Below are 72,089 nucleotides of genomic sequence, written 5' to 3' on the forward strand. Positions count from 1 at the left end.
TAACTCTAGCAGACGTACATAAATACACAAGAAAATGGACGCGAAAGTGGCGCTGCGGTAGCGAAAATGGTAAGAGCATCCCACGCGTGCTGCGAAGACGTGGGTTCGTGTCTCACCTGCGGCCAGGGCAGCGATACATAGCAGCGTGAAATTGACGCTGACAAATGGGTTGTCTTGCAGCCAGCAAAGTGACGGTTGTAGCGAGCTTGAAGCATAAGCAGATAAGGATTGATACCTAGCTGTCTGATAGTATGCTGTAAAAGTACGCGCTACACGAAAATACACACGAAAATTACACGAAAGAAGAATAAAAGTACACGAAAATTTCAAATGTGAATTGCCCGCTTCATGTTCTGGTCTCACCACTGTCTTTAGTGAGAGCACAATAAGTCCAATATTTCGACTGCTATCACGAAGAATAACGTTAACCTGTCATGCGCAGCGCAAACGAAATCGAGAATTGGAATCGTCAGTAGGAGCGCTAAGCTAAAGGGATGGAGTACGAATTTATTCACGCTTAAGGTCATTGCAATCTCGGTGCGGAAACGGGCAATCGCGTATGTTTTCGACCTTATTCGCGGTGTTTCTTTAGAAAACGGAACGAATTATTAAGCAGTAGGTGGAAATTTATGAACTGCTCGACCAAGCGCCTTCTACAAATCTGTACCACCTTCGATATGGAAATACCTTAGTTAATTACAGAATTTTTTTCCTCGTCTTGCCCTAGTACTGAATTAGAGAAGGTTGTCTGCCCTGCTTCATACAGGGGCAGACGACGTACACTTAGTATTACGTCCTTCTAAGCCGTAGCTGATGTCTCGTTGGAGATCACCTGTATTGAACGGCTAGCACTGCATGGTATATGACGGCAGTACATTCTTTACACCGGTCTCACCACATTGCGGCTTGATCCACTATTCCTCTCCATCTTACCCAACTTAACCTCTCGTAAAGGTCCGTCTCATGGGGTAGCTCAGTAGGTACGGCGTTTTGTCGCTGAGCACAAGGTCACGGGTTCGATTCCAGGTCAATGCTGCTGCGTGCTTATGGGAGCAGACTGCAGAAACACTCACGTACGGTGACACTGACACACGTACTCCTTTATCTTTCTTCGGTCACCGCTTGTCACCGGCTAACGAATGTTAAACGTTATCGCTCGGTTCAGGACGCGCCTGCATGTATCAGAAGTTTCTCGAATGCTAACGATTGTTCTTTCTGTTGGCTGTTGTCACCATCCTTTTTGTAATCTGATTGAACGCGAGACGCAAATTGTGTACTACTTCATGGAAGACACGCGGGCACCAGCGATTACGCTGGAACCTACGACGAGACATGTGCAAAAGCCGACGCGCTTGACGCGCTGATCAGATTTCGACGGTCGCCGACTGTGCTTGACGCCATCGTTGAGCTTTGAGCGCCACTTGTTTTGCTGGGCGCAGGTACGCCCAATAAAGAGTTAACGTTTTGAAGTCACGCTTTTGACATTGCTTCGTTCTACGTCGCCACGACAGCGTGACAATATGAATACACGTTGAAGAACTCCATTTACTCAAAACCAATAGATGTGCCCTGTACCACGTCGTTAATTGGATCCTAGCTGCGTTGAATTGGGGCGTTAAACGTTAATAAATATAATAAGTAAATATAAAGAAGAGAGACAATCTGCCCCCTTGCTAGTTTAAAAGGCACTGTCACAGTCAACTGGCAGTCACTACAATAAGGGGGAGCAGAATTCCCTCATTGCTTTCACAATATGCTCGCACCAGCGAAGTGCACTGAAGCAACCTGCCTACCTAGCGAGGGAGAAACACCTTCGTACTCCGGTTCTTGTGTTCAGAGGCTTAGGCAACACGCGCATCACGCAGGCCTGGTCACCACCAGCAGCCACGTCCAGTGAAACAACACAGGTCGACTGTGCACCAGCATGAACCAGAACCGGTACGCCACCAAGAAGACCGTGGCGCAGGGCTTGCTGGACGTGGCCCTGCTCACGGCCAACACAACGCAGCTCAAGAACGTCATCCTGCGGGGCGCCCATCAGGAATTCTACACCCTGCTGCTGGTGCTCCTCAGCCTCTCCATAGGGCTGCAGGTACATATACGCACGGTTCCGAGGGACAGCCGCAGTGCGCGTGCGCTCGTGGAGCCAATTGCTGGCAGCAGAGCCCAGAGCTGGGACAGTTAGTTGCTACATGACTGACAACTAAAACCAGCGAAAGAAGGAAGCGTACACTAGGAAGATGATGACGCGAAAAGGCCTCATGTCGGCCTCTTCTTGCTTGAGGGCTGAAATACATGTTTGCCGACAAGAGGTGAAGCACAAAAAATGCCGCAGTTTCACCCGAAAGGCGAAGCATCAATTGCGATAGCAAATTAGTAGAGAGCTATACGGAGTAAGGATAGTAGTTTTATCAGCTGTATTAACTTTGACATGCAGCAGCACCAGCGACGTGCAGAACTGTTGTCGACGCCGTCGGCGTTTTGCCCGCGTTCGCACCGAACGCGCGCGGCGTTGGCAACTCTTGCCGGTGCCTCTGGGGGCGGCTCGGAGGTTTTCCACGAGATCAGAACGGGACACTCGCCGAGCAACGTCGGAAGTCTTTACCACCTTCTCGCCTCGCAACCTTTTAGGGGCGAAGCTTCTTAGGGTGTGGGTCTGTCCCTCCTCTGTAGTATGTAGTAGTAGTAGTAGTAGTCGTAGTAGTCGTCGTCGTAGTAGTAGGTAGCCACGTCTACTTTTATGAAAAAAAATTCCGAAAGTTGTGTCCGTAGCGCGGAATCGAACCAGGGACCCCTCGCTTCCGAACGCGCGGCGCTAACCACTACGCCACGAAGCTTTTTTTTTTATTTATTGCCATTTCACAAACACAAAAAAATTATCAGATACACATGTACATATTCTAAATACACCAGCTAGAACTCGGCCGGTGTATGTGGCTTAAAAATGTTTCACAGAAGCCAATTGATCCAATACAGGTAGCCATTCTGGGGGTTCACATTGGACTACGCCACGAAGCGCACATGGACACACGCACCACGATGACAATAAATACCGAACATTAACGAAAGACTGCACGTTTCTAACGCGTTTGTGCTAGCGCGTTACGGCCCGTGTAAGACGCTGGTGTAAGACGCTGTGGCCAGCTCCGCCTTACCCTAAAGCCCCTATATAGGGCTTTACCTTACCCCCGTATTCATAAACGCTCCTCGACTTGACTTGCCACCGCCTTGGGCAGCGCGTTCGAAACGCGTTGAAGGCGCTGTCCAAGGCGGTGGCAAGTCAAGTTCCAAGTCGAGGAGCGTTTATGAATACGGGGGTTATACTCTCTCAGCAGTCATGTGATGGCGTCGGCAAACACGGTGCACGTTCCGGCATGTGTAAACGGCTGCGTAAGAAGCTGTGGCCTCTCCCCCTTACTAGAGAGTACTGCACGTTTCTAACGCGTTTGTGCTAGCGTCCCCTTAAGCGGGAGATGGTGCAATTATAATGAAGGGCGCTGTTATAAAATAGGAATGACGTCACATATGGCGCGTGTCATTGGTGGAAGTCAATCGTTCGATTTAGTGCGGCGAGACTGGGCGAATTACACGGAAGATTCACGGTTTACCGATGATTTCCTCCGGAGCTTCGCCCACTCATCATCATTCACTCCGTGGATATGCGGTGTTTTAGGGGCGAAGCTCCTTATAGCGGCACCCGTTCGTCCCCGTCGTAGTAGTAGTGTGTAACCAGTCTGAGAAAAATGCGAAAAGAATTGCGAAGTTGTGTCCGTAGCGCGGAATCGAATCAGGGACCCCTCGCTTCCGAGCGCGCGGCGTTAGCCCACTACGCCACGAAGCGGACATGGACACACGCACCACGATGGCAATAAATACCCAACATTAACGAAAGGCCGCGTTTCTAGCGCGTTTCTAACGCGTTTGTGCTAGCGCGTTACGGCCCGTGTAAGAAGCTGGTGTAAGACGCTGTGGCCTCTCCGCCTTACCTTCAACGCGTTTCGAACGCGCTGCCCAAAGCGGTGGCAAGTCAAGTTCAAGTCGAGGAGCGTTTATGAATACGGGGGGTATACTCTCTCAGCAGTCATGTGATGGCGTCGGCAAACGCGGTGCACGTTCCGGCATGTGTAAATGGCTGCGTAAGACGCTGTGGCCGCTCCCCCTTACAAGAGAGTACTGCACGTTTCTAACGCGTTTGTGCTAGCGTCCCCTTAAGCGGGAGATCCGATGATTCCCTCCGGAGCTTCGCCCACTCATCATCATTCACCCCGTGGATATGCTGTGATTTTTTTTAAATATACATACGCATTCGGTGCCGCAGGTAAACGTCGCGTCGCCTTTCGCGCGACGGAAGAAGGCCTTTCGCGACGGCCTTTCGCGAAAGTCGCGTTTGCTTTCCGCCGTGCGTTCGCTCCCCGTGAAAGCACGGGTCCCTCGCGTGCTTTCACTCGCACATGCAGCATACGGCGCGCGGCGCCGATTTCATCGCCGTTGGACTCTATACGGAACCTCACGGTGACGGCGACGCCGACGGCAGAAATCCGCTTGGTGTATCCATATAATTGCTACCGCAATAAAAGGAAGACACATTGCCGCCTGTACTGTCGTCATTGTGTCTTCCAATTTATGTGTCCTCTCTGCGGCAAATATCATCATCATCAGCCTATATTTTATGTCCACTGCAGGACGAAGGCCTCTCCCAGCGATCTCCAATTACCCCTGTCCTGCGCTAGCATATTCCAACTTGCGCCTGCAAATTTCCTAACTTCATCATCCCATCTGGTTTTCTGCCGACCTCGACTGCGCTTCCATTCTCTTGGTATCCATTCTGTAACCTTAATGGTCCACCGGTTGTCCATCCTACGCATTACATGACCTACCCAGCTCCATTTCTTGCGCTTAATGTCAACTAGAACATCGGCTATCGCCGTTTGTTCTCTAATCCACACCGCTCTCTTCCTGTCTCTTAACGTCAGTCCTAAGATTTTCCGTTCCGCCGCTCTTTGTGCGGTCCTTAACTTGTTCTCGAGCTTCTTTGTTAACCTCCAAGTTTCTGTCCCATATTTTAGCACCGGTAGAATGCAATGATTGTAAACTTTTCTTTTCAGCGACGGTGGTGACGTTTTTGACGTTTTTGCGGCAAATTGACGTTTTTGCGGCAAATATGTCGTTCAGCAAATACCAGCTAGGCCAAGAAGCATTTTGCTTGTGGGCTTTGTGTTTCTCGCGGGTTTTCACCTTAAATTATTTGCCCGGTATTAGTTAAGAATAGTATAGGAACACTGCCAGGCTACCGGTACAAGATACAAGTTAAGACGCTTTCTAGAACGCGTGAGCCGAGCGTTTTCTACTGCGCTGGTGACCCATAGAAAAAAATTCACAGCATATCCACGGGGTGAATGATGATGAGTGGGCGAAGCTCCGGAGGGAATCATCGGATCTCCCGCTTAAGGGGACGCTAGCACAAACGCGTTAGAAACGTGCAGTACTCTCTAGTAAGGGGGAGCGGCCACAGCGTCTTACGCAGCCATTTACACATGCCGGAACGTGCACCGCGTTTGCCGACGCCATCACATGACTGCCGAGAGAGTATACCCCCGTATTCATAAACGCTCCTCGACTTGAACTTGACTTGCCACCGCTTTGGGCAGCGCGTTCGAAACGCGTTGAAGGTAAGGCGGAGAGGCCACAGCGTCTTACACCAGCTCCTTACACGGGCCGTAACGCGCTAGCACAAACGCGTTAGAAACGCGCTAGAAACGCGGCCTTTCGTTAATGTTGGGTATTTATTGCCATCGTGGTGCGTGTGTCCATGTCCGCTTCGTGGCGTACTGGGCTAACGCCGCGCGCTCGGAGGCGAGGGGTCCCTGGTTCGATTCCGCGCTACGGACACAACTTCGGAATTCTTTTTCTCATTTTTCTCAGACTGGTTACACACTACTACTACGACGACGACGACGGGGACGAACGGGTGCCGCTATAAGGAGCTTCGCCCCTAAAAGTATTAGCCGAACTTTGATGGTTCGCTCCACTCAGAGCGGCGTATCAAACAAATTGCACTAAGCCGCTCAGCGGAAACGCCAGTTCGCGTGCTCACGACGTTCTTTCCTGCAGTGAAAGGTACAACGCTTTCTCCGTTCCACTGCAAAATGCATGGAGGAAGGAAAAATATAGGAGGCAGCATTACGTCACGCGGCCAACTTTGGCAAACGAACGCTCCGTGTAGCCAGCAGTGGTGGCCCAACACGTGACCTCTTGCGTCGAGGTCACGGAGAATCGAGATTTGCCGAAACGTTTAGTTACCGGTAGTTTTTATTCGGTGCGCGCTCGGCCGGCGGCTGCTCCCATGGAAGAAGAAAAAAAAGGTCATTTTCTTGTTTAGTCTTTATTGCGATAGCAATTATATAGACACTCCAAAGCGGATTTCTGCCGTTGGCGTCGCCATCGCCGTCGCCGTGAGGTTCCGTATGACGTCAACGGCGATGAAATCGTCGCCGTGCTTCGGACGCTGTATGTGCGAGTGAAAGGGCGTGAGGGACGCGCGCTTTCACGGGAGGGAACGCACGTCGGAGAGCAATCACGCGTTCTGCGCCGTGCTCCCTGAAGGGCTGCAGAATTAAGCGTCTCTTTCCTCCTTTACAATCACCATATATAGAGAGCAAATGGGACTTTTCCCGTCGCGTGAAAGGCCGTGAGGGGACGGGAGGGAGGGAAGGGAGGGGACGTTTAGCTGCGGCACCAATGCGTATTTATATAAAAACGTTGCGAGGCGAAATGGAGGGTAAGATTTCCGACGCAGCTCGACGAGTGTCCCATTCTGATCTCGTCGAAAACCTCCGAGCCGCCTCCAGAGGCACCGACAACAGTCACCAATGCCACGTGCGTTCGGTGTGAACGCGGGAAAAACGCCGACGGGGTCGATAAGAGTTCTGCGCGTTAATGGTGCTGCTCCATGTCCAAGTTTATGCAGCTTATGAAACTACTATCCTTACTCCGTATAGCTCTCTACTAATTTGCTATGGCAATTGATGCTCCGCCTTTCGGGTGAAACTGCGACAATTTTTTACAGCGAAGCTGTTAGAAGCGTGGCTGGTCTTCCATCTCAACTCTAGTGGAAGGGCTGACAGTTTTTTCCTTTATTTCGTTTTTGTCTATTTGAAAAGTTTCAAATGGTTTCGAATGGGCATTGAAAAAAAAATGTCGCAGTTTCGCCCGAAAGGCGAAGCATCGATTGCGATAGCAAATTAGTAGAGCGCTATTCGGAGTAGGGATAGTAGTTTTATCGGCTGCATAAATTTGGACACATTGGCTTACTAACTGAATTAACAATCGTGGTGTCAGCGCGCACAAGCAAACATGAATAGATCACACTGAATGACCACAGCCAACGACTGTCAAAACGCTGGCAGCAAGCGCAAGTTCGTGCGGTCTATCGCTTCAACGGAAACTGAGCGCGAATGCACAGCGCATACAAAGGTCAGAGCCGTGTGGAGATAAGAGACGGTGCGGGCGACCGCCGGGCAGAGAAGTTGTTGGCAGAGGAGAAGCTGCCCCCCCCTCCCCCCTCTTCCCGTTTCTTACTTTCGCATGGGAGATTGAGTGGTAAGATACGCCTTTGGCGCCGGAGCACAGCGCCGCCCCGCCTCCCTCCCTCCCATACCTCAACGGGCTTTCGCGGGACGGTCGCGTTTGCTTTCCGCGGTGCGTTCGCCCTCCGTGATAGCGCGCGTCCCCCGCGCGCTTTCGCTCGCGCATACGGCGCGCGGCGACGATTTTATCGCCCTTGGAATCTATACGCAACCTCACGGCGATGGCGACGGCGACGGCAGAAATCCGGTTGAAGTGTCCATATAATTGCTATCGCAATAAAAACAGGAGTATTAAAACCTACCGCGCGCTCTGACGTATCCTCCGTGCTCTGATGTTTTCACCACGTGTTGGGCCACCACACTCGGCTTCTATCGCGTTGCGGTATGATCCCTTCTATGTTTTTCCATGCAAAATGGAAAGGGGGCGAGCAAAACATGGCGTCAATGACGTGCATTCGGCTGCGCTATCACTTCCGGCGCATGCAGTCGGCAAAAATATGTCCTTCGAGATCAACTTCTGTAACCCAAATGGAGTCATCACTGGCCCTCTTAGATTCGTCGTCCGGGACTGTCCAGGATTGCTCGAGACGCTGCGTACGCAACGCTTATTGGCTGAAAGTGCTGCCTCGGGCAGTCCGGGACTGTCAGAGAAGGATAATCGACGAGCCCCACTGGGATGTGGATTTGGATACCACGTGCGCGGTGTGTGAGGAATGTGATAGTGCATCCACTTGGCGTATCTAGTTTTACAGCCAAGCTGACTGCGCGTCTATTGCCTGGCTTTCAGACGCACATGTGAAGAATGCGAAGTTGACATAATCCTCGTTAGTTCCTAAGCTGGCGCGGACCGTAAGCGACGTCCAGCTAAATACTGCCTGTAGCGATGGCGCTTTGCGCAAAGTCAGTTGCATTTACGTGATTCTTTGTCTACTTTGTCGCCTCATGCTCTGGCAGCTGATTTTGGCAATGAGAAGTGCGCTCTAAATTAATGTTTCGGTCTCTGTAGCAATTAATTTAACGTAAACTCGCGGGATAATATTGCAAGAACCAACCTTTTCCTGGCTCCACCTTTTGTTATTTGGAGATGAAATCAAGAATGATTTTATTTTACTTGACGGAAATTGAAGGGAAAGTAAAATAAAAGCTGTAACGTTAAAAGACTATGATGATGATGATGAATGGTGTTTAATGGCGCAAGGGCCAGGTATGACCATAGAGCGCCAGGCCAGTGTTAATAGGTTGACAATGGAGCAATGAATTGCGAAAGATAGATGTGTCGTGGCTGTAAAAGGGCCTAAAAACAATCGCTGTAAAATGCGTAAAATATATATGTCATAAAATTATGGCAATGGCTAATGAGGTGCACTATTAGACGAAAGAACAAATTGCAAGATAATCATGATAAATGAGAATTTATCACTGATAAGTCTTTTCAAAAAGCACTACTGCCTTGACAGGCCCTTTGAAATGCAAGGGCCTGGAGACTCGTGCTATACAAAACTACTATCGCAGCGGCATCCTCTGGAGAGAGGATGCGCTATGAAACTATTGGGCAAATAACATGCAATATAACATCGCTAAGAAAGCCCAGGACAGCTTTGGTGTTAAAGAGGGGTTTGTCACCCAGAAACATAGCGGGATGGAGAGGGAGACAGTACCGGTACGCTAGAGGAAAGTGCCTTTTTCTCTCTGTTTCGGCTTCCCTGCACTCCACGAGGGCGTGGAGCACGGTAAGCCTCTCTCCACATCTACCACAGGTTGGTGGGTCATTTCCAGTTAAAAGAAAATTGTGGGTGCCGTATGTATGTCCTATTCTCAAACGAGAGAATAGGACATTAGTTATTCGTATTTTCGTAACGGGATGCCAGGGACCTATCTGTGGCTTAACTAAATGGAGCTTATTGTTCGTTTCGGCATCCCACAAGCGCTGCCAGTGGCTTCGAAGATTATTTCTTAAGTAGGGCTTGAGGTCTGCGGCAGGGATAGAAGATGTAGGGTTAACGGCTCGCGATGTAGTTGATGAGGCCATTTGATCAGCCAGAACATTGCCCTCGATGCCTCTATGGCCAGGCACCCAGCACAAAATAATATGCTGGTTAGCCATATATGCTTTGCACAGAGCAGAATACAGTTCAATGAGTACGGGGTTTTTGTGTCTGTGTAGAGTCATGATAGCTTTTACAACGCTTAGGGAGTCTGTAAATATTATTGATCGTTTGAGTTTTGACTTGCCTATATTCTTCACGGCTGATAAAAGTGCATAGGCTTCAGCCGTAAAAATGCTTGTTTCCGGGTGCAGTACATCGGACTCGGAGAACGATGGGCCGACTACTGCATAAGAAACCCCTGCATGTGACTTGGAAGCGTCAGTGTAAAACTGAGTGCAGGACGAGTACTTGAACTGGATTTCTAGAAAATGCATCTGGATATGTGCCTCTGGAACGTCTTTTGTGACCTCTACAAACGAAGTATCACACTCTATGAGTTGCCACTGCCACGGTGGCACTGGATTTGCTGGGGCCATCAAATTATTTTCAAGTAGTGGGATATCCATTTCTGCACTAATTTTTCTTATACGTAGTGAAAAGGGTTCTCTTACTGTCGGCCGGTTATTAAACAGTGTGGCACTGGTCATATCATTTATGATTGAGAAGGACGGATGTTCCGAGTTCGAATTTACTTTTAGGAAATAGGCAAGGCTTAAGTATGAACGTTGCATGTCAAGCGACCACACGTCCGCTTCTACGTACAAGCTTGACACAGGACTTGTCCTGAAGGCACCAGTGGCTAGGCGGATGCCGAGATGGTTTACAGGATCCAGCATCCTTAGGGCGCTTGGCGTAGCGGAATGGTACACTATGGCGCCGTAATCTAGTCGTGTGCGTATGAGGCTCTTATACAGATTTAAAAGGCACTTTGTGTCACTACCCCAAACGGTGCGTGACAACACTTTTAGAATATTCATTGTTTTCATGCACTTGTTTCTTATATACTGTATGTGTGCCACAAATGTAAGTTTCGTATCTAGAATCACACCTAAAAATTTATGTTCTGTTTTTACGGCCACACGTTGTCCCTGCAACTCAATGTCAGGATCGGGGTGCAGACCCCTCTTCCTGGAGAACAGGACGCAGGTGGTTTTTTGTGGGTTAAGGCTAAATCCATTCTCGTCTGCCCACTTAGACACCTTGTTCAGACCAAGCTGAATCTGCCGCTCACAGACTGCAAGATTGCACGAGGCGAAACCTATCTGTACATCATCGACGTATGCAGAGTAAAACATGTTTCTTGGGATGTACAGACGCAAAGAACTCATTTTTACGATGAAGAGAGTGCAACTCAGCACCCCGCCCTGTGGCACTCCAGTTTCCTGCACAAATGGTCTTGATACAGCATTTCCCACACGAACACGGAATGTGCGATTAGATAAATAACTTTCTATGACATTTAACATGTTACCACGTATACCAACGTGTGAGAGGTCTCTAAGTATTCCAAACCGCCACGTGGTATCGTAGGCTTTTTCCATATCAAGGAATACAGACAGAAAGAACTGTTTATGGACAAAAGCTTCACGAATTTGCGTCTCAATACGTATTAGATGGTCGGCGGTGGATCGACCCTCTCGAAACCCGCATTGGTACGGGTCAAGCAATTTGTTTGATTCGAGGAAGTGTATTAGTCTGCGATTTATCATTTTTTCGAACAGTTTGCAGAGACAGCTTGTTAGTGCTATAGGCCGGTAACTTGAAGCAGACGAAGGGTCCTTGCCCTGCTTCAGTATAGGAATGACAATGGCCTCTTTCCAGGCAGAGGGGATCTTGCCGGAGGACCATATAGCATTGTAAAGGCAGAGGAGAGTTTTCTTTGTTTCTTGGGGAAGTTGTTTTAGCATTTGATAAACTATGCGGTCAGAGCCTGGGGCAGACTTGTTGCAACAACTAAGGGACGCATACAGCTCAGCGATGCAAAATGGCCGGTTGTATGCCTCGTCTCCGGTGCATTTTCTTTCTATTTTCTGTTTTTCTATGGTACCTTTGTGTCTTTTAAATGTTGGCGAATAATGGGATGAGCTGGACACATGTTCAAAATGTGCTCCCAGGCAGTTAGCTTGTTCTTCCAGACTGTCGCCTTGTGTGTTTACCAACGGGAGTGAATAAGTTTGTAGCCCTTTTATCTTATTAACTTTCTTCCAGACTCTGCCCTCATCTGTATACGAGTTGATGCCTGATAAAAACTTCTCCCAACTCTCTCTCCTGGCCTGTCGACGCGTTCTTCTGCCCTGCGGTTTTATCTTCTTAAAATTGACAAGATTCTCCGCAGTTGGGGAGTCCCGTAGCAAGCCCCACGCTTTGTTCTGTTTCCTACGTGCGTTCCGACATTCGTCGTTCCACCATGGGACACGGCGTTTGCAGGTCGCACCACTTATTTGAGGTATACATTCAGAGGCGGCATCAATTATAAGAGATGTAAGATACTCGACAGCAGCATCAATTCCCAGCGAAGATATGTCAGACCACGAGATACTACTTGTCAGACTTTGGAATTTCTCCCAATCTGCTGTATCCAACTTCCAGCGAGGTGCCTGTGGTGGTTCGTTTTGTAGTGGTGATCTCAGCAGTATCGGGAAGTGGTCACTCCCGTAAGGATTTTTTATAACTTCCCATTTAAGCTCAGCAAATATAGACGGGGAAGCTACACTGAGATCAATGAAAGAAAACGTTTTGTTTGCGAGATTGTAGTAGGTGGGTTCCTTCTTATTCAGGAGACACGCACCAGAGGAGAAAAGAAATTGTTCGATTAGGCGTCCTCGTGCATCGATACGCGTGTCGCCCCACAAGCTGCTGTGTGCATTGAAATCGCCAAGAACGAGGTAAGGTTCTGGTAATTCATCTATAAATGACTGAAATTCATGCTTGTGTAAAGGATAATGTGGGGGTATGTAGAGCGAGCAAACGGTTATGAGCTTACCCAGAAGTACAGCACGAACGGCTACCGCCTCAAGTGCCGTATTGAGTGGATGTTGCTGACAGGCTACACTTCTGTCGAGTATGATGGCCACACCACCAGAAGATGCGGCAGAGTCCTCGCGATCTCTTCGGAAAATAATATTCTGACGTAGGAAGTTGGTGTTTCTGGAGTTTAGGTGTGTTTCTTGAACACACAGCACCTTTGGTTTAAATTTATTGATAAGTTCTTGGATGTCGTCGAGGTTGTGGATTAGTTCCCTAACATTCCACTGCATTATTGTGTTCATGTTGGAGGAAAATAAAAGGTGCTGTGTGTCTCAAAAGGGAGAAGGGTGACTTACTTTACAGAGCCTTTGCTAGGCCCTGTAATTGGTGTTTTGTCTTTTTTGGAGCGGTCAAGAGAACCTCGCCGCTCCTTCGACGCTACTAGCGCCGTTTGGCTTGGACTAGTGTCCATAGCGTCTTGCGAGGCACTGGACACCCGCTCCAGAGAGCGATGTGTGCGTCGCGTAGACTTCATCTCAAGCGATGAAGTCTTCGCCCCCACCGGGCCGGAGGTCGACAGGACCCCTGTGGCCTCTGCGGTGCCCTGGCTGCTGCCGGAGCTTGTAGAGGCCACTGGTGTGGACACTGTGAGAGATGGCAGGGCAGCGTTGGCTGCTCCCACCTTAGGGGCGGGTGGCGTTAACCTCGGCACGCTAGACGTGGTCCGGGCTACCGCCAGAGGCCGTTGTGGTGCCGCCCCTCGTTGCACCACTTCGGCGAAAGTTGTTTTAAGCAAGAACAACGAGGAGATACGTTGACGTGCTTCGCGGAATGTGATATTCTCCTTCACTTTTACAGTAATTATTTCTTTTTCTTTCTTCCAGGCTGGGCAAGCTCTGGAGTATGCCGGGTGACTGCCGTCGCAGTTCGCACAATGTACCTCGTCATTATTGCAATCGTCAGAAGAGTGACCAGTTGTGCCGCACTTTGCGCACATAAGCTGCCCTCGGCAGCTCTGGGATGCGTGACCAAATCTTTGACATTTGAAGCAACGTCGCGGGTTCGGAATGTATGGTCGAACATGAAGTTTTACGTAGCCGGTTTCCAGAGTCTCGGGTAAAGTAGTTGAACTGAAAGTGAGTATTAAATGCTTTGTTGGGATTTCGTTGTCATTCCGTCTGATTTTGATGCGCTGCACATGGATTACCCCTTGGTCCTTCCATCCATCCAGGAGTTCTTCTTCATTCAATGTCATTAGGTCTTCGTCTGATACTACACCTTTTACTGTGTTCATTGTTCGATGTGCGCTTACAGAAACAGGGATGTTACCAAAGGCTACGAGGTGTGCGAGTTTGTTGTATTGTTCCTTGTCTTTTAGTTCGAGTAGCAAATCTCCGGTTGCCATCTTTGTTGCCTTATACCCAGCTCCAATGGTCTCTTTTAGGCACTTGGCCACAAGAAATGGGGAAATTGCTCTAGCTTTTGTAGATGATTGTTCGCAGTGGAGGACGTGGAATTTCGGGAAACGTTCGTTGTTTTTGGGCAAGAATAGTGATGTTGCATCGGTGCGTACCCTTTTCGAGGCACGATCAGTTGAGAAAGCGTTCGGGGATCCCATGGAAAGAAACTACTTGTTCGGCAACAGCGTCTGCCACCCACCGCGGAGCCCAACAAGGGGACGTGGCAGAACATAGAGACAAGTCTGCACATCGCCAGAAGTATGCCGTTGCTATAACCCAATATGGTATACCCAAGGTAGGACAGCCACACCAGGTTAACCCTTGCCGCCAGGAAAAGTCGAAGTGAATGGAAAAGATGAGAGGACAGGACAGATTAAAAGTGGAAGGGAAAGACGAAGATGATGGTAGAGAGAGATAGGAAAAGACGACTACCGGTTTCCCCCGGGCGGGTCAGTCCGGGGGTGCCGTCTACGTGAAGCAGAGGCCAAAGGGGTGTGTTGCCTCCGCCGAGGGGCCTTAAAGGTCCAAACACCCGGCTTCGGCTCAACCTCCAGGATCCTCTTTTCCCCGGACACAGCTAAGCCGCGCACGGCTACACGCGGGAGGGGCCAACCCTCATGTGCTCGGGTACGTGGTGTCGCAACACACCAAACGCCTGCTTACGCAGACGCCCCTGCGGGGAACGTTAAAAGACTAGGAAAGCGTGCTATGATATAGAGCCGGCATAAAAGGCATTATAGTCGAGAGTCGCAGAGTGGGAGTTGCTTACGCCGTGTAATGCATAAAGCAGAACCGGTTGTTTGTAACACCTATCTCAAGAGTACGCAGACGAAGGTCACAGATATTTGGGTGGTGTGATCAAATTAGGAGATTTACAGGCATAGGATATGCAGTTGAGTGACGCAAGAGAACAATAAATTGTGATTAATGTCATTGCGATTGCCTTCGTTCTGATGTGGACATAAAATAGGCTGATGATAGGGAAGACTGCTGAAATGTTATATTGTGAAAAGGTGGCATCTAGCTCAAGGAAACAGGAGAGCCTGGTGAGTCGCGATAACATCAGGCGAAGTGGTCAGAAAGCCGGCGACCGAAATAAATGGTGGCGCCATGTTGTAGAGAGAAAGAGGAGGGGACACGCAAAAGTTTCCGGTGGAAATGCCTCCTGGGCGAGGATTCCTTGCTATAAAGAGTCATGAAGGAAGAAAATAAACTTGGAGGAAGATTCACATGGCGGAATCAGCCTTATCTAGCCAACTCTCACTGCAGCCATTCCCTTCCCTTGACCTCTGAGACTCAGCCTATTGGCTGAATGTGTTCAGTTTCTGGTAGTGTTATTGCGATAACAGTTATATGGACATCCAAGCGGATTTCTGACATCGCCGTCGCCGTGGGGTTCCGTATAAAGTCCAAGGGCGATAAAATGCTGTATGCTGTATGCAGCAAGTGCCGTATGCTGTATGTGCGAGTGAAAACGCGCGAGGGACGCGCGCTTTCACGGACAGCTAACGCATGGCGGAGAGCAAACGCCATGTCTTCCGTTGTGCGAAAGGTCGTGGGGGCATGGGAGGGAGGAAGGGGAAGCGACGTTTAGCCGTGGCACTGAATGCGTATCTTGCGATCGGGCGCAAGGGGGACTGGCGACTCAATCTCCCACGCGAAAGCAGCGCGGGAGGGATTGGGTCCTGTTTCTACTCTGCCAGCAACTGCGTACTTGTGCTTGGCGCGGCTAGAGGCGCGGTGGAGGGCTGTCGCGCGCATCCTATCTTGAAAGCGATCTCCACACCGCTCTGACCTTTGTATGCACTGTGCTGTCGCCGTTCAGTTTCCGTTGAAGCGATAGACCGCACTAACCGTCGCTCGCTGCTGCTGCCGCGCTCGCTCACGTCAGCGATTTGACAGTGGTTGTTTGCGGTCATCGAGTGTGAGTTATTCATGTTTGCTTGTGCGCGCTGACACCATGCTTGTTATGCAGTTGCACTGGCCAAGTGTCCCGATGAACTGTAGCACTGCAGTTTGTCAGTATGGTAAACTTCAATCCGAACAGAAAGCACCTAATCTTTCCCACGACATGCACAACAGCCAGAAGTTTAAGTCGGCTTGAGTGGTACTTCTGATTTACTTCACTGGCTCATCGACTGACACATTACGGTAGATGGCGCGCATTTGTGTCATACTTCTGTAGAAGCGCACCAGCTAGTACCATAGCACTCAGATCAGTATGCTCTTCAGTTCACAAGAACTGTTAAATGGGTTCTAATACAAGTTAGCGCTCCAGATTGTTGAAGGCATGATTAATATCTTCGGAAAACTTGAAGTCTGTTTGAGCCTTGAGAATACGGTGCAGGGGGCTGCGATAATTGCATAGCCCGGCACGAACCGCCTGGAAAAGCTCGCCAGTCCGACGAAAAGCTCTGCAGTGCCAAGCATAGGGAGTGAACTGCCAAATTCGCAGTTCACTCACATTGGTTGGCACTGGAAATTTTGTGAGTGCGGCAACTTTTGTGCATCTGGCTTGATTCCTTTAGTCGTAAGCACAAAGCCGGGTCAAATCACTTCGGAGTACACAATTTTGCATGTGGACAGACGTAATGTCATCTTGCCTTGGAGATGGCATCGAGCCCCTGTTGCAGCTTGTCCAGCATGGACAGCCAGTCACGCCGGAACGAGTGTATTATCTAAGTAACTTGGCAACATGTTGAAGTGTGTTTTCTTTGAGCTTGGGACAGACCTTGGTACCGTGCCCTTGTGTCTCGCACAAAGGGCACCTCGTTTCACGTCACGCATTCGGGCCATCCTGTGCGAGGTAGCCACATTGTTGACAACTGTAGCATTTTGGTGCCTTCTGGTGCGTCTGCTTTGCAACGTTCTCGTGCTGCCGTGACGGCGGTTCACCTGTCTTCAAAACTTGCGCAAACTTATGGTCCTTGAATTAATTCTGTGGTTTTACATGCCGAAATCACGATTTGATTATGAGGGACGCCGTAGTAGGGGATTCCGGATTAATTTTGACCATCGGGGGATAGCTAACGTGCCCCCACTGCGCGGGACACGGGAAGTTTTGCATTTCGCCTCCATTGAAGTGCTGCCACCGTGGCCGGGATTTGATCCCGCGACTTCATGCCCACCTGCGCAACACCGTATCCGCTAAGCCACCGCGCCGGGTATTTCTGGTCCATCTTTTTCGATCTGGCATGAAATTCGCTTCGCGGTTTTTGTCGAAGCACTCAAAACTGTTATTGTCGCGCTGATGACGCGCAGCAGGATGGCGCACAGCAGGATGGTTTCTTTTGTTTCCTCCACCAGACACACACACAGTTTTTCCTTGGCACGAAAGTAGCTCTCGCAGTGCTCCCCTTTTCATTGGACGTACTGTTCCATGAGCCTCCATTGCTAGGTCTTTGATGTTGGACGAACGCATGCATCTCGGAAGGCGGCCTCCTATGACAGCTACAAATGCCTCCCGCGAATTTTTGCGAGTCGCGCGCAGGACCTGACAGCTTCAGCTTCGCTACCATGAGCTTGTCCCTTTCGCTCGATCCCGCCAAACTTGCCGTTAGGCCACGGTGTAAGAATAAGAGAGGTGCTGACACTCTCCCCACAACGCACGGGAAAGCGCCGCCCGCTCGCGTCCAGATTATGTTCGGCTCGGTTATGGCCTGTACATGGTCGAGCCGCCCAGCGCCGCAAGCCGCACCGCACGCGGGCAGTTCAGTGGCGGCGGGCGGTTGGAGCAACCGGGCACAAAATTCGATTCACGCTGGGACCGCTTGAGCGGAGGCGTACGCATGCGCCCTCTGGCTGGCAAAACAGATAACCAGCGACTGGCAACATGCAACAGCGCGGTCGCAGCGTTTGTGTGCTGGCGACCAGCAAAAGTTTGGCCCTAGCCAGGATTTTGTTATTACGTTTGTTTTCTTATTAGTTAATTTTCTGATTAGTTAGCTCGAACGGTTCGCATGTGCCGGCATCCACACTCCGATTTGGGGACGCGACGTCTGTTGAGAGCTGGCAACCGAGAGGCGGGGCATAGATGTTCCAAGTCGGCAACTATCGTCAACAGCAGACGACACTGGCATATTTTTGTCGACGTGGGTTCAAGCTTCCGTGTCACGGCGAAAACGCGCCTCTTGCACGGTCACATTCTGTTCTGCGACTGCATGTGTTGCGTTGGCGCGGTGACCCACCTTTCGAACACTGTGCAGTGATCTTACCTGCGCATTTTTTTAGTTTTCCTTTTTTTAATTCATTGCTACCGCATAATGTTGTAACAACATACATCGCCATGTCGGTTGTGTGCGGCGCGATGGCGCATTTTTTGTAGATGTGCTAGCGGAAGCTTGCAAGACCGCGCGTGCACGTGCACACACTCGTTTTTAGCCAATGAACTAGGGATTTGTCGCAGCAACAGCGTAGCACGTACGCTGAAGCGCCGCAGCGTTATACAGGGTGTTAATTTTTAAGTTACAGAGATTTTTTAGAAATCGTCTGTAGCATAATTCTTATCATTGAGCTGGGTTATTCGATGAGGCGGACATTAGTAACACGTGAAATCGAAACCCAGATTGAGCTAATTAACAAAAATTGACTAATGAACTTCTTAGTTAATTACTTTATGACACATTGCAATTTACGAATTGGAGCCGGTGAGCTTCTGAGGCGTATCCACTTAGGACGAATTTCCAGAATGACGCCAGTTTGGAGATATGCGCCATGAAACTCAGCGTAAAAATGCATTGTTGTTCCACTTATTTTTGGACCAAAATGCTGTTTTATACATTGAAGCACGAAAGTAACTGGAACGCCAATGTATTTAGTCCCACACTTTGGGAAATAGTATCTCGAAAATGAGACTTCATTAAGCACCACTATGGCTTGGGTGCCTCTTTGTGCATTGTACAAGGAGTAAAGGTGGGCGAATGTAAATGTTTTCAAATACGAATTGAATAAAATATTATGTATCAAATATTCAATAGTCATACGACGACACATGTACCTGTAGTAGCAATATTTATTTCCCTATAATTAAATTAGGTACCACACCTTAACTCGTGCAAGAGAGCTAAATATTGGGGACAAAGGATAAGTTTTTAATGCAGGACTACTAATTGTTACGTGAAAAAAATTGACATAAGTAGTCTATCAACAAATTTAGAGACTGGCTGCAAAGAAGCTTTCCAAGAAAGAATGGCTGCTGAATGGCTAGCTTTCAAAAACGTGCAATATATTGTTCCCAAGAAAACATTGAAGTTGCAGAAAAAAAAGAAAAGCTGATGAAGGACCTACGTGTCGTAGACATATGTAAAACTATTCGTTGCAAGGAAAACAGCACAGACTTGTAGCATAAAAGATCAGTCTGCTAGATCAAGAGATGTGTGGTCACCTTTCGTGCAAAAAAAAAAAAACGCTTATGGGAAAGTTTTGTTGCCAATATGACTGAAAGATACTTTCGTCAACGTGCTTGCCTTTGGGAGGATACATACACTTGTTCACATGCAAGTACCTGCCACGTATTCATTGTTAAAGAAGTTCAATTAATATAATGACACGAGAGCATCCTCTCATCAGGAAAAAATAAGAGTTGTGTGGTCATATTGTGGACATTTAGAATGTCAAGGTACCCTTTCCCACATTATGCAAGTACTCATGAAAGACAAGACTGCAAGAAACAGCATAAAACTAATGCAAAATCCATAACTGATTATGTATATGAGATTTCCATTTCATGTGGCAAAGTATTTCACAGGGCAGATAGGATGTGACATCTGTGATTCAGAGATACGTCATTGTATCGGGGCACAAGTATTGTACAACTGGTAATTTTGGGAATAAAGAAATAACAAGCATTGATTCCCAGTATGTCACCATGTCACTTGTATCTTAAAAAGGACTATCATTTATATGTCAGGCTTGCACCATCATGTTTATGTGACCATACATGTGTACCCCATCTGTAATGAACCGTTGCTTTGAGTTATGACCACCGTCATGTCATTCCTGTACATTAATTGTGGTTTTGCACAATACGCATAGAAAACTTTTGAGCGGTATTGCAGTACTTTTTCTTGTATGTGCACACCGGCTTTCTGTCACAACACCCACTTCGCGTCCATGATAAATGCTGCAGTCAAGCAAAATAGAGTTTCAGACTAAGGTACCTAAACTGCTTTCATTCCAGAAAACCCCAACCAAGGTTTAGGTTCTTGAGGGCACAAGTTACTTGCATCCTTTGATCTAAAGCTGTTTTCTGCATGCAATGAATTTTAGAATTTCTGCTGTGCAAATCAATGTTAACCTGATAAAAGGGATGGCGAGCCGTAACTTTTATTTGTGATACTAGTTACTACTGGGGCCAGATTAACCTATGGGCTAAGGGGGCTGCAGCTCCAGGCCAGGGGGCCCTGTGAGAAAAATGTTTCCTTGAATTGAACTTTATTTCTTACGTACAGTACAGAATAAAACATGATGTGAACAAATACATTGGGATCCCTAGCTCGAGGATAGTTGCGATCCATAAGAAAACTATGTAGAGGAAGCAAAGCAATTAATTTAGCACAGACACATGTACTTAAACTCAGCAATAATATGCACTTTACATTAGAAGAATTGGAGAATATAATACAACGAATCTTCGAAATGGAAACGGTATCATTGAACATCTACAAGTAAAGGAAAATGCACCAGACAAAATAAAAAGGAAGCGGTGAATGTATTAATAAACACACGAAAGAAGATCACGAAAATGTAGTTTTAATTATCTCTGAAAATTAGTTGCATTTCTAACTTCTGTGGGCTGAACGTTCCTCTCGACTACTCCAACACTTCAAGTTCTCCGTTTACCACACACATTACAGGCCTTTGGAACCAGAATATTTTGTTTTAGTGCACTACGTGTACAGCGTCCTGATTCGGTAAAGTTGGTAGCAGAGAGTGGGTAGTCAGTAACGATGCTATTATTAACCATTACAAGAGTTTAAAAATTTAGAAATGAAGTAAATGGTAAAATATGTACGCGTTGAAAGAGCGGTGTTGTGTTAGCATTGTAATGTGAGGAAGTCATAAAGCGGACAGCCCTCTTTTGAAGTTTTATAATTGGCTCAATGTATGAAGGGCCTAGAGATGTAACACAGTACCACAGATGGATATGGAACAAGCTGAAATAAATTTCTCGAAGGGTTTCTGTATCAAAACAATTTCGGCACTTGAGCAGAATATAACAAGCCTTGCTGAGATTTTTGCGAAGCTTGTCATTGTGAGGTTTACGTAGAAACGACTCATCTAATTTGTACAACCCTTTCATGGGCCCCTCAGCAATTTAAGAGGACCGTTCGCCAGGGTCCTGTAGAAAATTTTAGTTGTACTATAAACGTTGTAAAGTGTCTTTCAAGGAGTGTCGTCCAAGAATTATTTAAAACGGTATAGTAGCAGCCGAAATAGAAGCAAAGAATCTGTAGTACAAGAAGGTGACCTGCTCTTCGTGTACAGAGTCATTCTTTCTTTGCCCGACCAGCAACGCAAAGGACCTTTCTCTCTTGCCTACTCCCATATAAGAAACCAGGGTTCACCTCCTACTCTATTTTTTTTGCAAAACACCTGATGCACCTTTCTTCAATTTTTTTATTTAGATCGTGACAATGGCATAATACATCCATGTTATATTGAGAAGTCGAAGTTCAATGAGTTTGTTGACATGATGGCAGATAATTAATGTAAGGAAATGGATCGTTGCGAAGGAGCACGAAGCTAAATATTGTTCCCTCGTCAATTCCACGCCTTACGTCTGTCACGTTGCCTAGCTTTCTGTTGTCCTTTGGCGAGGCTACATGGTGACGTTCACAAAAGATTCACAGATGTTAGGCCCTTCTCGCATGCCCATCTTGTACTATGAATTACTGTGGCGGTTAGCACTGGTAACATTAGTAGCCACCCTAATCGTGATTACACACCAACATGGCACCGCCCATGCAGCCCAGACCACCCACTTCAATCCAGTCCCAATTTGCACTTTTACTAGCTGTACGCCCTGACAGCAAGAAGTAAATGGTAAAATCCATCACTGCCTAGTCTCATCTCACACTGAGGACAAAGCATTAGGTATTTTTTGTTGTTCTTATTGAGATCAGCTGTTTGTTTTAACACTGCTAGGACTACACAGGCAATAAAAGTGGTTCGATTTCTATTTAGCAGATGGCACCACAGCAGTAGCGATGGTGATGCATTGACGATGCAGAACGCTACGAAGGTTTCATTGTTCACTGCATCATTAATTTCCTACTCTGCTCTGGTATGGTACGTGATGACAGTGGTGAGCAAACGCCAAATATGCGCTGAGCAGATGGCACGGTGCATGTGAACATTCATCAGGGGGTTCGCTTTTACTAAAACTGGCTAAGGAGGCGGCATTGAACTGCTCAGATAGCGTGTCGATGAAGCGATGCCCCACAGTAGCATTCATGGAAACGCAGCTTATATAGCTATAACATAGGAACATTTGTTGCATCACTGCACCAACAGTGGTAGATGTATCGAAAGGATGGCAAGCAGACGCTGAGAAGCTGACGCAGCGCAGATGAACACATCTTGAGGGGCATTCAACCTTCCTATTGGCTAAGAAGCCCTGTAGCTGCCTCAGTGGTGCAAGGACCTACTGAGATGCAGTATAACTCGCAAAGCACATTGTTCAGCATGAAAGGTTGGGCAGTGGCAGAGCAGGTGCGTTGCTGTGTCGTCACATCCGCAAAAAATAGCATGCGGCACATTTGCATTGTTTACATTACAGCACATGACACCTAGCACAAAATTAATAATTGCAATACATGGAGCTGTGATATAACTTTTAAGCTTTTGCCTAGCCTCCCCTCTTCGTAACGAGTAAAATGTGCAGAGACACCACTGCAAACAAATAAGACGTGTACAAAGCAAGGAAAGCTGGTTTGATACAATACCTATACTGAGATGCAAAGAGCACGAACGACCAGCAGTACTTCTGCAGTGTTTACTTCAGAACACATGCATAAAAAGCACCCTAAATAGCTTGTAGTGTGTGTCCAACTCAGCAGCTGCTTAGCTACAAGAAAGTTCGGCTAAGGAGAAAGGTTTCATTATTTTTCAATGTATGTGTACAAGTACGGTTTCTTCCCGCCTCCTTGAATTTTGGCATCCTTGAATTTTGGGTCTAATGTTTTGTACAAACCGTTCTGTATGCACGCTTCACTTCAGAGCATATGCACATCGCACAAAACGAACACATATACGCCTAGCACCACTGCGACACATTGCACGTGTCGCAATGGTGCTACTTCGTAAAGTAAGAACCCCAGCACTCAAACGTTCTGTACGTGTTCACGATCACCAAGGCGCATCGCAGCCCCCAAAACAGCTCACATGAAGCCAGGCACAAACAGCACATTACGAATGGCTGCGATGACGCGACAATAAAGCTCATCGCTACAGGTCGTATCGTCACTTCTTGAAAACAAAACACAGCACTGCACAATGCACATACACGTACGCGCTTCGCAGCGATGAAGCGCGCGCACACAACACCTAGGCACACCATACGCTGAGGTGGGCGATCGCACTCGTTTTCATCCTGGCGCATACTGAATGCATGTGTTATGCCTAGTATGCGCGTGTATGTGATGGCCTTCGCGTTTGTACTGCGGGTACTGCACACGCGAAATACGGCCCAACACACACGAAATCGCCAGTTTCATTGCTTCCGAACTTCGCGTAAACACAACACATTTCCGTCTGTTGCCGTTGACGATCGCACGCACTGAAGAGGTCAGGCAGGGTACAGCGGATTGCTGCGTTCGACGACTATCTCTGCGAGTGCTCGATAACTCTTGCAATGATCACAAAAAGAAACCACAAAAACAAACTGCCACAGCAGCCTAAGCGCCTAGGCCTCGCGCTTCGCTTCGAACCAGCGCCATGTTTGTGCGGTCGCCGCATACATGCTGCATGCTGGAAAAAGTTCACGACCGCCTCTCGTGACGTCAGAGCGGCCATTTTAAGCGGACCGCGTGAGGGCGGTGCGGCTTGCGGCCATGGGCGGCTCGACCGTGTACAGGCCATTACAGCTCGGTCGGCGCCGTCGTAGAGGGCGCTGCGGAATGCGGTCCCAGCCTCGGCGGCAAGGCACGTGCTGCCGCTGCTTCGTCTTCCTGCTTGCATTTGCGGTTGCGCTGTTTTGAAGGCACGATTTTTGTTCGCGTGCGTTTCATGAGCTTGTGCTTGGGTATTCTCGCCACGGGCCCTTGACAAAGGCGGCAGCGGCCTTCTTAGGGGCGTTTGAAATGTCTAGAAAGTGCTTCGTTCCGAACTGCAATTCTGGATACCGGACTTGTGCGGAGCATGTGCCTTTATACAAAGCGCCGTCCGACAGCGGTCGTCTAGAGCAGTGGTGCCGTGCAAATCTGAGGGCGGACCGAACTCTAACGCCTACCGACCATGTCTGCACCAACCATTTTTCAGAGGATACGATATCGACGGCATATTACGCGGAGCGCTCGATAAAAGAAACTGTTCAAAGAATCTCACACGGTCAAATAAACCTCGAAAGCCGCTGCGGAAGAGAGAATCCCCTGTGTGCCACAGCAGTTTGTGCAAATTTTGCAGCATGTACAAGATATATACCGGGTGGTTTACTATCATGCACCAAGATTTGAAAATATGTAAATGTCACGTAGCTGGACAGAACCAAGGTAATGTTGTCTGCCGTCGCTTGGAGATACTCAGATTATCTTTTATTCCGCTTAATTGCATAATTATTTTCATAATTGACTAATGAACTTTTTAATGCTATAATTGGTAAAAAAGTGGGAACCAGAGAATTGTACAGCAGCATGGAAAACTCCCAATATAGCTTTCTGTTGTTCAATAAGTGACACATAAAAGTGTTTTCCGAGCGTGAACGAAACCCGCGAAAACAGCAATATTGCCGCGCGACTGGCCGCTCGAGGCACTTTGGGCGTATTCGTGAGCTTCTTTCATGCTCGGAAAAACACTTTTATGTAGCACATATTAATTGCAACAGAAAGCTGTATCGGAAGTTTTTCATGGTGCTATACAATTTTATCGTTGACACTTTTAATCTAATTATAATAATTGAGAAGTTAGTTGGTCAATAAATAAGACTAATTATCTAATTAGGCGGAATGTAAAAAATTAGTGAGTATCTCCATGGGATGGCAACAACATTACTATGGTTCTGTCCAGCTACGTGACATTTGCATATTTTGAAATAATTGTGCACCCTGTAAAATACTGCTGTTTTCTGTGCAGATGTGTGCCTGATTTTCAAATTTGTTCCATCCTGGCTACGGAATTTTTTTTACAATGCGCGTGCAGTGTATATTACACACTTGCATGTTTTTATACAACATTTTCCCATTGTAAGAGTGTATGAGACCACTAGCTTCTGGGATGGTTATCCCCTATTAAAATTATCGAGCTGCTTCATGCACAAGTTTTTAGGGGCGAAGCTCCTTAGGGTGTGGGTCTGTCCCTCCTCTGTAGTAGTAGGCGTCGTAGTAGGTAGCCACGTCTACTTTTATGAGAAAAAAAATTCCGAGAGTTGTGGCCGTAGCGGAATCGAACCAGGGACCCCTCGCTTCTGAACGCGTGGCGCTAACCACTACGCCACGAATCGAACCAGGGACCCCTCGCTTCTGACGCGTGGCGCTAACCACTACGCCACGAAGCGCACATGGACAGACGCACCTAGATGGCAATAAATACCCAACATTAACGAAAGACTGCGCGTTTCTAACGCGTTTGTGCTAGCGCGTTACGGCCCGTGCAAGAAGCTGGTGTAAGACGCTGTGGCCTCTTCGCCTTACCCCCCCCCCCCCCCCCCCCGTATTCATAAACGCTCCTCGACTTGAACTTCACTTGCCACCGCCTTCGGCAGCGCGTTCGAAACGCGTTGAAGGCGGTGGCAAGTCAAGTTCAAGTCGAGGAGCGTTTATGAATACGGGGGTTATACTCTCTCAGCAGTCATGTGATGGCGTCGGCAATCGCGGTGCACGTTCCGGCATGTGTAAACGGCTGCGTAAGACGCTGTGGCCTCTCCCCCTTACTAGAGAGTACTGCACGTTTCTAACGCGTTTGTGCTAGCGTCCCCTTAAGCGCCAGATGGTGCAATTATAATGAAGGGCGCTGTTATAAAATAGGAATGACGTCACCTATGGCGCGTGTCATTGGTGGAAGTCAATCGTTCGATTTAGTGCGGCGAGACTGGGCGAATTACACGGAAGATTCACGGTTTACCGATGATTCCCTCCGGAGCTTCGCCCATTCATCATCATTCACCCCGTGGATATGCGTTTTTTTTTTTCGTATTGTGTCTATGCAAAAAAAAAAAGGTCTATGGGATTATTGTGTGGTGGGTGTAAGTGTATTTGTGGACAGGCTGTAGCATGCATTGTCAAACACGCTTACATTGGCACATTCTCATATGCAATTTAAGAAAAAAGAAAGTCAACTCTTGTTTTAGATCTTGCAAGAGCCACTCAGTCCTCAATGGACGAACGCCCAGTGAATGATATACACTGTCTATGTTAAGTGGAATTGGAGTAAAAAAGGCATTTGCTCAGGTTTTCATCAGGAAACTGTGGTAGTGATGCTCTAATCCAAGATAGACGCCTGCCTTCATCCCGCCTAATAAATTTCCATTTGAAAGAGTTTTTACATAGCTGATGTGCATTCTCATCTTAAGTTCTAGCCATGAACAGCCACTTTGCTCTAGTGCATTGCATATCGCAAGCTTGCGCCGTTTCATTTCTTAATTTATACCGCGGCCACATTGAATTCGCGCAACGATGATTGAACGTTTTTCTGAGTGTAAATGGAAGCAGCGATAAGCATGAAATACATTTTCTGGTGCAGTCACTATTTTCTTCAGATCGAGGGGTAGCACCTGGGCGAACACTTTCATTTTTTATGCTTGGATGAACGGCTATAGCGGACGAAACAAATTGTGCGCGCGAGGGTAACTTCAGTGGGCTTTGAGTGCTGCCCGATTGATCCGTGTTCACGTCATCCCCGCCCTGCACAAGGAACCTTCATGTTAGCGAAGCTGGTACACTTATCACTTTAATGTGAAGTAACGATTTTTTTTCACGCTTTGAGTTTTACTCACTCCACTATGAACGAAAATTTAGGGGAGGCAGAGCAATGTCAAGCCGCCGGCGCCGCTAAGCTGGGACCGCTGACCGCAGCGCCATCCTATCGGCTCGCAGGAGAGCTACTCGGTGCGCCCGCGCGCTGTCGAACATAATCTGGACACCCGCGCGCGCGCAGTGTGAACACCTAAATGTTCTTACACCGTGCGTTAGACTGAGCTCGACCAGCCATCACTTCGCGCAGATGTCGCCATCGAGCCTGAAGAAAGGTTGACATCGTCGCTGACGCGTCCGAAGTCACTGGCATGGGCGCCTGAGTCGCAAGTTCTCAAGGAGCTGGTGGATTTGACGCAACACCTGCACCAACACCTTCAAAACGCCCGCAGACTTCGTCAACGAGTCAGTCCTAGCATCGTTGCTCGTTATAGCTAGCTGTCCTTCGCAGTATAGCGCATTTCTCGGGATGTTCGCAATCACTCATAATGTTCGGTACTCTTCTTATTTGTCGAAGGAGGTGCAGTCATATCCAATTATGATGTGTGAACGTGTAGAACGAAACGTGTAATGACACGAAGAAATATAAATCACGAGTATTCTCGGAGCGCGCAGACACACACGCACGACGCAGCCTTCCGCGCCAACTGCTGCCTTCGATAATGCCGATGACAGTGTTTGACACAGCTACCTCCTGCTATCATCTATAATTAATGCGCATACTTTAAAAATTTGCTTGCTGGTCCCCCTGAACATGAGCTTTATTTCCAGTAACTGTTAACTTGGTGTATAAACTCAAACTTTCAGGCCACTCTGAAAACACGCGTGTAATGTTTTCGAGCGCTTATAGTCGCACTGCCAGCGTCGCTGGAAAGCTACAATTCGCGTATCAAATTATGGAAGCCCGCAGCATCGTCTGATTGCTTTCTGCACTCACTCCCCGAAAGGCGGCATTGCACAGTGTAGCTGGTAAATTTATGTAGAACACACAATAGATGGCTTGAGCTGAAGCAGTATTGTGGTATCTGTGAGTGGCGCTGCATTACGGCGTCCATGAAGTCACGGGAAAGCCTCGCATACCTCTAAAAACGCCGGGCTAAAGTATGACCTCCGAGATTCACTCGCGCTGATGGCGCGCGCAAATCTTGGAGGTCATGCTCTAGTCCATCGCGTTTCCTGCAAAAATTACTAGACGGAACTCTGACGCTAGTGAACCGCCATGCTTGTAGCTACAAGCTTGGCCGTTCATCCATATTGTAAATGATGGTTAGTGCATGGATTTGCCTAAAATTGGTCCTGAATGTCTTAAAGCGGCTTTGTAAGTGAGCAAATTTGTAATATTCAACAAAATATTGCGTTAGAAGTGCAACAGCTAGCAGCGATTAAGCATGTGGGGGAAGTCTTCTTACATTGCTCGTTTAGGAAGATTACTTTAAAATTTAGGCTCGTAACGGCACAAATAGCCTGCAGTAAAGAAATCTACACGAACGTCAGTCGCCGCAAGCACAAAGATCACGCAAGTCCATGTACCAACGACCATTCTCGTGGTGGCTGAACAAATGCAGCACCAGATTTTGCTTCTGTAAATTTACTAGGAAAATCTACGTAGTTGTATTTCGGCGGAAGCCGCAGAAGAACCACAAAGACAGTCACGGCCGCAACGGAACAAGACCCCCTGTTTATTCAGAGGCATGTATATATAAAGGTGACAACACTGGAGCCACTCGCGGCGTGTAAGGGCAAACAGAAACTGAAACTGATATACTACAGTACTAAAGTTTCCCATCAACTTATGGCACGCACACAGGTTGGCAGATTGCGAGTTATTCGCTTTTCAAGATGGGCAAGAAGCTCGAAGCACATATAGAAAAGTGAAGCCCAGTGCCTCTAGAACCTTTATGAGCCATTGCGTCTCGCATCTGTGCAGATCATGGTGGGCGTCATCTTCCTCCTGCTGGGTTTCATCAACGTCAACAACGAGAAGAACCACCGACTCGCCAACATTCTCAACAACGTATCCACCGCCGCCGTGTTCGGCATCACGGTCGTCAACATAATGACGGCGTCCTTTGATGGCCGTGAAGGTGCCGTCGGCCTGGTGCTCCAGCAGCAGTCCAATCTGGGCACGTCCTCGGCGCCCCACTGAGCTCGGGTCGCTCAACGTCCATGCCCAGCGGACCAGGCGGTGTTGTTACACCGGCTTGGACGCCAGTTGTGAACTCACCCGCTGTTCTTTCATCTTGCTGTTCACGAGAGGCTCTCACACAGATGTCGTTTTGCTTCTTCGTGAATTCAATTAAAGAGCACACTTTGCGCGATTAAACCGATGGACCCGAGCAGGCCCACTGGTCCGTCACTGAATGTCTCGACCACCATGGTCTGGCGACATGGAAGCTGACGAGAAAGTGGAGACCACATTCAATAAAACACTGTCTCCTGGTCTCGTTTCCACTTAACGCTCTTTGAACAGTAGTTAAAATTAATTCTCGTCAACATCAACAACAGCAGCAACAATTAAAACGACGACAACAATGAATAGAATAAAACATGCGCAGTTCTAGCCTTGGATACACTAAAAAAATTCCGGGGTTTTGTTGAAGATGCAGAAACATTGATGAGATTATAATTGACGCCTCATGGGTGGTGTAAATAAATATTTCATTTGATTTGATGTGTGTACAGTTAACCCGCCACGTTAGCCGGTAGCGGCTACAGGGTTGCGCTGCTGGGCTCGACGTCGCGGTTTCGATCCCGGCCGCTTTGGTCGAAATGCAAAAGCGCTCGCGTACTTATATTTAGGTGCGATTTATAGAACGCGAATATCTAAGCAACCTTCGGTTTGCAGATGACATTGTCCTATTCAGCAACAATGGTGACGAATTACAGCAAATGATAGAGGAGGTTCACCGAGAAATTGTAAGAGTGGCGTTGAAGATCAATATGCAGAAACCAAAGATAATGTTCAACAGACTGGCAAGAGAACAAGAATTGAGAATCACCAGTCTGCCTCTAGAGTCTGTACAGGAGTACGTTCATCAATGTTAATTACTCACAGGGGACCGGGATTATGATAAGAAAATTTAAAGAATAAAGTTAGATTGGAGTGCATGCGGCAGGCATTACCAAACCCTGACTGAGAGCTTACCACTGCCGTTGAAAAGAAAAGTGTACAATCACTGCATTCATCTTGGAGATTATCAAAGAAGCTCGAAAACAAGCTAAGGACCACACAAAGAGCGATGGACCGAAAAATGTTAGGCCTAACGTTAAGAGAGAAAAGAGAGCGGTGTGGGTCAGAGAAACCCGCCGTGGTTGCTCAGTGGCTATGGTGTTGGGCTGCTGAGCACGAGGTCGCGGGATCGAATCCCGGCCACGGCGGCCGCATTTCGATGGGGACGAAAGGCGAAAACACCCGTGTGCCTAGATTTAGGTGCACGTTAAAGAACCCCAGGTGGTCCAAATTTCCGGAGTCCCCCACTACGGCGTGCCTCATAATCAGATCGTTGTTTTGGCACGTAAAACCCCATATTTTTGGGGGGGATCAAAGAACAAACGGGGATAGCCGATATGCTAGTTGTCATTAAGCAATAAAAATGGAGCTGGGTAGGCCCACGGCGTAGGGCGGATAACCGGTGGTCCATTAGAGTTACAGAATGGGTGCCAAGAGAAGGGAAGCGCAGTCGAAGACGGCAGAAAACTAGGTGGGGTGATAAAATTAGGACATTTGCAGGTAGAAATTGGAATCAGTTGGTGCAGGACAGGGGTAATTGGAGATCACAGGGAGAGGGCTTCGTCCTGTAGTGGACATAAATATAGACAGATGATGATGATGATGATCACCATGGCGACGCCGATTCTGACGACGAAGCCGGAAATGCGTCTGGAGCGTCCATATAACTGCTATCGCAATAATTTCGCAGGGTCTCATGTCATCCCTAAGACGACTTGAAGGTGAAAGCCCAAGTGCTGATGCATTAATTAGCCAGTGTGTCGGCCACGTTAATTAACCACTTTAATTCGCTGAGTCATCCATCTTAATTCGCTGAGGCATACACTTTATTGCTGAGTCATCCACATTATTCGCCGAGTCATCTACCTTAAATCGCTGAGTCACCTGCTTTAATGGTTTTGTTATCACTCTGAATTTGCTTTGATTACTCTGAATTCACTTTGATTCCTCTTAATACTTTGACTCTACTTAAATCGCATTGAGTAATCTTAATTGTTTGATTCCTCTTAAATCGCTTTGTCCTCTTTCCTAATTCGCTTTGATTCTTCTTAATTTGCTTTGATTACTCTTAGTTCACTTTGTTCCTCGTAATTCGCTTTTTCATCATTCTTTATTCGCATTGTCATCGACTTATGGCCAGTCATGCTCTGGCCCGCTTTAACTGCCTTCAACTCGCTGGAGAACTCACTAATCTTTTTTTACACGATACGTGCTGACGGCCTGTTTTCTCTCAAGGACGTTGAATGTCGACTGAACCATGAGACATGTAAGGTTTTCGCCTTAATGAAAACAAACAATGATTTGCAGTGATCTAACAGTGTCGTAATAGGGTATACATGTCTTGTGGCAGGACTACCAGGTACCGCCACAGATATGTACCTTCACTCAAGAAGCGGAAAGAAGCCTCGTGCATGATGAATTTTTTTTCTTTGTACTTTCGAGTGCCATCACACAGTCAGAAACTCAAAAAAATTACCAAAGCTTTCATGAAACGCACGACCCGCTGCACTGTTGATAAGATTGCTTGCAGCTTTGTCACTTGTTTCCGGAATGTGAAACATCACCAGGTTGCTCCGTCGGTTCCGATCTTCCAAACAAACGAACTTAGTCTCCAAATTTATCAAAGTCTTTATGAAAGCAGAGATTCTCCTTAACTTTGGTTTAATGTCTTCGAGTGTTTTCTGAATGCTGTTCTGACGATGAAGATGCTGAGCCTCACAGTCCAGTGGTGTTTGGCTCTGGATTAAACTCAACACTACCGCTCAGCATGAGCAGTAGTAAAACACATCACTTGTCAAATGCAACAATCGCAGGCTCTTTGAGCGTGATGCTAGTAATTAATGCGTGCAACTTCCTCCCTTGTCATTCGACACATATTATGCTCACATTATCGCTTCTGCAAGGTAATGGTTGTTGTGGGTTCTTCCGAAGTAGACCTATGACGTACATCAGACGATTTCTGCACAAGTAATTTTTGCGAAGTGCTTGCTTTATTAGCGCAACCTGAGGTTCCTGCTCTCTTCTAGAATGGCCTTCGCTGCATCAATTCTAGAAAAGTTCTTTGTGATTACGTTTTTTAAGGGGCAATCATTGTTGTTGAAAACTTCAAAGGCCAAGTCAAAGAAGGCCCAACCCACACGCCGGGAAACCAGATCCTTGAGCGGGACCAGGAACCTGCGCATCTGCATGAATAAAATATTAGATGAATACCTATGCTTATTTAAGTCACTTTTAAAGGAACATCTGACAACAGACGCATCCTTGAACAGGCAGATACCGCCCTTTATTCGCAAGTGAGATATATATATATATATATATATATATATATATATATAGGATTTGCAGTCCTGGCACTTTTATCGGTATCTAGGTCAGTCAACCTTGAAAAACAGAAAACATGTGGTTCGACGTCGAAGAAATTTGCTTTTATATACAGAGTGTGTCTACGTATTATTTAGAAATATCCGTTTTGAAATGAAAGGACGGTTCCTTCGGAGACATGCAGTCAGAGGTGGCGACCATAGGGAGACCGTTACAAAGAAATAAAAAAAAATAAACTTGTAGTTTCAGCGGGCTCATCGCAATTGGCAAATTGAAGCGAACGAAATCGACTTTTGCGTCTGGAAAAATGCGATTATCCGTGGAACTGTGGCATGACACATTTCGGCTATCACAGCCCGCGAAACTGAAACTGGGATGCTGCAGCGAGCGCAAAGCCCCGCCCCTCGAGACGACGTTCTGCCTACGTCACCCAGCAGCGGGCGGCCAGTGCGCCAGCGGCGAGCGTCTGCGCCACCTTCTTCCCTAGTGGGGCAAATCCTGTCACTCACCTCAAGAGGGGTGGGGGGGAGGGGGGCGTTTCTCGAAGTGGAACCGGTGTTGAGGGGTAGGGGGGCCATCTCTTTCTTGCTTTATGTACTTACTGTTATCACAAGACTGCCACCTTATTATAAATACTGGTAATTTTTGTTGACAGTCATCCCAATCATTTGTTCTAATCGATGTTTCCGCTCGTAAAGCATTCTAGTAATTAAAACTTTACGGGTGACCGCGCTTCAGATATCTCCACAATTTACTGCGCTAAGTGTCTAAATCACGAAGATTGGTCCTCGACGTATTATTGGGAGACAAAACACAACATCATAGTTAGAATGAGCGTGTACTCATCTTGGTGACAAAATAGATGCGATTTTAAAGTGATAATTGCTCTGGGTGTATTGCGAAGTAATATCACAGACATAAAGTGTTGGATTATGAAGATTATGTTATTCTTGCGCAATAAATGAACTTCACGCAATTTCATTTAAATAATAACTACTGTGTAAGACATAACTGTAAGACATTTACTGCAAGACATAAAAAAGATGCGAAAATTCGCTCGTACATAGAATATCAGTTTGAAACCAGAAGACGCCAGAAAGCACGGCAACATCGCTACAACTTGTAGAATATACGAGTATGCAGTGACAAAATTACAGCAAGAAAATACCCTCCAAGCTTGACAACATATTTAAAAAGTGATTATACATCGCACTAACTGCAGCAGCGGGAACGAAACAGACGTGCAATTTTAGCTACGCCACAATTCGCCATGTAGCAATTCGATATGGAGGTTGAGTTTTATTGAAATATAGGGTGTACACGAAGATTACAAAAACAATGCAAATTGTTGTCGTACGCACAAAATGCATATTCATGTCCTTTCTCAAGATTTTGATACACAGGGGGTTAGAGAAATTACTTAGACAACGAAGCTTTAGTGAAAATATTAATATAAAAATGTCAGTTCATGTCCTAGACTGCGTGAAAACAATGCTGAAACAAATTCATGTTTGGGAAGATAGAGCCCCAGAATGCTATAGCAGGCTCATAAAGTGCCCGTCATTCGGCCTAGGAAGTACCGGGCGCAAAACGTTAAAAAATAAAGGGCACACGAAGAAGACTGTGATTATTGTTTGGAAACAAAATGAGTCTGAAAGGGGGCTAATTTTTCCTAAGAGTGTTGTTTCTACACCAGCTTTGGCGTTCTTGATGCCCTGAGGTGCCATCAGAAATCTCAAAACTGTGAACTTACATTGCGTCTCGCATCGGCTGTGATGACGTTTAGGCTGCTTCGTGATATTCCGAAGAGCAGTATGCGCGATAGATATCGTTGCGCTTGTACGGATTACATTCAAATCACTATTTTTTGCACGTGATGCATGACGATGACATCGTCGGAGCGGCGATCGGTGGGACCGGCCAGCCGCGAACGGTGGATAGAACCGGGACTAGGGAAAATGAGTAGAATCGAGGAACATAACTCCTTACACTATACTAACCCAAAGTGCCCTGAAAAGCTACTGAATGCCAACAGATGAAAATTTGATGAATCAACAGCCACGCTTCAGAAAACGGAGTGCGAAACGCCTTAGCTCAGCCGTAAGCAGTTCAGGGAACCTCCGTACGTCTCCCAATGGCCAGGTCAAATCGTGTCATAATTACGCAAGGCCTACAATCGGCGCCTACTCCTCCCCTGGACGTGGGTGACGTAAAAGTAAATCGCAAACAGAACAAAAGCTGCGGTGACTTCACGCTCCTCTCCTTTCATCCTTGGCCCAGCTTTTTTCCTGGCGGCTACGCCATCCTTTCTCATGATAGCTAGCCATCTAGTGGTCTGATCCCAGCTCGTCTGCCTCAGCCGTTCCTTGATACTCCGCAAAATCGGCTTGCTCCGAAATTTCCGGTTGGCGGTCTTCCAGTGAAAGAGGAAATTGTTGCGAAGGCGCAATACAACGCGCACGGCACTCAACAATAGCCCCAACACGCATGAGCTGCTGAACTAAGCAGCCGTCGGCCCTCTCGCTATCTCAGAAGAAACTGGTAAACTTGAAAGAACTGGTAAACTTGAACTGGTAAACTTGAACTGGAAAGAGTGAAGGGAAATGGAAAGCTCTTTCGTTTTTATTACGCAACAAAAGCTATTTTATTTTATTGTATTAGCTATGAAAACACTGTGACAGCAAGCACAACTGACACATTTTAGTTTATAAGACTTCTTATTTGTATTGTTCTTAAACAGCCGTCAGCCGCCTGGACGGCGCGGCGGAATTCGACAAGGAAACTAGCTGTTCCTTTCCGGGAGTTGATGCAAGCGCCCAAAATGTAGCCGGAGGGTCCTAAAAATGCCGCGTACGCAACATAGCGTTTTAATTTTCGCCAGTAATCACTTGGACTAAGTTCCTATTGCTATCACCCTGTATCACACGTGCTCTATGCGTCAGATAACGTCACCTGGGTTACGTCAGGAGCGTCGAAGATAAAAGACGGGCTTCGTCGAATCATTTAGGGAGGCGCTCCGCGAATGCTGCTGTATATTCCCGAATAGACGCCAGCAACATCGACAGCTGTAGGACTTATGATGACGTATGCGAAACAGCAACACTGAATTGCACAGGCTCACTGGGTCCAACAATTCTACAAGTCTTCGCAGTATCACTGCTACCTTATAAAGTTTGTTTTGCAGGTACAAACTTGCCCAGCAAACTTACCTTTTTTAAGAGTAATTTTTGCAATTGGCCGGCTTTTTTGACTAATATATGTGAAAAACCACAAGATGACTGTCTGGTCTTAAGAGCAGTTTTAGCGTGAGAAATTTTTGTCCTTGTGGACCCGGGTTACTTCTAAGTTTATTGTTTGCCTACTGCCTACCAGCAACAGTAACCACGCTACCATTGCCACTACGCGCCACTACCTTGTGGCACTTTGAACTATACGAATTTCATCATCATCATCAACATCAGCCTATATTTATGTCCACTGCAGGACGAAGGCCTCTCCCTGCGATCGCAAATTACCCGCGTCTTGCGCTAGCCTATTGCAACTTGCGCCTGCAAATTTCCCAACTTCATCACCCCATCTGGTTTTCTGCCGACCTCGACTGCGCTTCCGTTCTCTTTGTATCCATTCTGTAACCGGTTGTCCATGCTACGCATTACGTACATACATGGACTGCCCCGCTCCATTTCTTCCGCTTAATGTCAACTAGAATGTCCGCTATCCCCGTTTGTTCACTCATCCACACCCGCACTCTTCCTGTCTCTCAACGTTAGTCCTAGCAGTTTTCGTTCCATCGCTCTTTGTCCCGTCCTTAACTTGTTGTCGAGCTTCTTTGTTAACCTCCAAGTTTCTGCCCCACATGTTAGCACCGGTAGAATGCAATGATTGTGCACTTTTCACTTTTCTATGCGTGGCATAGTGGGCCGCCTGCGGAAACTACAGATTGCCTATTTACTACGCCAGAATGCGTCTCATGCCGTTATCAGAAAAAGGAGTACAGAAATGACCCTTCTCGAAGAACGTAAATTGTAGCCAAGGAGTTGAAGAATTTCATTGTGCTGTTTCACATCCCGAAAGTGGCAGAGGGGATTGTGAGGGACGCCCATAGTGGAAGATTACCGATTAATTTTGACCGGTGCTTAATGTCTTCCATTGCTTGAGGGTAGGCTCCCACGCGTCCCGTGGGCTGCTTGCATGTAAATCTCAGTGGGAGAAAGAGAGGGGGGTGTACGTGGGTGTGCATGTATTACTGATCCCAGCAGGCAAGGTGTGGCTGGGTCCCCTAGTAAATTTCGGTGGGTGGGTCCGGACCCCCAATCACCTCCAAGGATCGCCTCCCCTGACTATAAGCCCTGATTTTGACCACCTGGACATTTCTCACATGAATCCGCGTACACGGGCGCTTTTGAATGTCGCCCCGTTGGGAATTGAACCCGGACCTCGTTCTCGGAGGATCACAACGCAATATCCACTGAATAACGGGTCAGCCAAGAGCTCACCTTCTTCTCGACCGTCTCCGGCGTCTCGAAGGTGGACAGCATGGTTTCGTTGAAGCCAAGCGCGGTCATGCTGTCATCGTGCTCTTGCAGGTTGGGGACGTTCTGCATGCAGTAGGCTTCGAAATGCTGCGGGTAAGCAGCCACGCAGGGCTCGCCGAACTTCACGGGTTTCTGCACGGCTTCCTTCAGGTGGTAGGTGACGAATGCCAGCGCCGAGGACAGCGTCACTTCGACACGTGTATCGCTCGCAAGAGCGAACTGCAGAAACTTGAACACATGCTCCTGCACGCACGGGAGTTTAGCGGATTACTCTTGGATCATATGTGCAGAAATGTAAAGATTTACGCCGATGCCAAACACATTAGGCTGGCAGAAATCGCCGATACTTTCGATAACAAGGGCTTTATCTAGATTATCTAAGCGGATGATGTAGGTTGTGGTGTTTGCGCAAGCCGTTTATGTCTATACATGTGTCCTGAAAAAATTATCTGTTCTCAATGGGATCTTCAGATATTTGTGGGAAGAATATTGCGTTGTGGACGGTTTTAGTGGGCTCTCAGGAAAGTTGTATATTATAACCGTCTGGGCGAACACGCAAATGCATTCGTTGGGCATTCTAGCAGCTGAAGCAGGAACACGAATAAGTGCGCGCGCACACGCACGCACGCACGCACGCACACACACACACACACGCACACGCACGCACGCACGCACGCACGCACGCACGCACGCACGCACGCACGCACGCACGCACGCACAACACTATATTCTGGAGTTGTGCATTGTGTCCGATGACCTTCTTGGGGTACTGGCACAACTAAACCCTAGAAGCCCGCATTGGAACTCTCCTTGAACACTTACTGGTATACAAAAAAATGGTTGATCCCTCTTTCATGGGAATCGGTCATAACACGAATTGACACGTGTCTTCATAGAAGTAGTTGCAGCTTTGTTGGACGTTAAGGAATACAGTCAAGAGCCGGGGGTTGGGTGTTCGGTGTGTGTGAAGGCTCTGCGACTGGGCATCACGGGCACCCTACCGCGGCCACAAAGATCCACGACTATTGGCACATAAGTGAAACTGGTCTAACGGCTCGCGACCGAGAAAGATTCCCCGTAGGCACCGCAGTGCAGGCGCTGGAGCACTGCGAAAATCCGCCAGAAACCTTAGGCGTACGCAAACCGTACAAGCGAAGCCAAAGAGTTGTCTTTAAATCGCCTCACGAATTCGCGGTCCACTGCCCTGAAAGGCACACTATTTGCGGGTCGGCAGCTTTGTTGCGGCTTCGCTTGGCGCACAGCGTACTGCTGCCGAGTCGCTTCGCCGAAGGTCTGGCTCGGAAGGCAGCGCGGTGACTGGCCACGTGCTCAGCTGCCCGAATGCGAGAGGCACAATTCGTAGTGCGCGCCTGGTGCGCGCGAATGCGTTGTGCTTCCCGCTGGCCTGTCTCTCACTGGTCCAACACGGTCAGCTTCATGGCATGCTCCCGTCGACGCGGCGCTTAACGCAACAGCTTTGTCATTTGGCGCCATTGCAAGCGAAGCAGTAGGCGGCATGTAAACACTGCTGCGCGTTGAAACTGCACCCCGAGGTACCCAGGTGTCATAGGCTAATCCGAAGCGGAAGAAGAGAATCGTATGTGGTGAAACTGAGTTGTTACCGCAGGCTTTCAGACAACAAAGGCCAGATGAGGATGTTTATTATCTAGCATTTCTACCGTGTACGATGTAAAATAGCAAAACAATTCACCTATGAAACCTATGATTGTAAGAGATCAAATCAGGTCGTATCAATCTCTTCCCTCCTGTTTTTACACCAATACTCTAAACGACTCTTGCTCATCTCGACTGCTCACCGGTTGATGCTTCCGTCCACTTTAAACCCAAGCGCTTCTGGAATGTGTACGTTACCTGCTGTTCTCACTGGGTGAATACCATCACATTCCATTAGGGCGTGAAAGGACGGGTGTCAGAAAATGGCAAAATGGCGCCCTCTAACGGGTATGCTAGAAAATTAGCGTGCTCCTTTAGTGACGTCATTCCTGTGACGTTGGTACACGAGATAATTCTTGGTGGAGCCCGGCGTAAGATACTTTCGTGTTAAAAAGCAGAGGCGTGTCAGGACACTGCCTTCTTTTCCAGGCGGTGGGCTGCTGACGGTTCATTGCGTCTGGTTTTTGCCACTATAGCTTTAGTCTGTGGTTCCATTCTGTTCCCGTTGTGTATAGTTATTTACGACTGTATGGAATCTTTAAAGAAAGAAACAATAGACTCATAAACATTATACTCATATGGTTGCTCGCTAGCGCTATTTCTTTGTCGTTATTCTCGTGGCTCCTGTGAGCGCCGGCGGCTTGAAACCCAGTTCATTTTATTTATTTATTTGTTTATTTATTTGTACAAGTGGACAGATGTTAATGTTTTCGAATACGAATTGAATCCGAATAGTAAGTATTGAATATTGAATGAAATAGCAAATAGTCACACGCAGACGCATATAATTACAGAAGCAGAAGCTATTTCGGTGGAGTTATGTACTACGTATGTACTGATTGGTGCAAAAAAGACAATAACTATCAGGAATAAAGAATCAGTTCCAAACAGAAGATTATTAATTGTCGATAGAGGACTGCACGTATAGTCTCAACAGCTTCAATGTCTTGTTGCGAACAAGCTGTTCATAGATAAACAAGCTGTTTATTGATGAATATAGCTTTCCAAAAACGTCAAATAAGTAGTCATCGAAAAAAGGTCAGAAGCTGAAGAAAAAGAAAACAAATAGCTCTTGACGGACTTGCATGACGTAGGATATGAAAAAGGGCCCGCTGCAAGAAAAACATCGCTGGTCATAGCTTAAAAGATAAAATTCCTACATTTCTAGAACACCAGAAACACTAAATGACCGACTACAACCACAAACCACAGGGTGTTATGTAGGCTACCATCGCAAAACCAAAAACAGCTCTTGCACAATCAATTTTGTTCCTGCACTGCTTCAAAAAACGTTTCTGTTTGTTTCATTAGTGATACTGCCGCGACCCTATCTCCGCCCAACCACGCTGACGACGAAGACGGCGACATTGAGTGTTCGAGCGAGGTGCTAGAGAAGAAGCCTGAACTGAGCGCTTGCTCTAATTGTCTCGAATAAATACCGTTCTCCGCTCTTGTCTCCAGTGAGCCGTGACACTGGTGGAAGTACTGGGTATCGCATCATTGCCTAATGATTGGGACGTTTCCTGCGAGTAGCCCTGCATCCAGCCCTTCAAGACATCCTCCACCCGTCGAGTCACCTGTGCACCGCGCAAGCCGCCACCTGCAAGGTCTGTGCCTGGAATTCGGTCTATTGCAAGGAAGTTTGTCAGCCACCGCACCGACTCAGGAAATGACGCTTGCAAGTACAACACAGGTGACCGTTCAAAACAATCTAGTCCCCACAAGCTTCCACGGTGACACGTATGAAGACGCCGAAGACTGCCTGGACCAGTACGAACGCGTAGCTAGGGTCACTCAGGGGCGTCCGGACTAGAAGCTTTCCAATGTGTACTTCGCTCTTGAAGGTAGTGCAAGGACCTGGTTTCAAAACCGCGAGGCACATTTGTCAACGTGGGACGAATTTTGGCGTCGGATAATTGATACCTTCGGAAGCACTGATCGCCGAGATAATGCAGAACGCCTTCTCGAGTTGCGCATTCAGAAGCCCAACGAAAATGTTTCTATGTTTGCCGAGGACATGTATCGTTTGTTTCGCCGCGCGGATCCCAACATGCCTGATTCGAAGCAGCTGAGCCATCTCATGCGCGGCGTCAAAGAACAGCTATTCACTGGTCTCGTACGCAACCCGCCTACAACAGTAGAAGAATTCATTATTTAAGGAATCTACAGCAATCGAGCGGGCGCTCCAGCAGCATTGCCGGCAATACGAACGCCCGACTAACGATGCACCTGCAGGAGCCGCAGTACTGGCAGTGACAGACGAGACCTCGCTGTGTCAACTGATAAGAGACATTGTGCGCGAGGAGATTGTGAAGCAAACTGCGACACCGAAGGAGTTTACTGTTGCTTCGGTCACTGAAGTTGTCCGCCAAGAAATCCGGCAAGCATTTGCATCTCCTGAGCCAGTCCCTGAACCGTGTCCCGAGCCGCGCTTCGAGCCACGCGCATATAGCTACGCAGACGCTGTCCGTCACGTGATTTCTACCGTGCCAGTACAGCAGAACCACCAGCGGCCACCTATTGCTGCCTGGATACAGAGAGAGCATTTCAGGCGACCCCAGCTTCGCAGGACCGACGTATGGCGCACTGCTGATTGCCGACCATTGTGTTTTCACAGTGGCGAACCAGGGCACATTTATCGTTTTTGCCCTCATCGACAGGGTGGCATCCAGGAAATGTCACCTGCTACTCCGCGACAGTTTCCAGAGAGACATCCACGTTTCGACGACAGTATAACTCAGGAACAAGGCAGCTCAGCTAATTTGCGGTCGCGCTCGCCGTCTCCGTAACGCTATTCTCCGCCGAACCGTCGCAGTTTCGCCGACGTGGTAAGAGGCCGCTCTCCAGCCCACGGCGGGTAAACTGAAATCAGCGACCTCCGGGGGGGGGGGGGGGGGAGGATTGCAAGTTGTCGAACCACCGAAAATCCCCCATTATTACTGAGAAACGAACAGAGCAACCTGGTGAAACGGAACACCGACGAATTTGTGAGTGCCGACCTACTCTTAATGATTGATGGACACAACGTGACAGCTTTAATTGATACTGGCGCAGACTTTTCAATAATGAGGGAGCAGTTGGCAGACTGGCTTAAAAAAGTAAAAATGCAATGGACGGGCCCTTATATTCGAAATGCCGGGGGCCAGATAATGACACCTAGAGGAAAATGTACTGCTCGACTCCAGATAGGAAATACAGCTTTTGTCGCCTCTTTTATTATTTTAAAGAGTGCTGCAGATCACTTATCCTTGGAATGGACTTATTGCGGGAGTACGGCACCGTAGTTAACATACGGGATGGCGAGATAACCTTATCGAATAGTATCGACACGAGCCACGACGAAGAGCGCCAACGTATATCGTTACGTGTCGCCGACGACGACGTCTGCATACCACCACTATCATGCAGTCTTACCTCCGCCAGTTGCGGAGAACAGTTTAACAAGGATGGTGTAGCCGAACAATTAACTGCACTTCTGTTCTATCGAGGTGTTGTCATCGCTTGGGGTATCGTCAGCCTAATCGTTGGTCGCACAGAGGTACTATTGACAAATTTTACCAATGAACGCCGGAACATTAGTAAAGGCACCGCTGCTGCATACCTTGACGAAATTGACCACGTTCAATACTGCTTTGCTGTAAAAGAGGAATCAACCACCGATACGATGACACATGCACCCGTCGTCGACGTTGACCAAGGTTTAGCGCCGCAACAGAACCAAAGTCCCAGGGAACTGCTTGACCATTTTAAAGATTGCTTCTCCACAACGTCCCGAGTGCGTCAAACAACACTGACGAAACACCGCATTATTACGGAGGAAACAGCAATACCCACCCGACAACATCCGTATCGCGTGGCTGAGAAAGAGCGTGAAGCAATACAGCAGCAAGTCAAGAAAATGCTAGAAGATCCGGCCGCAAAAAAGCCCTTGGGCGTCGGCCCTGGTACTCGTTAAGAAGAAGGATGGTAGAATGCGGTTTTGTATCGATTATCGCAAGCTCAATCGGATTACGAAAAAAGATGTGTATCCCTTACCACTTAACGCAAGCTCAATCGGATTACGAAAAAAGATGTGTATCCCTTACCACGCGTCGACGATTCCCTGGACAGACTATACGGCATGCACGGTACTTCTCGTCGATGGGCTTAAAAAATGGATACTGGCAAATAGAGGTCGACGAGCGGAATCGCGAAAAGACTGCTTTTGTGACGCCTGATGGGGGCTCTATGAATTCAAAGTTCTCCCTTTGTGTTTGTGCTCCGCCCCAGCCACGTTTCTAAGGCTAATGGATATTGTTCTCTCAGACCTTAAGTGGAAGACTTGCTTAGTGTATTTAGACGATGTGATTGTTTATTCTGCCACATTTGCTGAACATCTCAGACGGCTACGGTCAGTTCTTCAAGCCATACGGTCCGCTGGGCTTACTTTAAAACCTGAAAAGTGTCACTTTGGCTATGAAGAACTACAGTTTTTGGGCCACGTTGTAAGTCAAACAGGTGTCAGACCTGATCCTGAGAAAATCGCAGCTGTCGCAAAGTTTTCAAGGCCTACGGACAAGAAGGCAGTCAAATGCTTCCTGGGCCTATGCGCATATTACCGGCAATTTATTGCGGGTTTTGCACGCATCGCCTCACCACTTACCTGCCTAACCATAGAAGATGTCACGTTTGTGTGGGGCGAAGAGCAGGAGGCAGCATTTAACGAGTTGCAGCACCGTCTACAAACTCCACTTGTTCTTGCCCACTTTGACGTGGATGCGCCCACAATGATCCACACCGATGCCAGCGACCTGGGTCTAGGCGCCGTCCTTGTTCAGCGGCAAGACGGCGCTGAGCGAGTCATCGCTTACGCGAGTAGAACACTGTCATGTGCCGAGTCGAACTACTCCATCACAGAGAAGGAATGCTTAACTGTAGTATGGGCAGTTACCAAGTTCCGCCCTTACACATATGGCCGCCCATTTCAAGTCATAAGTGACCACCATTCTCCCTGTTGGTTGACCAACATGAAATATCCATCTGTACGTTTGGCATGCTGGAGCCCACGGCTTCAAGAGTACGACATGATCGTAGTCTATAAATCGGGAAGGCCGCACTTAGATGCTAACTGCCTTTCCAGATCGCCGATCGAGTCGTCAGGCGGAGATGATGACGAATCCACAGGCTTTTTAGGAGTTGTTGATGCGGCCACCATCTCAAAACAGCAAGAGGACCAGGAGCTTGATTCACTAATTCATTTCTTGGAAGGCCGCACCACAAACAAGCCTTGATTGTTCTCAAGGGACCTGTCATCATTCTGCATACACAGCAGTGTTCTTTTTAGAAAGAACTTCTCTTCAAGAGGGAACAGATATCTACTACTCGTCCCTAAAACTCCCCGCAATGAAATATTGCAGGCCTGTCGTGATGAAGCTACCTCAGGCCACCTAGGGTTCACAAGAACATTAGCACGTATCGAAAAGAAGTACTACTGGCCACGGCTCGCAGCACAGGTGAAGCACTACGTTTGAACGTGCCTTGACTGCCAGCGACGAAAAATGCCACCTGCGAAACCTGCCGGACTATTACATCCCGTTCCAGTGCCTGAAACGCCGTTCGCACAAATTGGGATGGACCTTTTGGACCCATTCCTAGTATCTGCCGCCGGAAATAAGTGGCTCATAGTTGCGACAGACTACCTCACGCGATATGCAGAAACCAAGGCACTTCCGAGCAGCACAGCAGCCGAGGCCGCACAGTTCTTCATCGAAAACGTCGTCCTGAGGCACGGTGCTCCAGCGGTCATGGTAACCGACAGGGGAACCGCGTTCACGGCTGAACTTTTGTGAACTGTACTCACGCTCAGTGGCACGGCACACAGAAGGACGACAGCCTATCAGCCGCAAAGCAATGGACTCACGGAGCGCCTCAACAAGACTCTCGTAGACCTGCTGTGCATGCATGTCGATGTGGAGCACTAGAACTGGGACCAAAGATTACCCTACGTCACGTTTGCGTTATAATATGGCTCGGCAAGAAACAACAGGAATGACGCCATTAAATCTTCTCCACGGTCGAGAAGTGACTACAATGCTGGATGCTATGCTGCCTCATGATTCCGGCGATTCCGAGACTGACGCCGCAGATTTTACAGAGCGCGCCGAAAAAGCAAGACAGCTCGCGCGCGTTCGCATAACTTGCCAGCAAGACCATGATGCCCGACGTTACAATCAACACCATCGCTGCATCGTCTTCCAGCCCGGTCAAAGAGTCGGGGTTTGGACTCCAGTACGCCGCCGGGGGCTTGTGGAGAAACTTCTACGCCTATACTTCAGCCCATACAAGGTTCTACGACGCCTTAGCGACGTCAACTATGAAGTAGTTCCTGACAGCCCATCCTGCTCGAGGCGCCGTCGGGACCTGCCTGAGACTGTGCACGTGGTGCGCATGAAACCTTACTTTTCTGTATGACATAGGCACTCTGATTTGCTGATCACCGGGTGCTACCCGCCGAGCATCGGGACGATGCTCCTTCTGTAGGAGGGCTAATGCCGCGACGCTATCTGTGCCCAACCACGCTGACGACGAAGACGACGACCTCAAGCGTGCAAACGAGGTGCTAGAGAAGAAGCAGCTTTAACTGAGCACTTGTTCTTAATCGTCTCAATTAAATACCGCTCTCCGCTCTTGTCTCCACTAAGCCGTGACAATACTTTGTGACACTTTGATTAGTTTACGGAGGACAGTAGCCAGGCTAAGCGATTACTCGATCATGCCTGTATGGCTTCCACAGTGATGACGCAATCAGAGAGGCACATCTCGGCATTACATTCGTCGATCGGAGCGGGTGTGGTCACTTTTGAGATTTGAGAGAGCTCACTCAGCCATATAGGCATAATAAATCGAACTCAAACCCGTGCTTATCTGGAGCTGTAAGGCCTACAAGTCCGCACTTGTTTGCACAAATTCCGCGCTTGCTGGATTATGCCATATCCGCGTTCAACACGCAGGGTCCTGAAATAGCGGAAAGAAGCTGTGGCACCACGACAAAGAGATGCCAATTCGCGCCCACCTAATTTTACTACAGCGGGCCCCCTACGAATACGGTGCGAATGCGATTGCAGGATTAGATCGTGAGACCCCAGACAGAAGCTGTAACGTAGGTTAAGCACGTAAGCATTTCAAGGCGTGCATTAATCCATAGTGTGTGTTTGATTACGTCATTTTTGTAACCCTAGTGCTCATACACCCTCTGCAGCGTACACTAGGTGTTTCCCCCCCGCAGGGGCGTCTGCGTGAGCAGGCGTTTGGTGTGCTGCGACACCACGGACCCGAGCACAAGAGGGTTGGACCCTCCCGCGTGTCGCCGTGCGCGGCTTAGCCGTGTCTGGGGAAAGGGGGATCCTGGAGGTTGAGCCGATGCCGGGTGTTTGGACCTTTAAGGCCCCCCGGCAGAGGCAACACACCTCTTCGGCCTCTGCTTCACATAGACGGCACCTCCAGACTGACCCACCTGGAGGTAATCGGCAGTCGCCTTTTCCTGTCCCCCTCTTCAATCTTTTGTCTTTCTCTCTCACTTTTCCATCTGTCCTGTCTTCTAGTCACTTCTTCTCACTTCCGAATTTCTGGGCGGCAAGGGTTAACCTGGTGTAGCTATCCAACCTTGGCTATTTTATATTAAGTTATAGCGGCGATGCATGGCTGGCGTCTGCAAGCATTCCATCCTTGTAGCGTCCCCTTGTTGGGCTCGGTGGTGGGTGGCTACCATCGCCGCCGAATTTAGCAATTTTATATGGCAAATCCTTTTCCCCCACTTCCTGATCGCTCCCTGAAAACGGGGCGCACCGATGACACTTTCAACTTTTTCATGAAACCCAAAGAAATATTTCCCAAGTACCATGTCATTCATAGCCAACACGAAACGAAGACAGTCTGTACTATATCTCCATTTGTCGTAGCAAAATGCCTGACAGAAGCAATCGGCCCAGGTTACAAGGTAACTAAGATGGGAAGCGGAGACCTCCTTCTGGAAGTGCGTGATAAATCCCAGTATAACAAATTGTCTAAACTTGTTGCATTTGGTGACATCCCCGTCTCAGTGGGCCCTCACAGGTCAATGAACAGTGTACGTGGTGTCATCTCGGATGACGACCTTCTAGAACTCAGCGAAAGCGAGCTGTTGGATGGATGGCAAGACCAAAACATAGTAAAGGTTCAAAGAATTAAGTTAAGGCGTGACGACAAGGAAATTCCCACAAAGCATGTAATTATTACGTTTGGAACAAGTGACCTTCCAGATTCAATCGAGACGGGATATTATAAGCTCCGTGTACGACCGTACATACCCAATCCGCGCCGATGCTTCAAGTGTCAGCGTTTTGGGCATGGGTGCCGAGGGCGCGCTACTTGTGCAAAATGTGCGTCTAAAGAACACGCCTGAGATAACTGCACTTCCACAACCCATTGTGCCAACTGTGACGGAGACCACCCCGCCTATTCGCGATCGTGCCCGTCATGGAAGAAAGAAAAAGAAGTATTACAACTCAAAGTCAAGCTAAACATTTCCTTTCCAGAGGCGCGCAAGCGTTTTTCTGCCCACAACCAGTCCAGTCCTTCCTACACCGATGTGGCGCGCCGGGGGGCAGCGTCACATCCTGCGGCGGCTGCCCGAGTCACACAGAGTGTGACGGCGGTGACGCCATCAGCCCCCCTGGCAGGAGCAGCCAGTGCTGTTCCGCCCCCTACAACGCAGGGCCAGCAGTCCTCCGGGCCTGCCGGTCCCAGGGCCACTGCTCGTGCGGACCGGCCCCAAGAACCCCCTAGTGTGCCCGCGGAGCGGGCAGCAGCCAGCGCCTCTGACGAGGCAATGGATGCAATCATCACTACTCCGGCGTCCCAGACGCCGAAGGAACGGCGTAGCTCCATGGAGCGCGTCGGGAGAAAAGAGAAATCCCGTATTACGGGGCCTGGAAAGGTCTCGTGAACTAAGTTCTATCTTTCTGTACACACATCACTAACTTCTTTTCCATTATGGATACCCAAGTATTACAATGGAACGTGAGAGGACTTCTACATAATCTTGACGATGTTAAAGAACTCCTCCGCAAATTCAGTCCAAAGGTGATGTGTGTACAAGAAACACACCTAAAATTAACACAGACGAACTTTTTAAGGCAATATGTCACTCTCCGCAAAGACCGCGACGACGCTCTCGCCTCGTCAGGCGGTGTGGCCGTAATGGTCGATAAGGGCGTTGCATGTCAGCAATTAAGCCTCCGAACGTCCCTTGAGGCTGTTGCTGTCCGAGCAGTGTTGTTTGGTAAACTAGTCACAATTAGCTCCATCTACATTCCCCCTTCCCATCAGCTTTCCAGAACAGAATTTCAGAGCTTCATCGATGAACTTCCTCCGCCATACATAGTCGCTGGTGACCTTAACGCTCATAGTCCCCTGTGGGGCGACTCTCGTCGAACAGAAAATTTTCTGTTTTCTTCAGGTGAATGTTTATTGAACAAGAAAGAACCTACGTACTACAGTATTACACATAACACATACTCGTCCATAGACTTAAGCATAGTGTCGAGCACACTAATGCCATACCTGGAGTGGTCCGTCCTCAAGAACCCCTTTGGAAGCGACCACTTCCCAATTATGTTGAACTCAGCGAAGCGAGATGGATGCTTGTCACCACCTCCTCGATGGAACGTGGACTCGGCGAACTGGGAACTGTTCCGAGAGCTCACACACTTAGGCCGTGATGACATTGTTGCTCTTAACGTGGACGACGCCGTAGCATATCTAACTGGTTTTATTATTGACGCTGCTACAAAATGTATTAAACAAACTAGCGGACTGGCTCAGAAGCGCCGCATTCCTTGGTGGAACGAAGAATGTCGTAAAGCGCGCAAAAATCAAAACAAAGCTTGGGGATTGCTTCGCGATTCTCCTACTGCCGAAAATCTTATTAATTTCAAACAGGTTAAATCGCAAGGCAGAAGGACACGTCGACGTGCCAAGAGAGAGAGAGTTGGGAGAGGTACATTTCTGGAATAAATTCCTACACGGACGAGGCAAAAGTATGGAACAGGGTGAATAAATTAAAGGGCCGTGAGACGAACCCGCTGCCCTTAGTGAGTATCCAAGGAGATGGCCTGGAGAATCAGGCAAACTGTCTGGGCGAACACTTTGAATATGTCTCCAGTGCATCTCATTATACACAAACATTCCTGAGGTTCAAAGAACGCGCAGAGCGACAGCCCCTCGATCGGAAATGTGCCCGAAACGAACATTACAACTGCCCGTTCAGTTTAGCTGAACTTAAAGCTTCTCTTGCTTGTTGCAACGGTTCGGCACCAGGTGCTGACCGTATCATGTATGAAATGATCAAGCACCTACACCCTGAAACACAAAAGACACTTCTCTCTCTTCTTAATGTCATGTGGGCTGCTGGTTCCATTCCATCTTCTTGGAAAGAAGCTATAGTAATCCCCATACTTAAACAGGGCAAGGACCCATCCTTACCTAGTAGCTACAGACCCATTGCTTTGACAAGCTGTCTGTGCAAGCTCTTCGAAAAGATGAGTAAGCGGCGCCTAATCTGTGTCCTAGAAAGCAACGGAATACTAGATCCTTACCAATGTGGCTTCCGAGAAGGTAGGTCGACTACAGACCACCTTGTCCACATCGAGGCAATCATAAGGGATGCCTTTATACACAAACAGTTTTTTCTCTCCGTATTTCTTGATTTAGAGAAAGCATATGACACCACATGGCGCTTCGGTATTATCCGAGACCTTTCCACTATGGGTGTCCGCGGCAACATGTTGAGTACTCTGCAAAGCTACCTTTCTAACCGTACCTTTCGTGTAAGGGTGGGCCAGGCCTTGTCTAGGTCTTTCACCCAGGAAACTGGTGTCCCGCAAGGCGGTGTGCTTAGCTGTACACTGTTTATTGTGAAAATGAATTCTCTGCGCACGGCTATTCCACGAACGATGTTCTACTCTGTATATGTAGATGATGTCCAGATTGGTTTTAAATCGTGCAACTTTGCTGTCTGCGAACGACATGTCCAGCATGGCTTAAATAAAGTGGCTAAATGGGCTGATGAAACCGGTTTTAGGTTGAGCCCACAGAAAAGCACATGCGTCCTTTTCACTAATAAGAGAGGAATAGTACCAGACCCTGCTATTGAGCTGTCTGGTACCACATTAACTGTAAGCAAAGAGCACAAGTTTCTAGGCATCATATTGGACTCAAAACTCACATTCGTTCCGCACATCAAATATTTGAAGGCTAAGTGCCTGAAAACAATGAACTTATTGAAGCTGCTGTCGCGTACAACATGGGGCAGTGACAGGAAATGCATTTTGAACTTGTACAGGGGCCTTGTCGGCTCACGACTTGACTACGGGGCGATAGTTTACCAGTCTGCTGCACCCAGCGCTTTAAAAATGTTGGATCCTGTTCACCATTTAGGAATCCGCCTCGCGACTGGCGCCTTCAGGACAAGCCCCGTACAAAGCCTTTATATGGAAGCGAACGTGTGGTCGCTCCACCTTCAGAGGACTTATGCCAGCTTTACATATTTCCTTAAAATAAATTCAAACCGTACACATCCTACCTATTTTACCATAAACGATACCACATCTGCCACACTATTTCATAATCGACCAACAGCGAAGCAGCCCTTCTCGCTACGCGTGAGAAAGCTCAGTGAAGAAATGGGTGCTGCACTACTTGAACATTGCCTAATGCCTCCAGCGAAGCTGCTACCGCCGTGGCAGTGGCAGCTGGTTGAATGTGACACATCGTTTATTGAAGTCACAAAACACGCGCCAGATGCACACATTCAAATGCACTTTTTAGAACTAAAGTCAAAATACTCTTGCCCTGAATTTTACACAGACGCATCAAAGTCACATGCTGGCGTTTCCTATGCGGCAGTCGGTCCGTCCTTCTCGGAATCCGATGTACTTTATCTCCACACAAGCATCTTTACGGCAGAGGCCTATGCAGTACTATCGGCGGTGAAACACATTGATAGATTGAAACTCCAAAAGGCTGTAATATTTACCGACTCTTTAAGCGTTGTTAAAGCGTTAATGATGCCGCAAAAACATAAACACCCTGTAATTATCAACCTCTACTCACTGATCTGCTCTGTTTATGCATCTAAACAACAAATCATAATATGCTGGGTGCCTGGGCATAGAGACATCGAGGGTAATGTTCTTGCCGACCAAATGGCCACATCAATAACATCGCACGCTATTAATCCTACCGCTGCTGTCCCTGTAACAGATTTGAAACCTTTCTTGCGGAAGAAACTGCGAAGCTACTGGCAACGCTTGTAGGATGCGCAAACAAATAATAAGCTTCACTTGATTAAGCCACAGTTAGGTTTCTGGCCCTCTGCATCAAAAACACGGCGAACTGATGTCCTATTCTGTCGCCTCAGAATAGGACACACATATGGTACCCACAATTTTCTATTGAATGGTAATGATCCTCCAACCTGTGGTAGATGTGGCGAGAGGCTCACCGTTCTTCACGTCCTCCTGGAGTGTAGGGAAGCCGAGAGAGAGAGGAAGAAACATTTTCCTCTGGCATACCGCTGTTCTATCCCTCTTCATCCCGCTATGTTTCTTGGCAAAGAACCGCTTTTCATTACCAAAGCAGTCCTCGCTTTTTTGAATGATGTTGTCTTGCATGTTATCAGCCCAAGAAATACGTAGCGCATCCTCTCTCAAGAGGATGCCACTGTGATAATAGCTCAGTATAGCACATGCCTCCAGGCCCTTACATCTCAAGGGCTCTGTTAAGGCATTAGTGTTTTTGAAACTTTTAGCCTCTGACATATCTTAGTATATCATCAATCTTTCACAATGCATCCCTCGTATCCATAGCACACTTCATTAGTCATTGCCATATTCTTAGTACCTATAGATTTTACGCATTTTACAGCGACTATTTTAGGCCTCTTTACAGCCATGCCACATCTGTTTTATCCACACCTTCTAATTCACCATTCATGTACCACTGACAAGTCATTATCATCGCCTTGGCGCTCTTTGGCCACATCTGGCCCTTGCGCCAAAAAACTCCAACAATCATCATCATCACTAGATGTTTCCCGTATGGCACTGCCGCTTCGTCCCTCACACACCACACACGAATTTTATCATGTCAGTTGATCAAAGACGTTTAGTCAAATACGTTCAGTATCAATCAAATACGTTCAGCTGAATATTCATCATCATCATCATCATCATCATCATCATCAGCCTATGTTTATGTCCACTGCAGGACGAATGCGATCTCCCATTACCCCTGTCTTGTGCTAGCTGATTCCAACTTGGGCCTGCAAATTTCCTAACTTCATCACCACACCTAGTTTTCTGCCGCCCTCGACTGCGCTTCCCCTCGCTTGAAATCCATTCTGTAACTCTAATGGTCCACCGGTTATCCATCCTACGCATTACATGCGCAGCCAACCCCAAAATATAACATGTACATTAGCGTTCCAAATATGGCCGAATTACCTTCAATGCGCACGGCCTTCCGCGCGCATTCTGCACGCTTGCGGATGCGCGGAAGACTGAACATGTCGCACACAGGTGCCCATGTTTCGGTGTACACTAGGTCTGCACTAGCAGTGCAAACACTCGCCGTGGTTGCTTAGTGGCTATGGTGTTGGGCTGCTAAGCACGAGATCACGGTGTCGCATCTCGGTCGCGGCGGCGGCATTTCGATGGCTGCTAAATGGAAGAACACCCGCGTACTTAGATTTAGGTGCGTGGTACAGAACTCCATGGGCCAAAATCATTCCGGAGTCCAGCGATACGGCGTGCCTCATAATCGGATCGTGGTTTTGATACGTGAAAGCCCGTAAAAAATTTCGATGAGGGCGAAATGCAAAAGCGCCAGTGTCCCGTGCATTAGGCGCAGGCTAAAGATCCCCAGGCAAAATTAGTCCGCAATCCCCCACTACGGCGTGCATCATTGCCGATTCAGTGCAAACCGAAATTTTTGCACATGTGTGCGACATGTGCTTTTTTCTGCACGCATACGTGCACGCGTAAAAACGTATAGAACGTGAACATGCCCCCTTTAGTATTTGCGAGTAATAATAGCTGCAACATCAATGTATTTTTCGATATATTTCGGAGATACTTCGAAAGTGGTGGTAGTTTCTAACTTCGCAATCTTTGGATATGACTAATTCATTGGCGGCTTCATTTCTGCAAGTGATACTCGTAATTTGAAAAAAAAAAGACGTTGTGAATGAATCTGTCTAATTAGCTATATCGGCATTGCCATTCACCATGCTGGCACTAGATGATGTCTAAAACATAATGGTCATTATGTGTTTCCTGCTCCGCAAACACTTCTGGCCCCTGCCGTCCGCCAAATCCACCGCCATCGAACCGTTTCGCCAACTCAGCGGCAACCGTCACCGAGGCATGAATTTGGACAACAGCTTCTCTTTCCTAAAAACACATGCAAGGGCGGAACGTCGCTGTCGCCAGTCATCTTTAAGTAATGAAAAGTTAAGTTTAAGAGAAGTGACATGCCGCACTAAAGGCAGCCGCAGAATTTATTAGACTTGTTGGAAGATAAGGATCCCAAGGCTCGCTCCTGCTCAATTTCAAGTCAGGTAACTAGAAATTTGAAATATATCGTAACTGCGAAATACTATCCTCGAGCAAATACCTCGATCCGTATGTTCTCGTGGGAGGCGAGGAGAAAGGCTAGTGGTTCTTTCACGGAATAGTGGGTGAGAGAAAAAGAAGCTCTTCATTGGCGTAAAGGCATTGCCAGTCTGGTGCATGGGCTTATGATATTCCAGAGAACAGGAAGTCCAAGAGGTAGATACATTTGAATCTTGAAAACGAGCTATAAAAACAGCATAAAACATTTTAAACGAAACTGAGTCTTGTTAAGTGCCTAGTTGAGTAAAAGGGCCGAGTGAGTGAGTGAGTAAACTTTATTTGATCCGCAATAGACGCGAGTAAACTCGACGTCACCTGGCTAGGCGCACTCGGGGACCATCAGGTCAAACTTGACGGCCCTCTCCCGGGCCCTCTGGACTGCCAGGATTTGGGAGGTCTGATCTTGGGCCTTAATAAGCGTCATGATTTCCTCTTGGGTGAAAGAGGGACCGGCAGAGGCGCAGCCCCACAGGACATGCTCGAAGTCCGCATAACCACCACACAGGGGGCAGTCCGGGCTTAGGAACCGTTCGGGGTACATTGTGTGCAGTGCCGCAGGGCTCGGGTAAGTGCTTGTTTGTAGAAATCTGAGAGTGACTGCCTTGGCCCTGCACAGCGATGAGTGCGGCAGAGGCAGGAGGCTTCTTGATAGGTAATTGTGTTTGCAGATCTCGTTGTACGAGCAGAGAGGCTCGGGTCGCCCAGGAGAGGACGCATTACCCGGCGCACGGTCAGTCATACCTCGTGCAGCCGAGTGTGCCTCCTCGTTGGGGTTGTGCGAGGCACCCTCAATATTTCCAAGGTGCGCAGGGAACGAGGCCAATGAGTGGTGTTTGGGGTCTTTAGCGTTTTGGATGATACGTAGGGCCTGGGGAGCCACCATTCCCATCTGAAAGGCCCTGATAGCGGTCTTGGAGTCTGGATAAATCGTGTCATGTACACCGTCCGTCAATGCAAGAGCAATGGCAACCCGTTCTGCAACGCTGGAACTAGAAGTGCGGATGGTAGCGCAGCTGATGATTTTCGAATGACAGTCGATGACCACTGAGGAGAAGGCTTCTTGAGCGTACGAAGCCGCGTCTACGAAGCATGTTCGATCCTTGTCCAAGCGGGCACTGGCTAGCAGAGCTTTACCCCTGGCTCGTCTTCGTCCTTCGTTGTAGGTCGGATGCATATTGCGTGGCATCCGGTGTATGGAAATCTTGGATCTTATGTCATTGGGCAGCTTCACAGCGTCGGGACCGACGATCGTGGGGTTACGTCCCGGCATGCCAAGTATGGCTCGGCCCGCTGGGGTGCCGGACAGTCTGACAAACTGAGAAAACTCTTGGGCTTCAATAATTTCTTCGAACGTGTTGTGAATGCCCAACTTGAGGAGGTCTTCTATGTGCGTTCGGACAGGAAGGCCAAGGGCAAGCTTGAATACTCTTCTGATTAGGGCATTGATCTTGTTGCGCTCCGACACGAGCCAGTTGTGCATGGCCGCCGAATAAGCGAGGTGGCATAGCACAAATGCGTGGATAATCCGGATCAGATTGTCCTCCCTGATTCCGCGGTACCTGTTGGCGATTCTTCGGATCAGTCCGACGGCACTTTCGGTCTTGGAACAAATGCGCTTGACGGCGGCTCCATTGGCCCCGTTAGACTGGATAAACATTCCTAGGACCCTGATAGTGTCCACCCGCGGAACTGGGGAGCCGTTACCAGTGAATAACGTAATGTGGCTTCCAGGACCGGTGAGAACCGCCTCTGGGCCTCTTCTTGTAGAGTAAAAGCTCGGATTTGGCGGGCGAGCACCTTAGCCCAGTGGGGATGAGATACCGCTCCGTCACATCGATGGCATCTTGCAAAACACCCTCGATCTGACCCTCACATCCGCTGGGGCACCAGATGGTGATGTCGTCCGCGTAGATCGTGTGGTTAATGTTCGGGATCATGTTCAACGCCCTCGACAGGTTGATCATGGAGATGTTGAACAGCGTCGGGGAGATCACCGCCCCTTGAGGTGTTCCCTTTGGCCCTAGCTGAATTTCGTGGGTCAAAAACTCGTCAATCTTGAGTATAGTGGACCTCGAGGAAAGGAAGGAACGCATGAAATTGTACACCCACTTGCCGACGTCAAGCTCTGTCAGGCTCTTGAGAATAAAGGCATGCGATATATGTTATCAAAGGCCTTTTCTAAATCCAAGCCGAGAATTGCCTTAGTGTCCGCGGAGGTAGAGTCAATGATCTGGTGCTTGATCAGCCTCATGGCATCCTGAGTCGAGAGCCCCGCCCGAAAGCCAATCATGTTGTTAGAATAGCATTCGTTAGACTCGAGGTGGTCAGTGAGGCGGTTAAGCATGACGTGTTCGGCCACCTTCCCGACACACGACGTCAGGGAGATGGGCCTTAGATTGTCGATGCTCGGCGCCTTACCTGGCTTGGGCATGAGTACTGTGTAGGCTGCTTTCCAGCTCTTGGGAATGAGGCCGCTGCGCCAGATTTCATTCATCTTGTCTGTAAGAAACTCGATTGAGTTTTCGTCGAGATGCTTGAGCATTTTGTTGGTGACCCCGTCGGGCCCAGGAGCAGATCTGCCGTTGAGGGATGCGAGAACCCGCTTGACATCAGCCACGGTAAAATCCTCGTTCATCGATGGCGCGTCGCGCCCTTCGTACTCGGGAACCTGGGGGGGCACCGGATCATCCGTGGCCGCCAGGTACTTCTCTATGAGCTGCTACATAATCGCCTCATCTGGAGTCGAGTCAGTGGCCAAATGGCCAGCTTTCGCCAAAGCTCTCTTCTGATTGGACTTGGTGTTACCATCGTGTAGTAGGTACCTGAGGAGTCTCCAGCTTTTACCGCTCTTGAGCTGGCCCTCCACCGAGTCGCACAGCTCATCCCATTGCTGCTTGCATAGCACCTTACAATGAGCCTCTATCGTCTTGTTGATTTCGGAAATTTTCTTGCGTAGTCTTCTGTTATGACGCTGAGTCTTCCATCGTGCGAGTAGTGCCTGCTTGGCTTCCAACAGTTGCGCGAGCCTACTGTCCATCCTGTCCACCTCCAGATCGGTTGTCACCTCCTTGGCGGCTCTAGCCACATCTTATTTTATCCCGTCGCACCAAGAGTCTAGGTCCGTATCCGTGGTGAGGACGCGCTCGGAGCGGTTGGCTCGGAACAAGTCCCAGTCAGTGAACTTAAAGGTCCTCGGTTTGTTACGGGCAATCTTGATGACCGAAGCGGTCATCAAGATGATGCAATGATCGCTACCGAGGTCCATGGCTGTGTTGGTGCACTTGACGTTTTCCAGGTTCTTGACAAAGGTGAGATCCGGAGTTGTATCTCGGCACACCAAGTTCCCTCTCCTGGTCGGAAAGTTGTAACGTCCTGGTCAAAAGAAGAGAAAGTGAAGAGAGAGAAGAAGCAGAGGATCGAATGAAATCAGTAAACAGTTGATCAGTCTCGGACCCTTTATTTTACATTTGGCGCAGCCCGACAGGATGTGGATAGAAGTACGAGTTGGTACTACTACAGCGGGACAACCGTACGTCACGTCATACCAAGCCGAAGAAGAAGAACAAGTCGAAGTCCAAGAGACAGCGACGTCACCGAGCCTGCTCCAGTTCATCGCAAGTAAGGCTAAAGTCACCGAGGTAGATCTCGTCAGCCGAAGTACGTGGAAGATTAATATCAAAATGTCCGACTATGAAAAGCACTTCAGACGGTTATCAAGTAGCAAGCCCTTTCAAAATGATAATAGCCAGGACATTGCTATGCTTATGGAGCGGATGTTGAAAGTGCAGGCGTCTCAAATTGAGCAACATGGACAATTGCTTGCTATGCTAACAGAGACTCTGCGCGCTAACAATGGTCCCAAAGCTGAATTAGTGAAGCCGGACATGTTCGATGGGACGACGGCGTCGGCAACCACTTGGTTGAAGTTCTTTGAATATGCTTGTGAAAAGAACTGCTGGTTGACGTCAGAGGATAAAGTGCAAAATATGAGACTATTTCTTGTACACAATGCCAAGAAATGGTATGAGCTCCGCATAACAGACCATCCGGACGACGCCTGGGATCACTGGAGAGCAAGTTTTATCTCGGCTTTTGATCAGAACCCGGTCGACCGATGGGACAAGGGTATATTTTTCAAACAACGCTCAAGTTCACTAATTGACTATTTCTACGAGAAGAGACGGCTGTTGCTGTTAGCAGATCCTACTTTGCCTGAGTCGTCTATTGTACCGTTAGTCATCCACGGTATGACAAAGTAATGCCAAAGGCAAGTGCAAATAAGGTCGCCTAAGACAGTTGAAGACCTACTGGGGTGTCTTAAGGACGTTTACCATGAAGCCCCTGGGCCCGTTGCGCAGCACAATTGGATCCATCCAGCCAGGGTTCATCCGGATAATACAGCGACAGCAATGACAGCATCTACCAGAAGCGCAGCTTCTGACTATTTCCCTAGCAACCGAGATGTCAAGGAGACAAAAAACGAATAAATGTGGGTGCACAGCCCCACCCGTGTCACCAAAACGAGGCTGTCTACTTGATTCGATCAAACGTTTTACAAACGGCACTGCTTGTTAACGTAAAAGAAGTAAGTGCCCTAGTCGACACAGGAGCTTCAGTAAGTCTGATTAATCAAGCCATGGTAAAAGCAGGTGACATGCGACAAGGTAAAGTGGTAATGGTTAAGAGCTACGATGGATCATCTCGAACACTGCACACTTGGACAAGAGTCAGTATACATTTGGCTGGGGAGGACTTCACTGTAGAAGCGCTGGTTATGCGTGATGTCGAATTCTTGTTTATACTGTCAAGACCCGACATGAAGAAGCTACGAATGAACATTTCTTGGAAAGATGAAGTGACTTTAGACTCCCTGGTTTCAAATGTCCAGACACCGCCACAGATGAGGACTGCCAAATGCGCTAATGACATATGGACAATTTTTCCCGAACTTATATGCCTCGATACATATCCACCTGCAGCTTCTGTACCCGAAGTGCCTTTTGAACTCCGCGACACGACTATTGTACGGAAGAGAGCCTACAGGATTTCTCATGAAAAGAAAGTATGGCTGAAACAAGAGCTGCAACAAATGCTGAACGCTGGAATAATAAGGCCCTAAACGTCACCTTTTGCGTCTCCTATAACTATTGCTCCCAAAGAAGATGGTTCACTGCGACTTTGTACTGATTATCGGCAAATCAACACCCAAACAGAACTGTATCCATTCCCTATGCCTTTGATTGATGACATCATTAATGATACTGGAGGATGCCAATGGTTCTCACGAATCGATTTGTGCAAAGGTTACTGGCAAGTACCTCTCCAGGAAAAATCAAAGAAGTACACGGCATTTATAACACCATTTGATATATATGAATACAACCGTCTGTCATTCGGCTGGAAGAACTCGGGTGCTTGGTTTCAGCGCATGATGAACGGGGTACTTAAAGATTTCATCGGAGATTTCTGCAATGTTTATGTCGATGACATCATTATTTACTCCCGTACCGAGGAAGAGCACTGTTCCCACGTCTCTCAAATACTAGAAGCGTTGAGCAAATCACAACTAAAAATAAACAAGAAGAAAAGTGAATTCTTTCAGAGAAAGGTGGTGTTCTTGGCAGAGTCCTGGACGGCTTCACGAAGACGACAAAGGAACAGTCCGTCCAACGAATCAAGGAAATGCGTAAGCCCTACGATGTTCACTCCTTGCGTGTATTCTTGGGATTGGCAGGACATTTTCGAGCGTTCATTAAAGACTTTGCGGCGATATCCAGGTGTCTTACAAGGCTCACTCAAAAGGAAGTTCCCTTTGTGTGGAGCGACGAGTGCGACCGTGCATATGAAGAACTGGTGCGCGCAATATCTTCAGATCCAATCTTGATATTACCTGATTTCGCCAAACCCTTCGAACTCTGCACTGACGCGTCCAATTATGGCACAGGAGCAGTGTTATACCAACGAGATTCCAGCCAAGACAGAAGCCACCAGTTAAAGGTCATTGGCTATTACTCCTACACCTTTTCAAAAGCGGAAGTAAATTACACCACCACGGAAAAGGAGGCCCTAGCAGTAGTGCTAGCGTTATGATACTTCAGGAGTTATTTGGAGGGCCGTCGGTTCAAGCTTTTCACGGACAATCAGGCTTTGACATACCTTCTGAGCCTTACACAACCGAAGGGAAGAGTGGCAAGATGGATTAGCGAAATTCAGCAGTTCACGTTTGATGTTAGCCACAGACCTGGGGAAAAGCTACCTGACGCGGACGCGTTATCAAGGTTGCACATACCACCAATAAACAACGACCAAGGGGAAAACGTCGCAAGTGTATGGGAAGATACTGAAGAACTAAAATTAATCGACGGAAAGTTTGTTGTACCTCAAAGCTGCATATCCAAAATATTGCGGCTCTATCATGACAGTCCACACTGAGGGGGGCATGGTGGCTTTTGGCGGACTTACTGGAAGATTCAGAAACGTTTTACGTGGAAGAACATGAAAGCCGATGTAGAGAATTATGTCAAGACCTGTCATCAATGTCAGACTATCAAAGCCAAGTTCCGCCCAAAAGGAAACCAAATGGTCATTCCTTTGTATTCAGATGTCCCCTTCGAAGTCGTCCATCTCGATTTCGCTGAAATCAAAAAGAAAGAGGAGGGTGTGCGCCGGACTCAGTCTTTTATAGTGGCTGTTGACCAGTGCACACGTATGGCGGCGGCCAAGCCCGGAAAAGAAGATGCAAACAGTGTGATTGCACTGATGGAAAGAGAGGCATTTAGATACACCAAGGTGATTGTGTCTGATAATGGACCTGCATTCCGCAGCGAGAGGCTCCGTCGGTGGGCAGCAGAAAAGGGTATCACTTTGAGATTTTCAGCACCATATCACCCGGAAGGAAATGCTCTAGCAGAACGTCTCATACGTGACTTGAAGACCTTCATTTCTATATACGCAGAATTTCGTGGAGGATGGAAGTGTGCTCTTGAGGCAGCGGTTAGGCATCACAATCAATCCCACACAGCTGGACTTGGCTGTAGCCCTCAGTTTTCTGCCTTTCAGAAGACAACGTGGTTACCAACAGATCACGAACTTGGCATAGTAGGGCAGATCCATATTCCAGAACGCAAGAAGACGTCAGAAGAATACCATATGTATAAACGTACCATGAAGAAATATTACGACTCGCGCCATGCAACGCATATGCCCAACGTACAACCTGGAGACATGGTGCTAGTACGAAAAGGTCTTGATCGTTCGAAGACTGCTTTCACGAGCCCTTAAGTCGTCCTCAAAACGGTAAAGCAGCAAGGTATACTCAAGTCTGTGCACTTTGAAGGACCAGCAGGCAAGACAGAAGTTACAACTGTAGGTAACCTAGTGCCTTACCATCCGCGGAAGGATGGCAATAAGAGACCCGGAGATTGTAACGTCCTGGTCAAAAGAAGAGAAAGTGAAGAGAGAGAAGAAGAAGAGGATCGAATGAAATCAGTAAACAGTTGATCAGTCTCGGACCCTTTTTTTCACAAAATTCTTTATCGGTTACCAGCGTAAGATCTTCCTCCATTGCCGTGTGCCATATGTCTCTACCTTTCTTCGTATTCGTGCGATGGACCCACGCCTGATGCTGGGCACTGAAATCCCCCATGACGACTAGAGGTTGACAGCCGGCAAAATGCACGGCCTTCGTGTGAATACCACCAACCCTGGCCGAGTAAGAAATTAAAACAGTGAGTAAAAATACAAGACTCGTCAACAATTGAAAAAGTTGAAATCTCGCTCGAAAGGCCAATCACTGACAACGATAACAAAGTATTGAAGCGAAGCTTTCTATGTCTCACTGATTCCTCCGTGAGCACCGAAAACGCACTGCAGCAAAGCCAACTCACACAATGGAACTATCTGTGCATCTGCGATGATCGGAATATATCTGCATTGCATTAAGCGCGTCACCCAATGCATTCACGGCCGTCACCAAGGGTAGGCCGCGGGTGCAGCGCACGGCAGAAGAGGTTGTCATACGCGAACGTAAGCGCGAGCGCGATCGTGCCCGTAAGGCCGATCCCGTGTATCGGCAACGGCAGGCCTCTGACCGTCTACCACAGCGATAACAAGGCAATACTGTGCAAGCGTAGCACTTTCCCCGTGAAAGTGCGTGTGCGTGTGGTCAACGGCTATATGATCTAAAATAAAGGCTATGCAACTTAACGAGATGTGTCTTCATTCAACTGCAACGTTCAAAAAATACAATCCTAAACAAGCAATCAAATCAGATATCCATCGGATCGTGTTGCAAAGCATTTGCTGTGTTTGTTGCGTGGTCGTTGGCTTTGGAGTTTGACTTTCATTCAGTTTGCATAGGAGAAAGCTTCGCGTTCAACAATCTTTCTTTAAGAAAGGGTCTGGTTGGTAGTTGTCCACCTCGAGTAGACAACTACACGAGGTAACGCTCGCAGTTTTATCGGCGAAATCAATTGTAACAAGCAATCGTTTAATAAATAAATTAACAAGCATAGTGTGACGCGTGCACAGTCCATTATGAACTGATCTTACTCGATGACCGCGAACATTCGCTGTCCCAATGCTGGCATAATGATGAGCGCCGGCAGCGTCCCCGAATCTTAAGATTACGCAACGTACAAAAATAGGACCGCCTGGACGGCAACGCACAAGCCACCAGTCATCTTGCCTCGCCCCAAACGTTGCACCTGGCACACTTTACTTCCAAGATAGGGCGCGCGGGCCACCTGTGCGCTCAATCGTACGGACAGCCACGCGCAGCCAAGGCCGGCCTACCCATTTTTTTCTGACGGTACAAAGATTTCAATAATCAAAGCAAAGGTACCAAAAACCGTGTCTTGATTTTACCTGAAACATTGGCACTGCTCAACTTCTAAATAAAGTTTGCGCGTAACGTCTGCCAACTTGTTTTCACTTACTCCGGGATAGTTTTCTATGCATAACACTCGCCGAGACTTCTGGCGAAGGGAATATCCAGAATCGGCCTCATTCCTGCGTTATGTACGCGAACACATTGGACTGCATGTAAACTTGTGGGAGGATGAGGAAGTTAGCGTGACTCAACAAAACTTACGCCAAGGTTTGATGCTCGGTCGATGGGATATACTTGCTGATCAAGCCCAAACGTGTAGTTCAGAAGAGCAAATGATGGAACGATAGCAAACGGCAAAACGCACCTCATCACTCAGTGCTGGAATAGATATGTATGAGAAATCATCACTGAGTAAGGCTAGGTGCATGCTACACAAAAGGACCACTCGAACCACAGAGCATGTGACAACGCGACTAAAGACCACTTGGCTACGGACACGACATATGGAGACACCATGTGTATCCTCATTAGAACCCTTCTCACTCAGGGGCTGAACTAGGCGTCAAAGGAACAAGCATTTACAACGGTAAAACCATCGAGTAAGAATTGGGGAACCAAGGTGACAGGAGCAGTTTATTTGGAACAACAAGCACATTCTGCTCACACGATGTTCCATCTGAAATGGTACCGCTTTGGTACAGAAGAGTGGGAAGAAAGCAATAACACTTTATGAATTTCTGCTTTTGCAGCGGGCGTCCTGCACCTGTAATAAAGTGCAATTCGCAGGTACAATAATAACAATAAAAAAACAGGTGCTCTTTGTATAAGCAGATTAGCCCGTTACAGTCATAGGCGCTTCAGTGTTGAGTGCATGAGCACGTTTCGTATGCATATCCTGTATTGCCACAAAATACTGTGATTGAAGGCCCGCACTGTTTCATCCTCGTTGGCGTTTTTCTTTCAAATGCGTAAACACATAACTTATCACCCACTCGCTTAACAATACGCTTCAGTGAGCACTTACGTATGCTGACTGTACGCATGCGCGACTGCTGTTTTGTCCTTTCCTTCCACTCGCTAAAGCTGGAAATAAAGCCTACGTCGCGGGCGCACGCTTTTTCACTGCATAGTAACAACATATGTTAGACAGCGCATACCAAAGCCGGTTTCGTGGGGTCCTTGTATACTGTGGGCGACCACGAACTAATGGGCGTCGTGACACACGTTGAAGGGCCCTCTTCCTCGATATTGTGCGTGATCAACACTAGGAGCGTCACCCTGCGTCCAAAATGAGAGAGGTAAATAACGATCACGATTCATAAGAAATTTGCATAGGATTTATATTCCTAATAGTTAACCAACCAACCTGCCAATCAAACTTTTTCGATATCATTTAAACAGTTTCAGACATTGTCGCAGACATAACCAGCTTAAATGGTTTTAGTGAACCTCGGTTTCTCAAAGTGACCATTAATATTCCATCCACGTTCAGTGGGATCAGAACAGAGCCAATTAGAAATTATAGCAAAGGTAACTGTCGTATCAGTAATTGGGAACTCGAAAGCGTTTTATTAGTGTAGTGCAACCACAATTTACAGTAGGTCCATCGATGAAAATTGGGTGCTTTCGGAGACATGTTGTCTGCAATAATAATAAATCACATTCCAGTGGTTACAATACCTAAGTAATACCAATCCGTGGTTCAGTAAGAAATTTGACCAAATGAAAAACAAGGGAAAAAAAGCGGTTATCCCCTTTGAAAGGGGGCGGTGACAAACAGTCACCTAGCCTGCTTGATTCAATCAGGTATAGCTATACATGTTTTTCATTCTAGAATTTTTGTATACCTCTTGTTAATCTATTTTTCCTCAAAAATTCTTTATTTTCCTTGTACAGCTATCTATGCCTGTAACAGATCCGGTGGTATCAATTTCTTCCCTTCTTTTTTTTTCAACAATACTCTAAACGCCTCTTGCTTATCTCGACTGCTGACCGGTTGATGCTTGCGTTGACTTTAAATCCAAGCGCTTCTGGAAAGTGTACGTCACCTACGGGTCTCACTGGGTGAATCCCTTCGCATTACATAAGGAGTGCTGCATGGTGCCCGGATTTTCGGTTCAGCATACACATGCCTCATCTTGTTGCAAATAGGAGCATAAACATCTTACATAGGACCATAAAGTCCGTGGGAACATCTTTGCCTTGGTATAAACGTAAAAACTATGTGAAGGAGTATTGTTATTCTTTATCGGCAGCCAAGGATAAAGATTTCTCGAACAATATACCAGAAATTCGGAAAAGTATTTAAAGAATTCTGGAAAATAGTAAGTCTGAATTCCCGCGAAGGTGAGAGTATTCCCTGACCGGACGAATACAACATTCCTACTTCTCACAGCAAATGTCCAGCTACATTTATTTCAATTTTTGCGTCTGTTTTTACAAGAGAAGATGGTTACACCTTTCGTGCCCCATTGTTATTTCCAGTACATGGTTGCCTTCTATATCACTTTAGAGGGCCTAATATGGGTAATGTTAAAGAGTCTTCAACTTCTTGCATTTATGATAGGAGTTATAAAATATATATTGATAAAATATGGCGAGCACGAAACTCTCAAATATATGTTCAGCCATATACTGCTGGTTATCTTCAAGAAATCCCTAAAGATTGGCATGCTGCCAACAGACTAGAAGGTAGCAAAAGTAGTAGCCGTATTTAAAGGTGAGAATGAAAGTTAAATCAAGAATTACAGCTCCATCTTATTGACATGCATTGGCTCAGAAATGCTAGAGTCCAGTATCGCCTATTAGATCTACTGTTACCTTAAACGCAATAACTGTTTTTTTTTACCCTAAACTGCAAAGATTCGGGCAAGGAGTCCACATGAACAATAAGCAAACAGATTGAAAGTCTCCGAAATTTTTCAAAACCATTCGATCGTGCAGCCCATTGTCACCTGTTATCTAGACTGTCTGCACGTAACTGGACTCGTCAACACTCACAAGGGTTTGTAATTTTCTTTCTAATCGCCAGCACTTCACGGCTGTTGATAACTTCCCCTCTTCCTATTCTGACGTTGTTTCAAGGTGTATCTGAATGCAGTGTAGTCAGATGACTACCTTTTCTTTAATTCACAAGCACAACTTACATAATAACATACAATCTTAAATGCGATTGTTTGCCGACGATTGTATTTATATCGTGCAACAGTTCCACTCACCAGGTGGCACTCAAGAATTATCTTGAACCTATCAGTGACTGGTGTACTACGTTGCTTACGTCCCTGAACGTGTGGAAATGCACGGCAATTTTTTTCTCTCCAAAAACTTCTAGCTCCCACTTTTCCTGCCAATTTAATACAAACAGCGTGGCCCAGAGCAAGGAATACAAATACTATAAAGGTTTTCTGACGCCCAATCACATCTCTTCCATCTCTGCTAACGCTTCCAAATACGGTTCCCGCGCCGCAACGTAAGAGAGGCCTCTTTGAAACTTTGAAAATTAGCCAGCATAACTACAGTTCGGCTTCAATTTCAGTACGCCCCTTCTCTATGGTCCCCTCATAGAAAATACCTCATTGCCCTTCTGGAGGCCACCCAAAATAGGGTCAACTGTTTTATTTCAAGCACTTGCGCTTATCGTTCAAGCATAATCTCAATAAAACTCGACCTTTCTTTGCAAACAGTAAGTACTCGCCGTGACATTGACCTTTTATCATTATTTCATAGATTCGTTCACACAGCTGCTCATCCATATCAAATATCGAAGCATCCTGGACGTCATGAAGACTGCGCAATCCGGATTACATCGCTTCCCAATCCAACCATGACACATTTCGCAGTCGACTAGTAGAACATCTTGCCGTCACAGCCCTCTAGTCCTCCTGTGCCTCTACATTTTCCTTGTGTATTCATTTGTTACTAGTGCTTTAATTTTACTGTACAGTTGTATATTCTTATCAAACATCCTCATTGATTTCGTTATATATATGCTCTGTTCGTATCTTATATTCATTATTTATTTTTGTAATCAAATCACGTGGGGCTTCACGCACCATTCATAACCTGTGAACCTGCAGTCTATCTTAGAGGATAGAGTTTATTGATGTATTCCTTGATCCAGATGTGTGACGACGACATCTTCTTCTGCTGGGCACCTAGCAAATGTGGCGAACTGTCTGACTCATGCAGGCGTTTGGTGCTGTTCATGCTGCCCCTGTGAAGTTACCGGCGTCGTACAAACTTGGTTCGATCATGCGCTGAATGTGCATTATCGATAAAAATAGTGGAGCGTCTGCTGTTGAACGTGGAGCACGTTGATCATTGAAAACACGCTAATATAAGTTTGTGAAAAGCTACAATCCGCAGAATTACCGTTGCGTGGATGCTACTTTTAAGTAAAACATTACTGCTTGCTTTTGAACAGCCGAAGGCTTCTTGTCCGATGCGTTCTGATGGTGAGGAAAATGATGACATGGCCTGTTGTACTATACAAAATAAGCTTAGATGAATGCTACGCATTGCAATTGTGAACGAGAAGAAAGGGAACCGAGGGGCCCGATTTTTTAAATAAGCATATCATAATAAGCCAACAAACAATAACACCAAGAACAACATAGGGGAAAATTACTTGTACTTAATAATTGAATTAAAACAATGATAAATTATTGAAAATGAAAATGGATGAAAAAACAACTGTCCGCAGGTGGGGAACGAACCCACGTCTTCGCATGACGCGTGCGATGCTCTCACCATTGAGCTACCGCGGAACCGTTTTCCCATCCACTTTTTGGGGTATTTGAGCGTGTAGCACACGCTCAACGACTACGGATGTCGTTGAGCGTGTGCAGGAACTGGAAAATACTGTTTCTGGTCTCTCAGATATGATCCAAAACCTGGAGCGTAAGAACGACAACCTTGAAAATCGGTCGCGACGGAATAACTTGGTTATTCACGGATTATCTGAAACACTGAACGAGACGCCTGAGGCCCTTCTTACTTCAGTACTACGCATGCTGACCTCAAAGCTTGACGTCACGTGTGATAACATCGAGCGTTGTCACAGACTTGGGCAAAAACGGACAGGTAAAGATATACCTGTCATCATCAAACTGTTGGATTTTCGAACTAAATTAGATATCTTAAATAACGCACGCAAACTGAAAGGTTCAAAAATTTACACCAGTGAAGACTTTTCGGCACGCGTGCGGCGGGTGCGCAGATCCCTATGGCAGAATTCTGCGGAACTGAGAAACTTCGCAAAGAAACTACGTTTGCAACAAGAGCACCTGATTATCGACCGTGTTGGTACGAGTGGAACGACGTCAGAAAGTGCGTTGTTAAGGCATCTGATAATATCGCTCCCAGGAATTCTAACTGACTTCCATATAAAAGGAAACTGAGACTGCTGAACTTTAATGCACGCAGCTTGGTTAATAAAAATATTTGTTTCAACTGGCTTGTTGAATGTCACAAACCATCAATAATATGTGTTACGGAGACTTGATTAAATGACTATTTCTGACCGTAAATTTTTGCCGCCGGGTTACTCAGTAATGAGAAATGACAGGACTGTTGGTCGCGGTGGTGGCGTGGCGCTCTTTATTTCTAAAGATATTGAATACGTCTTGCTACCGGAACTTCCTGACAGCGAATTGGTTTGGTGCAAGATTGACTTTGGTGGCTTTACTATTATGGTTGGCGCTGTATACCGACCGCCAAATGATGTCAATTCAATCCACGCTGTTTCGGATTATATTGCAGTAAACAGGCTACAAAAAAGCCAATTAATAATATGTGGCGATTTTAATGCCTCTTACATTGACTGGCGTTCTCTTTCTTCTACTGGACGTGGTAGAGCCATCTGCGACGCTCTAATCAATCTTGCTGTGTCATATGTTTTAACACAGGTCGTTAGCTCGTGCACCCGTGAATCTGCTATTTTGGATTTGGTCTTCCTGAATGATGGGCTCCAGTATAGCGAATGTGACGTTGTCGAGGGCATCTCCGGTCACAAGGCGGTAATCGTCCATCTAGATATTGCTCTAGAGCCCAATAAACCAACACACAGTACTGTCCATGACTTTTCTCGAGCTGACGACAATTCTATCGTCGCCACGCTTGCATCACACTTTGATGAGTTTATGTTTTCGAGCGATGCCTTAGGTGTTGACTTGTTAGTTGAAATGTTTCACAACATTGTCAAAGAGTGCATAGCTAATTTCGTACCCAAAAAGTGTGTAAAGCGAAACCCGAAGCACCCATGGTATACTAGAGAGATTATTCAGTTGATTCGCCGGATAAAGCGCCTTCGCCGTAGCTCTCGCACCCAGAATGTCCGAGAAAACTCAATGCTAACAGCACTTAAAAAAATTCTTAAGACCAAAATGCAGCATGCTAGAGACTACTATTATAACAACACTTTGACGACATTCCTAAAAGATAACCCATCCAAATTCTGGAAAACAGTTGTTCCTCCTGTGTCCAACTCAACTTCTATGGTCGTTAATGGACAGTCGTGTACTAATGCTGTCATGATCTCTGAATCGTCCAATACATATTTTAAATCTGTTTTTGTTGAAGATAACGGCATTTTTCCTACTTTTCATTAGTGCTTCAGCATGTTTTCCAAAACTGCAGATAACGTTCAGCGGAGTTCACAGCCTCTTGTTAAATATTGATACTAGTAAAAGTGCAGGACCACATAACAACGCAAACACGTTTTTAAAGAGATACTCGGAATACTGTGCGCGGTATCTGACTATTATCTTTGAAAAATCTGTCGAATCACAAACTTTTCCTCGTGTCTGGAAGGTTGCTCAAGTTGTACCAATACACAAATCTGGCAATAGGCAAACAATTTCCAATTATAGACCAATCTCGTTATTATCTACTTGTTGTAAACTACTAGAACACATAATTCATAAGCATATTATAGAGTACCTCAACAATAACAACATTCTTTCACATCATCAGCATGGTTTTAGATCAGGTTTCTCCACGGTTACGCAACTAATCGAATACACTCACGACGTTGCCACTACACTTAATAATCGTGGGCAGATTGACGCCATTTTTCTTGACTACTCCAAGGCGTTTGATAAGGTATGTCACGCTAAGTTACTTATGAAACTTGGCACTATTTTCAGAGGTATACACGGCAATCACTTGCTTGGCTGGATAAAAGACTACTTGCATATGCGGTCCCAGTTTGTCTCATTTAATCAGAAGCACTCATCTTCAGTCGGTATTTCCTCCGGCGTCCCGCAGGGCTCCGTATTAGGACCACTTTTATTCATTATTTACATTAATTATGTCGAGAGAGTTGTTACTAACACTGCTGTTAAGCTCCGTTTGTATGCAGACGACTGTGTCTTGTACTCTAACATTACCAGTGTCAATGCCCAGGAAATGCTGAATAAGACGTTCAATGCCTTTTGCAATTGGAGCTAGACCTGGCAAATGGAAATTAACTTCGATAAAACGGTATCTATGTCTTTTTCGAACAAAAAGGAACCTTTGAAATTTGCCTACAGTAATGGTGAGAAGATTTTGACTTATGTCACCGAGTTCAAATATCTTGGAGTAACTTTTTCTTCCAACTTAAAATGGCACAAACACGTGGACTTCATTTGTTCCAGGGCACTAAAGCGACTAGGATACTTAAAAATGACACTAAAAACAGCAACCAAGGAATGCAAACTAGCAGCTTACAAATCCCTCGTGAGGCCTGCTCTAGAGTATGCATGTGTTGTCTGGTCACCTCACTGCGTATCTGATATATCAAAGCTTGAGGCCGTGCAGAAGAAAGCTGTCAGATATATTTGTAATCCGTACGATCGCAATTTCTCCCCTTCTCTGCATGCTGGTCTGTTATCGCTTGAGCCGTTGGCACATAGGCGCACGTGTGAAAGGATTATTACGTTGCACAAAATTGTACATGCTACCGTCATTGTAGACGTACCTGTGACATTTGTTCGCTCCTCGGCGCGTGTAATACGAAGAGCCAATCCTTTAAATATTGTTCCCTTTCGATCTCAATTAAATAGCTTCAAATTTTCTTTCTTGCCATTTACCACTGAATTGTGGAATAACCTACATACTCATCTCCGAGAATTGCCACCTCAGCGTTTTGTAGACCAAGTTCGTTTACATGTGACATGTTGATTGTATGTTGTCTTGATCTACATACCCACTCCTGCTATGTTTCAAATCTGAGACAGCAGTATTTGTAAATAAAATGAAATAAATTTATGTTTTACAACTAGAACTAATTCTGGGAGTGTTAGCCAGCGCCGCCACTCACAAACCATAGGGCGGATGTGGAACATGCGAAGACGTGGGTTCGTTCCCAACGTGCGGACAGTTGTTTCTTCATCCATTTTCATTAATTTATCATTTCTGTAATTCAATTATTAAGTACAAGTAATTTTCCCCTATGTTGTCCTTGGTGTTATTTGTTTGTTGGCTTATTATGATATGCATTGCAATTGTGAAATTTATGAAATGCGCGCTTGAGCCGACTTTATAGTACAGAAACGGACGAAGGTTGAATATTGGGACGGACACAAGGGTTAACTCGCATGTAAAAGTCTAGTTTATGACCACATCACCGTCGATCGCAAGGAGTTTGTGCAACGCAGGAACATTTGCGTAAATCGCACTATACAAAGACAGTACAAAAGTTTGAAAGTCGATTGCGAGATCCACTTTTCACATACAGCATCGAAAAATACATCCCCACATCAAGAGGGAGGCTAAAGGTTGTGTGTGCCTGACGAGGCCTACCCTCCCGGTGGTGACAAACAGTGCATTTGAAACAGGAACAAGCTTTCTTGTATGACAGCATTAGAATCATACAGAAAAAGCACATACACAGTTCTGTGCAGTATATAAATATTTGAGCACAACAAAAAATGAACGTTAAATACGCTTAAGAAAGAAAGAAAGAAATACTGCGCCACACAGACAAGGACGAGAAGGCAGAGAGAGACATGGACTACAGCAAGCTTTCAGATAATTGAATTTCTGTCAGACTCGCGAATTAAGCCAATTACCACTTATGCAAAATAAGCAAGAGACGTTCAATATGCAAAAAAAACATAATAGTGAAATATGTACAACATGATTACGTCAATACAACATGCCCTCTTGCTGTTTGTTTTGCGCGGCAAGCAGTTTCTTCAACATTATCAACCAATTAGCCTAGCAAGAGGCATGTATAGGGTTTACCAAATCACCGGTTCTTAGGTCCACTGCAGGACGAAGGCGTCTCCCTGTCATCTCCAATTACCCCTGTCTTGCGCTAGCTGATTCCAACTTGTGCCTGCAAATTTCCTAACTTCATCCACCATCTAGTTTTCTGCCGTCCTCGACTGCGCTTGCCTTCTCTTGGTACCCATTCTGTAACTTTAATTGTCCACCGATTATTCATCCTACTTACTCCATGTCAATAACAGTCTGGAAGACATCTGCCGCCAACTTTGGCTTCGACGCTAGGTCTTGGCTGGGATTCAGCAGCTTGAGACCCAGGAAAAGCGTCCCGTTGGCGAGTTGCTTCACAAACGCCGACATCATCTGTGCATTGAAGCGAGCATATTGGTTGAGCTGTGTATTCTCTCTACAATGTCGTGTAAGTACTCCAATGGCACGTGCAAGTCCAGACGGAAGCTATATAAAATGGTATAG

The 72,089-nt window shown here is 47.2% G+C and overlaps 1 protein-coding gene across 1 annotated transcript; it reads left to right on the forward strand.

The window, feature by feature from the left end:
• Positions 1–1,924: 1,924 nt before the first annotated feature.
• Positions 1,925–29,271, forward strand: LOC119431960 (ninjurin-1-like). Its single transcript, XM_037699398.1, has 2 exons — positions 1,925–2,092; positions 29,053–29,271. The coding sequence occupies exons 1-2, from the start codon at positions 1,925–1,927 to the stop codon at positions 29,269–29,271; spliced, it is 387 nt and encodes a 128-aa protein (XP_037555326.1).
• The last annotated feature ends 42,818 nt before the right edge of the window (positions 29,272–72,089 follow it).

Source organism: Dermacentor silvarum, chromosome 10, assembly GCF_013339745.2.
Source record: "Dermacentor silvarum isolate Dsil-2018 chromosome 10, BIME_Dsil_1.4, whole genome shotgun sequence".
Taxonomy (NCBI): Eukaryota; Metazoa; Arthropoda; class Arachnida; order Ixodida; family Ixodidae; genus Dermacentor; species Dermacentor silvarum.

Coding starts and splice junctions, on each gene's coding strand:
- LOC119431960 (XM_037699398.1), top strand. CDS start 1,925: ATGAACCAGAACCGGTACGCCACCAAGAAGACCGTGGCGCAGGGCTTG. Junction 2,093..29,052: donor GCCTCTCCATAGGGCTGCAG/GTACATATACGC, acceptor GCATCTGTGCAG/ATCATGGTGGGCGTCATCTT.